General features: G+C 43.2%; 1 protein-coding gene across 1 annotated transcript; it reads right to left on the bottom strand.

Annotated features, from left to right (window-relative positions):
* Positions 1–2,092: 2,092 nt before the first annotated feature.
* Positions 2,093–47,867, bottom strand: LOC138264442 (sodium- and chloride-dependent neutral and basic amino acid transporter B(0+)-like). The gene is made up of 14 exons (XM_069212543.1): positions 47,660–47,867; positions 43,726–43,870; positions 37,473–37,604; positions 32,846–33,016; positions 29,179–29,311; positions 26,850–26,982; positions 23,865–24,005; positions 22,576–22,804; positions 19,691–19,816; positions 19,465–19,583; positions 17,268–17,367; positions 15,782–15,891; positions 4,738–4,905; positions 2,093–3,325 (listed from the first exon to the last, which is right to left on the bottom strand). Exons 1-14 carry the CDS (start codon positions 47,717–47,719, stop codon positions 3,161–3,163), a joined length of 1,932 nt encoding a protein of 643 aa, XP_069068644.1. The 5' UTR covers positions 47,720–47,867; the 3' UTR covers positions 2,093–3,160.
* Between the last annotated feature and the right edge of the window lie 13,081 nt (positions 47,868–60,948).

The following is a 60,948-nucleotide window of genomic DNA, read 5'->3' as shown; positions in this document are numbered from 1 at the left end:
CTCTTTTAACCTTCAATTAGGGACTGTTCTTTATCTTGGCACCCCCATTGCACTGACTTCTAATGTCACTTGTTTTCTATTCCTGTTCATGGATTGACATGATCAGCATGCAGGTCTATACTCTCTGGACAGACCTGAGGTTCTCACATATTGGTGCTCTCTGACTCTTCTGATATTTCAGTTTCCCAGACTCATTTAAATTTGCAAATTCTTTTATTCTCAACAGCCTTGAGAAAGCCCAGGTGGATGCACCTCGTTGGGCGAAACACGTGTCGGCTGGTTGAACGTTCACTCTGTTCCATGATCTAATCAATCAAGTACATTATGGAACTGATCTTTTTCTTCTGATAAACATTAATTTGGATAACTCTTGGAGCAAGTTCTCGAATATTTCAAGAATTCTCAAGAACAATTGGCAATTGGTTGCTTTAATGTCATTGTTACAAGTGGGAACCTACCACATATCTGTTAGTTAACCCCAAGTTTGGAGGATAGTGGTCCATTTCCTCGGGTTTGAGTTCCCACATCCATTGCATGAATAGGCATTTAACACGGGAAGTAATTCAATTGGACCCCCTGTACACCCCTACCCAGTGACTGCACTGGAGTGTAGGCTAGATAAAGGGATAAGGTTAGTTCCACTGAGAATTGTACCTTGTGTACTTGATGTGGGGTGCTGTGTAGCACTGTGTCAGTTCTGATGAGGAATTGTATAATGTGGTCTGGGTATTTGTGTAAAACATTTGGTCAGAGCAGCAGTGAGTGGAAAAACTTCCCTCACAATAGTATGATCAGCGTTCTCAAAGGACCAAGACCAAACCTTTATGATTTAAGAATTTTGTAATGAAGAACAGTAATGTACAGTGAATGTTAATAACCGTATCATTCTAGTCTCTTTGGTGCCATTTGTGAAGTAGTTGCAGATCCTTTGTGATGTACTTCCTCATCACATTGTATATTTTGTATGGTTAACTTTGCTTAATTCTGTGTGTCTATTCAAGCATTTTGGCATTACTGTTGTAGGATGGATGGGGGGTGATGCACTTGTAGTGTTGTGTTTATTTTGCTTTATTTTCTTTCATTGTGTAGAAGGAAGGGGTGTTGGATCTTGTTCAAATGTAATGCAGAGTTGTGAGAACTTGGGTTGTTGATCGAGGGGGAGTATGGGCTCTTCTCAAGCAACAACCACTATCCTTGTCAAGGTGAATGACCACATAAAGTTTCGAAATTAACCTGTGCGTAACCCTCTGGTAGCTTGCATAAAAGCAGTCAGGCTTAACTTGAAGGCAATGTGTAAAGTATTTATGCAGGACCCAAACGGCAATAAAGTGAAAACACAACACAAGAAAATTACCACAGTAATTTAGAACAATACGGTAAAATGTAATAATTTATTTGATACCAAAATGACAAAACTTCAATCAGTAGAACCAGAGATATGCAATTTCAAAATTTTAAGGTAAGTATTGTGCCTAAAAGCACAAAGTGCCATCATTGGTTATCTAGTGGTGCCGGACCTGGACAAATGCATAGGTTCAGCCGGACTGCACTGGAGTGTAGGCTAAATAAAGGGATAAGGTTAGTTCCACTGAGAATTGTACCTTGTGTTCTTGATGTGGGGCGCTGCGTAGCACTGTGTCAGTTCTGATGAGGAATTGTATAATTTGGTTGGGTATTGTTTTGTCTTCATTTTGACTTCTTACGTGTTTTGGCATTGCACAACTACTTTGCCTATGCACAAAGCTAAGCTTCTCTGCTTTGTCCCTACTTACCAGGGAGCTGAGCTCAGTTTAGTGAATTTAAGGGTGCACCCTGATAAGAGTTGTGATTATTCCTTGAGGTGGGTAGTCACCCAGCCCAAACATTAATCCAATTTCTTACAACAGATTTGCACATGAAGTCACAGAAAGCAAAAATGTTATGTAGCAGTGCAATTAATGACACCTGTAAAAATCCCTGAAATGTCCTCTGCATCTTGCAGAAACTGAGGGTACTTAGTGGAGTCTAATGTAGACATTTCACTAAAATGACATTGATTATACGTATAAAAGTTAATTAAAAACCCATTTAAAAAAGCACTCATGAAACTAGACAACGTATAAAACATTTGCATTTTATTCACTGCATTAAAGATTTACACATTCGGAATTAAACAAAGGTATATTCAGTTAATCATCATAATTTAATCACATACAAATTCATAAAATCTACAACGGTAAAAAAATATATGCATTATTTTGTTTTGCTTGCACACTGTAGTTAACATTGTAACAAGAAAATAACTATATCAGCTATAACCCTGTGTGGGTAATAAAAAACAATGTTTCTTATTAGTACAAAAAAGTACCAACAACACTTGTAACAGTTCAGAAAGCACTCAGGACATTCTTAATATTTTAGAGTGTATTATATATTTTAGATCTGACACGTCTCAGTGCCTCTTTGATCGCTCTTTCTTAATCAGTTCAAATAATGCACTTTATGTACAGATGATCGTATGGTATCTATTATGATTTGTAACAGTAACTGTATTCTATATTCCTCCTCAGTCAAGGACGAGATGCATAGATATTGCATTACCACAACAGCTTAAACATTTTTTTGTCACAGTTTAAGTAGCACAAATTCTAACTTTTAGTTTTGCCCTTAAAATAATTGCCAGTAACAAATGCCAGCCTTGCTAACTGAAAGTATGCCACTTAATATTTTGGGAAACACACCTAGGGAAATTATGCATAATGGGGCTTCCTGAGAAGAATAATAAAAAAGTACCACAAGTACACCTGTCCTGCTGGTGTCTCTGGGATGTATGCTAAGGACCCTCAAATCCATACTAGATGTGCAAACCACCTTGAATGGGTCTATTTGCCACCATTCCAGGCCTTAGGTTACTCACCAAGCAATTCACTAAAGCACAATATATTTACCCTTCACTCACACATTTATATTTTCTATGACACAACCATCTCACAAAAGAAAACCCAGCAGTCTGCCAATCTTTCACAAATATTGGCAAGTTTGCTGTCTTTTTTGTTACTGAATTGTATTGTGGTGGCTTTGTTGCCTCTGGTGACAGGGGCCACAAATGTGTCACAATATTGTGAGATTGTTTACAGTGGCATTTCAACTGCTGCAGTTCACCAACAAATCCAAGATGTCATCAAGATATATAAGCTGTGTTGTCATAGCCTGAGATGGTCGGTATCTCTAGACCTTTTTTGGATTTTTTGGGATCCAGGTCCAAAAGATGTTCATATCGCTGTCCATAATGTTGTTCAAGAGCTGGCCCCCAGGTAGCAGCAGGCTGGCAAATGGATCTGAAGCGCTAGTGGTGTAAAGACAGATATGTTTTAGCGAAAGAATTAACAAGGCAAGGGCCTTCTGCATTTTCAAGTACTTCCTTTGTAACTTGTGTTCATCGTGGTGTTGTCATTAGAGATGAAGTATAGCCAAATCTACTCAGTATTACCTTTTGCTTGTTAAGCCATCTGTTTCATTATGTGTGGAATGTTATTGTGCCATGTGGGTTGTTAACAACAGGTAACGTGTATATTCCTGATCAATCAACAAAAAGGAAAGGGTCTCACCTGTCAACTACTGTGACTCTAAAAAAAATAGCATCTATGCAAGGCTTTTTGAAACATCACCTTCATCCTTCCAGGTTGATCAACTTACACCAGCTATAACAGGCACCATTTACACTTTTTATCTTTGTTGTTTTCATGCTTGTGCTCCGTGAGGTGCAGATTATCTTGCTAAGCACTACAGAAAGCCTTGTGGGCCATGCTTCTGTTCATTTCTTTCAAGGTCTTATCCTTTCACCTTCTTTTATAATGGTATACACGACAATAGGGCGTTTTGAATCTTAATGAATGCCATATTTGTCCCATTCATACCAAGCAGTGAAATAAAGAGCACACTACTTGCATTGTTTAAGTTTTCATGTGTGTTTAGAATCATTGTTTTGAGTCATAACACAAAATTAGGTCATGGACTCTCGCCTGAGTTCCATTATCTTCGAAGGCCAAAAATCCTGTAATTACTAATTATTGTCATTGGTCGTCATTTGATTCACATGCTGGAGTCACAGAGGAGGGCACATAAGGACTGTATAGGACAATGATTAAAGGAAATTAAAAACTGTAACTTCACCAACACGATAAGCACCCGAATGTTTTAACACTATCACTGCCTTCTCACTCTCTCAATCACTTACTCACTTACTGCTTCTCTCTGTGTGCCTCTCTTTCTAACCCCCTCACGGGCACATCCTCCCCGCTTCTCTCTGCCTCGCTCTCTATGTATATTAGCCCTTCCTCCTTCTCTCACTGTATCCCTCCCTCTCTGTGTCTCACACTCCCACTTCGTCTCTCTTTCACTCTCTCATCCCTCCCTCCTTTTATCTTTCTTTCCCTTCCTTGTTTTCAATCTCCCACTCCTTCACTTCCTCCCTCAGTTCATCCCCCCCCCTTCTCTCACTCCACTGTTCCACCTCAATTAGTTGTATGTAGTGAGTGTATCGGATGTGGGCCTTTAATTGGTGTTATGGACTCTATTCCATCCACTGATTGCTGGTGCCATTATACACACCACAATGGCAGTGCTAAATCAAAAAACATTTTAAAGACATTTATTACACTGGTAAAAGTATAATACTGACTATCACAAAAAGTATAAAACATGTCTTCATGGCAAAGAAACCTTTCATGTTAAGTGAAGTATTCCATGAAAACGTACCTGCCAGAGAGATCCTTCTGCTCTGATCATTTTTATCACTGCGAGAATCGGGATCCATATTAAACAGAATGCAATCATACACCATCCAATCGCCGATCCCCAGCTTGGATATACTATCGTTCCATGCATAGGTGCTTTAAATGTCACCAGTGACCAGATTAAAATTGCCTGTAAAAATGCAAGAAAACATTGCTCAGTAGCTCATCATATACGAAGCTGAGACTCATATTAAAACATTGTAATGACTTTCACCACACTGAAGTGAAAAGACATGTCTCTTAATTTGTCCTCGTCCTCTCCAAGGTACAGAAACAGTGAACAAACCATCAAAGCTTCATCACACACTTGGTCAAACACCATTGCATTGTACCACCATGATTAGGCTGGTCCCCGTGAAGGCTCTAAGGCAGAGGTCTTCAAACTGTGGGGCGGGCCCCCCTTGGGGGGCCTTAAGTGATCCCAGGGGGGGGCGCCAAACTCTGGCCAAAAGAAATATTATACAGATAACATGTCTTTGTTTTAAGTTTAGACCTATTTAAACATTGGCATCTTTCTAAAATAATTGTTAAAAATTCTGAGGGGGGCCCAATGATTTTTATTTTTCAACTGGGGGGGCGTGGTATTAAACAGTTTGAAGACCACTGCTCTAAGGCCTAAAAGTTTAAGCCTAAAATCAGTGACTCGCACGTGCGCGGTCACAAATAATGATCCAATGGGACTGTAAGAACCAAGGCACATTGCTGAAAAATGCCGAGTCACTCGTTACTTAAACGACAGGCCAGTGGAAGGCATTATCGTAGCAGGGCTTCTTTAGTACAGGCCAGGTAGCACTGGCCCTTCTCAAATGCTGGTTGATAATTGAAGTGCTAATCGCAATAGTTTATGGAAATATAAACGGTTACAAGTGGAAGCTGCGTGAACTCTACTGTAGATTGCATGAATGTGTATCCGTAACATCAGGAAGTCTGCTGCAAGATGAGTAAATGGCAGTGACAGAGTTACTGTCTAGCTGATTATCTAAGGGATGCTGCTCACCCCAACCAAGGTAATAAAATGCATGCCAGCATTTGAAGACATGGGCAGTGGCAGATCACCCGATCAACATGATTGGTTAAAATGTCCACTAATAGGGTTGTTCAAAACAAAATACTGACTGAAGCAGGGTGTTTTAGTGTCCAGGTGTCTGTTCCTCTGCTGCAGTCAGCCAGGTAGATGGATTCGTTTTCAACTACACTAGGATATGGAGCATGAAAGTCCATTGTTGACGAAGTATCTGAGAGTGGCCACATACTTCTTCTTTCTGATATACCAAATAATTCTCAAACGTTTTTTCATTTAATTCCTAAAGGGATCTTTTGACTATAAATCATTTGTTTATATGCAGAAAAAAGGAACCTATTTCAATGTGCAAGTCCACACTTCCACTATGTTTACTCCTGCAATTGGTCAGTATTGTGCAGAGTACACAATTGTAAGTGTAGGAGAGGATTTATGCCGGGAAAAATAATATATGCTTTTGGGGTTTTTATGCATCCTCAAAAATGTGTAAATCTATGGAGGTCACACACATAGCGCAACATGATCTGAGTATGCCACCAAATCTGACTTTTTAATTCGTGGTCATCGGTTTAAAAGTAAAACGAATTTAAAATGTTTATAAAAAGGCAGAGAGAAGGGATTACAAATTGGCAGGTGGAAGAAGTATGTGGGTTTAATATTAATGACATCCTACAAGCATGGTCTAAAATTAGGAGGAACGGTTGGCAATTTCCCTTAATATCTTGCTAGCCAACAACCTTCATGAGAACTCTATAGTTTTTCTCGCAATCATTACCTTGGGTTTAAAACCTAATGATTGAGCGAGACTGGAGATGAGTATTGTTTGGAACTGAATTATTTATATAATTTCGTTTTCTACCTATTTTCCTCGGAAATCTAAGGGATCTGTCCAATACCCTGCCACTCTTCTCTTAACAATTGTAATCAAAGTTGAACAGAGTTTTCATTTCATTATTACGCTGTTTTCAATAGCAAAGTTTATAACCTAAAGTGTCAATGACTTTTACGATGTAGCAGGAAGCTTTATGTAAACAGTATATTAATTGATCACAGGTAGCCACTTATTTAAAAAAAAAAAAAAAAACATTTTGGGCCAGATGTAGTAAAGAAGCATTTTGCGAGTTGCAAATAGCGAGTCTTAGCGACTCGCTATTTGCAACTCGCAAAATGTAATGCAGAACGGTGTCTCAGACACCGTCTGCGAGTCGGTATGGGGTCGCAATGACCCACCTCATTAATATTAATGAGGTGGGTCGCAAATTGCGGCCCCATACCGACTATGGGCACTCGCAAACATGGAGGCCTGCTGTAGTCAGCAGACCTCCGTGTTCGTGACTGCTTTAAATAAAGCAGTTTTTTTTTTTTTAAGTGTAGCCCGTTTTCCTTAAAGGAAAACGAGCTGCACTTTAAAAAAAAACGAAACCTTTAGTTTCGGTATTTTTTCAGGGCAGGGAGTGGTCCCTTGGACCACTCCCTGCCCTGAAAAAATGTTTTTGGGTCCATTCACAAACTGGAAGGGGTCCCATGGGGACCCCTTCCAATTTGCGAGTGGGTTACCATCCACTTGAAGTGGATGGTAACTGCAACACCATTTGCGACCGCATATGCGGTCGCAAATGGTATTGCATACCACTAGGAATCGCAAATAGGAAGGGAACACCCCTTCCTATTTGCGATTCTGAAATGCATTTTGCGAGTCGGTCCGACTCGCAGAATGCATTTCTGCATAGGAAAATGCGATTTGCAACTCGCAAACGGCAGTTTTTGCCGTTTGCGAGTTGCAAATCCTTTCCTACATCTGGCCCTTTATTCCTTGTGCATACAGGACAGCGGGTCTGATGTCAGCAGGTATTCCTGCACATTTCATGAGAGGGTACAGTAGGGTTGGTTGTGGTTTAGTTTCTATCTGATGGGCAGGAATCATTGAGCTAAATTAGTTTGCTTTGTGGTGTGTTCTGAAACCAGGACTAAGAGAGGAGCAGCCTAATTGATGAGCAAAAATTAGTTTAGAGGGAGGTGCTGGGAGAGTCATAATTGGAGTTGAGTGTTAATTTCCATTAAACTCTTTAGGTGGACTGCACAGACACCTACACACTATTTTTATCATCCGCCATTCAGTTGGCCATCACATATTGGTCTATGCCTCTCCCACGAGCTTCCATTATCAGGCTATTTTTATGCGGGTGGTCCCTTGGAAGACATTGTAAGGAAACTGTCTCTTTCCTTGGGGACTTACTCAACGCCCATCTATCTCTCCTACTTAAGAAAAATAATGAAGTATTACATTTCTGAACATTACTAGTAACTACGGTGTATCCCCCTAAACTCTCTGAGGGGACTACCAATTGTATAAAATGCTCCAGAAAATCATATATTAGTAAATAAAATTGTCATTTACGTTTTTGAAGAGAGGGAAGGTATGATCTCGACGTTTGGCGAGTGATATTGTTCACATTTCTTGGTTTTGCACTGTAGTTCTTAAATGCCAGTAATCAACCTGATTATAGTTGCAGTTAGCCACCTCCCTATTCACAAGGAGTTTCTTCTTTTGTGGATGTGACTTGCACATATAAATGTAAGAATGAATCAAGTCAAGTCAAGTCAATGAAGTCTTTATTCGATATTTCATCATAAAAGACATGCTACACGTCATAATACTTATAAAATTAACAGTGCTAACGATTAAAACAATAAATACAATATTTCATAAAAGCTACTAATGCTTCATTTGTTAAATATTTTAACATATTAAAAAAGGAGGTACATTACTTTAAAAACTCAGTTCTAATGTTCAAGATATTTTACTTATCTAAAACATGTAACTGTTTTAGTAGTTCAGAACGAATTATCCATGCCCACCCCAGGAATTTGGCCACCCCTATTGCTATAGTAGGTGAAAGATCAGTTTTAAGGATCCTACAAGCAGTCTCGGCCGATTGTGTGCCCAGACTTTTGCATAGGGGTACCAACCACTTCTTCCTTGGGGCAGCATATAATGGACAGACAAAGAACAAATGGCTCACATTTTCCCGCATTTCAGTACACAATGGGCATTTATCTGGGCCTCCAATGCCCCAGGTTGAGGTTAAACACCTTAATGGTATTGAGCCCACTCTAACTTGGTGATATAATTTGCGGTCCATAGGTTTTGTAATAACATCCCAATACATTTCAATTGCAGAGACATCTTTCACGTGTACAAATGTTGTTGTAAGGGAACTACCTATAAGGGATGAGTGTCTTATGCCTACCACCCATTCCCAATATAGTTGTTTCAGCTCTTTTTTTGAAGGAAAAGTAGCTGAGTCTGGGTTGTGCCAAAGGGCACCTAGACCCATGGCACAAAGGGTGGTTCTAACACCCTTAAACCAACCAATCTTATCGGATCCTAGGGTGTCCCTTACCTCGAGACATGCTTTCGCATATAATAACAGCTCTGGGGTAGACCACAACCTCCGCCAGAAGGCCAAGGGCCGAAATCTGGCTTGATCTTCCACCGGTTGGAGCCCAAGGTCATAAAGGAGCGGGATGCGTGGGGATGACCTCGGAAGACCAACCGCCCCTCTTGTAAATCTGTTTTGGGCCAGCATCAGTCGGTCCAGATTGCTATAACCCCAAAGCTCTGCCCCATACAAAACTGAGGGAAGAATTTTTGACCCATAGATTTCCATAAGTGGTGACATCGGGCGGGTAAATGATCTTTTATATTCCTTAAGAAGGGCACCGCCCAATTGAACATGTTTAAGTGCTTGAATATCAATCTGGGGTTTCCAACTAAAATTATCACTAAAATGCACACCCAGATATGTAAATACATTAGTTTGCTCAAGAATAGCACCACCCATTTTAACCCTTGCCACAGTTTGTGTTCGACCTCTAGTACCATGAATTTTGTTTTAGAAACATTTACTTCTAGCTCATGCTCGTCACAAAATAACTCAAATCTGAGTAGGGCCTGCTGAAGCCCTTGCCTTGTCTTAGATAATAACAAGGTATCATCCGCGAACATGAGCAATGGTACTTTCATTCCCGCTATCTGGGGAGCATCCGTGGGATGTGTTGCAAAATATTTGGTAACCCCGTTAATAAACAGGGAAAACAAAGTGGGAGCCAGGACACATCCTTGTCTAACACCTTTCAAAACATGGAACCTGTCCGTAACCTCGCCAGGCTTACCCCAGCGGACTTGGGCATAAGTGTATGCATGAAGATTCATTAAGAGTCGCACTAGAGCCCTGGGCATTCCCTGTTCCAGTATGCAATCCCATAATTTAGTCCTAGGAACCAAGTCGAATGCAGATCTTAGATCCACAAAAGCTGCATACAACTTGCCCTTACCCAAAAAAACTGTTTTCCAATATAAAAGGGCAAAACGAAAGGCTTGATCAAGGGTGCTTACATGAGGTCTAAAACCCACCTGCAACGGAGTCAAAATATCTGAGTCTGTTATCCATTCCTGTATCCTCCCTAAAATGAGGCGCGCTATGATTTTTTGGATCGCATCAATAAGGCTGATAGGCCGGTAATTTGAGGGTACTGAGCGATCGCCTTTCTTGTATATAGGAAGGATTTCTGCCCCATACCATGAGTCAGGAATTTTAGCGCCTGCTGCAACTGCATTCACCAAGTGGAGTATATAAGGTACCCACAGGTCCTGGTCTTCCAAAAAAATGTCAGCTGGAATACCATCTGGGCCAGGGGCCCTCCCTTTGGGAATGTTTTGCAGGCAATTAATGACTTCAGTAACTGAGAAAATTAACGACTCGACGGGCTCAAGACAGTAGGGTATAGTCACTTCTACTGTATGACACTTAAACTGATCCTCAAAAAATGTTACCCACTGATGATTAGAGCCAGATGCTGGACTATAGTGGGCGTCCTGCGAGATAACCCATTTTATGAGGTACCAAAACTGTTGCATATTGCGTTTACCACAGGCTTCTGACAGCATAAGCCAGCGTTCCTCGTCCCACTTTTGTTTTGCTTTGCGTTTTGCCTCATTATAGAGTTTTCTACAAGATCTAATCTGGCTATGATTTTTGTTTTTAATAGCCTCAAAGAGAACTCTTTTTGTCTTGCTACACTCTTTATCAAACCAGGTAGTGGATGAGTATTTCTTAGTCCTAGGTTGTTTAGGAATAAATTTGATGAACAACTTTTTAAGTTCCTGAAACAAGTCAGAATGGGTACGTATAAGTTCGCTATTAATCTCGTCCTGTGAGCCACAAAGCTCCACAGAACTAGACACTAAGGCCCTCATTCTGACCTTGGCGGGCGGCGGAGGCCGCCCGCCAAAGTCCCGCCGTCAGATTACGTTCCGCGGTCGAAAGACCGCGGCGGTCATTCTGACTTTCCCGCTGGGCTGGCGGGCGGTCGCCTTCAGACCGCCCGCCAGCCCAGCGGGAAAGAGGCTTCCACGATGAAGCCGGCTCGGAATCGAGCCGGCGGAGTGGAAGCTGTGCGACGGGTGCAGTTGCACCTGTCGCGTATTTCACTGTCTGCGCAGCAGACAGTGAAATACATGTAGGGGCCCTCTTACGGGGGCCCCTGCAATGCCCATGCCAGTGGCATGGGCACTGCAGGGGCCCCCAGGGGCCCCGCGACCCCCCCTACCGCCACCCGGAGACCGCCGGGATCTGGATGGCGGTAGGGGGGGGTCGGAATCCCCGCGGCGGTGCAGCAAGCTGCGCCGCCGTGGAGGATTCAATGGGGCGGCGGTACACTGGCGGGAGCCCGCCAGTGGTGCCGGTCCGACCGCGGCTTTACCGCCGCGGTCGGAATCCCCATTGGAGCACCGCCGGCCTGTCGGTGGTGCTCCCGCGGTCCTCCGCCCTGGCGGTCAAAGACCGCCAGGGTCAGAAGGACCACCTAAGGTTCTTATCACCCTGCGGGCCCCAGCGTCCACAGCTATTTTGGGCCAGCGTACCCTGCGCGTATCATTGCTCACAATGACCTCTTTTTCTATTATATTAGGACCACTGCCCTCAGACCTCTGAAAGCTGGAATCCCTTAAGGTCAAAACCAGCGGGTCATGATCGCTCTCTGGGCGTTCCGTAACTAACATATCAACAACTGCAAACCACTGCCTCACATCGACCAAAATATAGTCGATACGACTACTGTGTCTGCCATTGTTGAACGTATGCCTGCCCTTCCTATCTGACTTGACCCTTCCGTTAACAGCTCTTAGACCCATATCCAGGCATAGCCCCTTGATATAGGTGGCTGAGCTCGACCACTTAGCAATCGGAGGTATCTCGAGTTGGGGAATACCCCAGGATAGATCCTCATCCTCAGTGAGCGGGCCGTCCTCAATACCCAAAGGCTCAAAACAAGTATTAAAATCCCCCATCACAATCTTGTGGCCATCGGTCGTTGTTCCTGATAGAATGTCATCCAACAGGAGGAGGGTCGGAGAAACCCTTCCTCCCTGGAGGCCCCTGACATAAATATTAACCAACAGGATGTTTGTACCTTGGTTGGATTTTATCTTTAAGGCAATTATGTCTGGACTATCAATTGTCACTTCTTCAACTCTTACACCCGCACTTTGGCGGACCCAAATTGTAAGACCTCCAACAGGACGCCCTTTCTGGCCTCTAATTGCTGGCTTGCTAAAGTTCAGATACCCCACCCGAAATATCGGTGTGATAGCCCAAGTTTCCTGGAATGCAATTATATCGCCCTGATCTATGAAGTCCCTCCAATCAGGAATACACTGGCTGGACTCCAGGCTGGCTATATTCCAGGATATATACCTTGATAACATATCAACAGGCTCAGCTAAAGCAGAGGGTGAGTCCGTACTAAAATTGGGTAATGCAGACAATGTACCAACAGGGGTAGTGTCAGGATTATTACTTTGATCTGTGGCAATAGCCTTCCAACTTATATCTTCTATGTGGGGAGATTTCAATAAAGTTAAATTAACTAATTCTTCTCTACCGATGAGTCAATCATTCTCATCTAGGCAGGATAACGGCCCATATCTCCCGGCAGTAATCAAGGGTTCAATGCTTTCTGGTGCGAACCAACCCCTGGGAGGGTTAATGACATTTTTGTTAATCTGGTAAGGCACCTTCACCTCGGGATACACCGTAGGATAAAAATCTAGTAGTTCCCACGTGACTATTGGTCCATCTGCAAGTTGCGGGCACCAGCCTCTCAAAAATGGGACCACATTAATACTCCTGAAATTAACTATTACCAGATCACCTGGGATATCTTTAATCATGTGGCCAAGCCAACCCACCCTTCTCACATTTAAGATTTTACCATCAATGGTAGGGGGGAGGGGTCTATTCTTAGTAAGCCAGAAGGCTACTTTGTTTTTTAAATCATTGTAACCTTCTTTTTTACCTGAACTAAGTTCTGGGACTCCTGACAATATACATACAAATGGAGCGGCCTCCGGTGGGAGATCAATCCTAACATTATAATTATTGTTGTGCTCTCTTGCTTCCTTATGGACTCGAGTTGGTTGAGGCCTACCCTCTAGGGACCCTCGAATCACTCGGGTTCCCTAGGTATAGTGGGCTCCGCCTCGAAACTTGTTTCGTTACATGGGGCTTTATGTCTTAAACTGCTGCCCGCGAGTATTGCCTGCTCAATACAATTTCCAGATGGTAAATCAAGAGGTACCGTTAGTACATCTGCTGGTGTCGATGTTGCTTGTACCCTCAGACTATGAACCTCTTGGGTAAGTACTTCAATTTTCAGCAATAATGTGCTAAAAATTTCAGCCATTTTTGTCGCTAACTTATCCTATACTGTTGCCAGTATATTTTCTATATACTGCCTGTTATGACAGCAACCCACTGGCTTATCAGATCCCCCGTCTAATCCTTTTGTTTTAATAGTATCGGTTTTTGCTTCCAGGGGCTTTCGAGAATTGCTGACCCTCCCCACTCCTCTTTTGCCCAACGACTTTCTGCAAGCCCTAACTGCTCTTGCTGGTTGGGGGGGAGTCACTGCCATAACCACGGGGCTAAATGGGCTCTCGCCAATTACATCCGTTGAGTCTAAGGGATTAGAATGTATCTGTGCCTCAGTTAGTATCATATCCTTGTCAGTGTTGACGCCCAGATCCTCAAAAGTAGACACTATATGTGGGGAGGAACTAGGGTGTGTCTGAACGGGGGAACCTCCTTTCCCTAGGGAGACTCTGCGATCGCTATTAATCTTTTTAACCACCTTAACCAGGTAGTTATCAAGCATAGTAGCCCCTAGATTTTTGGCGGAGTTATTACAGTTAGCCATCATAGGTTGGTTGCAGTAAGTACCACCAGCTATAATTCAGCAATACAAAACACAAAACCACGTAATCAAGATGTAATACAGCTAATTTACAGTTTAGGCAGAGTCCCGTGCCCAGTCCAGTCTCTTCAGGCCTCAGAGGGCCACAGAGGGCCCGCCCTGTGCCCGGCGCCGCCCGCGCGCGCCCCGCGGTGCGTGGTACCTTGTTGCAATGAATGAATCAAGAATAGACAATGCTCACTCAAAAACATATTTGTGAATCGGGACCCTATATAGGGCAAAATATGGGACAGGGTAGTTTCAATGATCTTATCAATGGGTATGTAAACTTTTTGAATGGGGTGATAATTTAATGTAAAGGAATAAGAGACAAGTAAAGATGAATAATTTGATCTCCAGGAATTTAGGATAGATAGTGAAGAGTAGAATGTTTCTGACTCATTGGCTCTAGCCAGAGGTGGTGCAGAGTCTGAATTTGGTTCCTAACAAACAGCAAAAGGACGTTCCTAAGAATATACCTAAAAACGATTAACACTAAGAAGATCTACATATTGTTTACATATGCCATTGCACAGGACACATGCTACTATTGTGATGCATAGTCAAAGAAAAAGGGGAAGTTCATAAATTAGTGATGTAATCAAACTTTTACAGCATAGTTTCAAACAATGCTCTCCCTTATCACTTTGTGATTCTCACCAATATTTGCTGCATTTCTGCTAGACAATTTTTTGGCTATGAATGTATTCATCTTGATTTATATAGCACAAGCCTAACCAAACCAACAGGTGCTGGGTGGGAGCACAGAGAGAATAGGACAATGAGTGAAGGAAAGGTGAGAAGTGATGTTAGAGATACTTGAGGGTGACTGGGTGCTGGGGGAACACTGATGGGTAAACAGTAGAAGGGGATTCGTTTTTTAAAGGACAACATGGTGCCTTGTGAGACTAGAATCGTAAGCCAAAGTGTATATGGTGGTCCAGAGTTAGCTGAGGAGCAGGGTCTTAATTTTTGTTCTGAAGTGTAGGAGGGATGAAGCATGGCAGATGTATACTATGATGGCTTTCCACATACTTAGGGCACCGCAGAAAAGTGCCTTGCATTTCTTGTTCATTTTTTTGCATTTCTTGGTGTCTCACCTGTGGTACTGTTGCTCTGTTGAATTGTCTGAAGGTCCCAATGTTGGATGCCAGTCAAAGTGGATGTCCCACCTTTGAACACCTTGTATGTGACGCAGCTGGTTTTGAAGAGCCCATTTTATAGAAATACACAAATAATACTCAAATACAAATTTCGGTGCAGTGTTGGTCCACGGTATCATACTGCCCACTATATGTGTGTGGCTTTTACATCTGGACATAATGGCCATTCTCCAAAATGAGAGTCTTGAAATTGGCCAGAAGTATTTCAAGTTATATCGGTTGTGGGTAATATTCGTTATCCATTATAGGTTATATTTGTCTAGGATGGTGCTGGAGCTTTGGATAGCTGCATTGATTTTTATAACTTTTTGTAGAGATGCATTGGGATGGATTAGGGTAAAATGCCCCCTCATTATCTTCTTGAACGATTTGAGTAGGGAACAGATGTTGGAGTGTTTTCACCCTCATACTATGAGTTTTTATTTTTGCTAGGGAGGGATATTTTAATTATATCTAAGAAGCACAACGAAATTCAATTCTAGATATACTTTTGCATATATGAATAATACTTGATGGTGCTATCTTACCAGCAAAAGACATGGGGATATGAAGAACCAGCAGAGTCTCCACCATGCCCAGAAGAGCCAGTGCTTTTTACCAATCATCATTTCTATGTCTTCAATGAACCGATTTCCTCCTGTTGAAAAATGTCAATGTTCAAATATTATGTGGTATAGATGAGCAGATAACGCATTTTTAAGTGCCCCCACTTTAAAGGTGCTCTGGTGTCATATCTGTTGATTTCAAAATTTCTCCAGAGTATTATGGAAATCAGTGATATAGTTGTATGTATTTAAATTGAAGATATATATATAAAATTAATCTACAATGGTGTTACAACGACTTGAAACTGTGGACAGCAGTCCAGTATCAAAGATGTGTCAACAATTACATAAAAAATAATTATATAAATCGTTAAAGTATTACAAATGTGGGAGCACATAGTGCTACTCATTGGGAAAAAGAAAGGCATGGCCATATTTACTATCTATGGCTGCTGCTGCTCTCTTTTCTTCTGTTGGTGCACAAACAGGCTGGTTTGCACTGTGCACACACCTTTGCACTATAGTGAAAAGGTGTGTGCACAATGTCCAATCCCGTACAAAATTGTATGCATTTTATTTACATGTACATGTACATTTAACCGACAGTGCAGCACGCTAGCAATGAGTGAAATATATGGAGAAATTAGTATATTTCGCCTATGTAATGCCTGCCACAAAGGAGCAATATTTCTTGATGCAAAGCCAGGTCAGACACAATTTGTAGATCTACCTTTGCATAAAAACCCTGGGTGGTGGTGATGGAATGCTGAAGTATCACCCATGAGATGCACCCTGACACAAATTAGGTTACAGCAGCACTACTTGTGGTATTTCTGCTACTTTAAAGGTAGTAAGTATGTTATTAAAAGTTGTGCTGCTTTGTGTTACTTTATGTGATTTTGTGGTAGCTCAATGTCTTGAAAAATCCAGCACTTAAGTTGTTAAACGATGAGTGCTGGGGTCTAACGTTTTACTTAGCCACCATGGCTTGTCTTACAGAATGTCGGGAGTGCCAAATACCGAGGCTGTGTAGTCTTGCTGTCATCTCATGCCTCTTTAATCCACAACCAGTCACTCCCTGTCTCTTTAGATCACTTTTGCAGGCTCTTTTTCATCCCTAATTCCTCCCTTTGTCACTTTTTGTCCATTTATCATTTCTTCCTTCTTCTTCCTTGTGTGTTTTTTCTCTATCGTGCTCTGGCTCAAACCGTGTTGTAGAAAAATAAGTGCTGATCACAAAAAAGGACTGTTGATGGTACTTACCTGCAACCACCAGCTCAAATCAAACACTAGAGAAATATTCCCTGTGGTTTGTAAAACAGAGTACATAAAGAATGATTCTGTTTTGAGAGCACTGAGTAAACTCCTAGAAGGTTATTCTCATTTGGCATCATAAACATCAATTCGATTTTACTACCCAGTCCCTTAATAACAGTCTTTTACAGTTAGGAACATTAAGTTTGTTTACCATAAATCCAGCACACTCCTATGAGTTCCAGCACTGCAGCAATCAAGATGCCCCATCCAGCACAAAAATGATCAATCAAATCGACCCAGAAAATGCCGGCCTGTAAGAATATGACAAAAGACATTTTTAAATGCAAAATGCAGCACACATACAAAACGAAAAAAACAGGGAGAAATAAAGATATTTCTCCCTGTTGCATCACTTCTATGCCACCCATGGGGTGGCGTAGGGTTTTGACGCATTCCAAGGTTTACAAAACCTTGCAAATCTGAGAATGAGTCAAAATCCATGGGTGTTGCATGGGAACACCCATGGAAACGTCTCCGCCACGCAAAGTAAGGCAACGCAGCAACCCTATAAATCTTGGCCTAAACACCAATGTTTTGCTTTCTTTATAGTCCAGAGCGAATATGTAAGCCCTTTCCCTACACCACAACTTAATTTTGGATGCACCCTACCCGGCTCACCGATAAAATACACTCACCGTTCACTGGGTAGGAGTAAGCTTGCACGATCTACAATGAGGAAATCCTGCAAGAAGTTTATAATACCCACAAATATACAAGTTTGTAGGTGTTCCTCTTCTATCGCAGGCAGAACCTCCATTGAATGATTCATTTTCTGGACAGGTGTGGCTGACACTTGCTAATGGTTTTAGAAGCATGCCAGCAGACACTGATGTTGTCATTAGTGAGAACATCTGTCTGATGACGCAGGACACCCCTTAAGAGCTCAGGAGCTGGATTTACTAAAGCTAGACATTGCGACAGTCAGGCAGAATGGAATGAATAAATCCGCTACCAGTAACATATTGCATTCGGTGTACTCATGTATCTTCCCTGATTAAGTGGCGGGGAAAAACGATAACCTTATTTAAGTTAATGGGGGACGAAATTCTGGATGAATGGGGGCGGTGACCGAGTACAGAAACCGCAACTACACCTCACTTGTCAGAGACAGACATGCGGGTCAGAACAGCCGAACATACTTTTGTATAATCGGTTTTGCTAGTTTACAGACTTTCCTCATTTAGTTAATGTTTTAAATTGCATACATGTTTGTTTAACAATCTTTTTATCCTTACAAACTGTGTTTTAAAATGTGAGTATAAAGTTGCAGGTAAGCCGGAATCTCGAAGATCAGTAGTGAACATTCTGTTCCAAATCACGAGCAGGTGGTTCATGCAGTGTTCAATCAGCAATGAAGAACCGCCTCAAATGCCATTATATTCCTAGTACGTGCCATCCAAGAGCATTGTGGCATTAGTGGCAGCTCGGCAGGCACACGGAGTACTCTATAAATCAATGATTCTCGCTTCCTATTGTACCACTGTCATTTTTATAAAAGAAATATGTAGCCAGGAATATTTGAACAATTCACCAGAACAGCAAAACCTCTTTTGTTGGGAAAGGCTTGGCCAAATATCAGTGTAGACGTTTAGGGATCGCGTGACCCATCCTTAATAACGGCTGCAGAACTCAGTATACTTCTACGTATTTCGGACTTGATGACAGAGTAAATAATGTTGTTATGTCGGACAACTACAACAAAGATAATGTTGCTTTAATAAAAAACAAATCCTGAAATACACGAGATTTGAGCAGACTGCCATCCTCTACCTAGCACCGTAGCCCTGCACTACCACCTAGATCCCCTGGGAAAGAAGATCTTCTCTACTACCAATATCTCAAAGTGGAGAAATTCAGCTGTACTACTTGAACCCTGTGGTACATAAACGCTGTTCTATTACCTAGACCTTGTAGTAAAGACATTTTGCTCTTTCACCTACAGACTGTTGTAGAGACACCCATTCATTACAGGCAACCATCCCCATTGTCATCCTTTGTCCTGATGAGACCCTTGCATCTTTGGTAGGGTCGAACAGCAGTCGACATTCAATAAGACAGGTCCTGCTATTGCAAGTTTCAGTACTGGTTGCACTTCATATTTTGGACATATGTCTGCCAGACTTTAAAATGTCTCAATGATTAAAACCATTATTAATATTTGCACTACGTTTAGCCTCAGTCACGTAGTACATACAAAGCAAATAGGAAAACCACAATATCATGTGATGTTAGTAATGTTGATAGAAGTATTAATTAACAGGTTAGTTCATGTTTTTAAACCTTGAATGTTTTGCTGATTCAAATAGAAAATGTGAAGAATCAATAAAAAACAAGGTGAGATTTTGTACCTGAGTGACACAGACAAGACCAAGGAGGAACAACACTGAACAAACACCAAGGGTGACTGGGATGCGCATCTTTTTCATCAATGTTGGGAAAGCATCATGAATGGTTGTTGTGATGGTTTCTGAAGGGAAAAGTGTCTGATTTAGTTTACATTGGATTGGGTCACTGGAATGTAGTAAAGTCTGTACAGGAAATAGACGAGCAGTACAGTAAATTAACTGTACTTACCTATGGAGGCAAACTGAGAGTCGAGACCCAAGGTCAGTAGCATGAAGAAGAACAGTATAGACCACAAGGGAGCCACCGGCAACTGAGAGAGAGCTTCGGGATAAGCAATGAATGCCAGGGCAAAACCTAAATCACCAATATGAAAACACAATGTCAAAGAGTGCCAGCTTTTAAAGTATTTCACGAAAAACAGGACAAAAGAGACATACATTGAAAAAAGAGGTAGGTATCATGGCATAGAAGCTGCACACTGGGAGCATAACAACAATGCTAACAGTGCTCTATAAAATTCAAGAATACATTTTAGCAATCACTCATTTACAGGGAATGAATGTAACAAAGAGATGGTCGTATCTTTGAAACTGTCTCTCCAACTAACGCTGAAGTGGTGCTTCACCAGTGCGCGTGTTGCCACATAAGAAGTTACAGGCAAGAAGAGGTCACTGGGAGAAGGAGTCCTAATAGGCAACAAATGTTCTACAAAGAATTAACTTGCTCTTACAGAACATGTACATCCATCAGGGTTCTCCAGGAAGTACACATTGTAGGACAATCTAGGGTGAGACTACAAGTTTCATTTCCAGGTTTAGCCAAAAGAACAGAGGACCCAAAGAGCTTGTGGCACATCTAGAAAGTAAGGACAGGGGTACCCTGAAGCACACATAGGTCCTCATCACGACCTTGGCGGGCGGCGGCCGCCAATGCGGCCGCACTCCCACTGCGGCCATCAGGAGAACCCCGCTGGGCCGGCGGGAGGAAACCTGGTTTCCGCCCGCCTGCCCAGTGGGGATCTCGGCCGCAACACAAGAGCCGGCTCCAAATGGAGCCGGCGGTGTTGTGGCCGTGTAACGGGTGCAGTTGCACCCGTCACGCTTTTCACTGTCTGCATAGCAGACAGTGAAAAGCTGCACGGGGCCGTGGCAGGGGGCCCCTGCACTGCCCATGCCAGTGGCATGGGCAGTGCAGGGGCCCCCAGAGGCCCCGCAACTCCCCTTTCCGTCAGCCTTTCCATGGCGATGCAAACCGCCATGAAAAGGCTGGCAGGAGGGGGACTCGTAATCCCCTGGGCAGCGCTGCTGGAGGATTACTCCCGCCGGGACTAAAGTGGCGGGAAACCGCCGGTCCCGGCGGTGCGACTGCAGCGCTTCCGCCGCAGTAGTAATCCCCAGGATTTCACCTCCAGCCTGCTGGTGGTGAAATCCGCCAAAACAACCCTGGCTGTCTTTGACCGCAGGGTTGTAATGACCCCCATAGTGTGGTGCCTACTGTAAAAGGACACCATGTAATTGCCTGCTGTGCATGGAGGCAAGTGCCACCATCTGGAGGACTTTGGTAGGTGCAATCTTTGACTTTAACCCCACCACAAGGCATGTCAAGACCAAATGTAAAGGCTGAGGATAGCTTCTCCCTCACACTGTAGAAGTAGCAGGCACCAAGGGCATGATTTAGCGTTTGTCAGAACAAGGCCTTCACCACAATCTTGACTGAGGTCTCATTCTGCCAAGCTCGCTATCTTCCACCTCATTTTTAGAGTCACGGATACTGTTAGGTGTGCAGTGATGGGACCACAACTGGCTTCACCATCTCAGACTTTTCAGATGCAGCCCATCTGCCACGTGGTCATGTGGTCACAGATCACTGTACCTCAGCTCTACTTAGTGTAGGACTTCCAAAATATACTTCCATTTTTGTGACTTCTAGGAACATTCTGGTGGTAGTGAACAGAAATAAAAATGCTGTTTTTGTTTCTCAAAATCAAAGTAAATGCTCATCAAGCCACCCTGACAAGCATGTGCCTGCCGAAGAATGCTTGTCAAAATTACAAAATGGTCCGGGTCTCTAAAATTTGCAGGTGATCCTTTGCTGGGAGGGAAGAAATGGGGATTTTGCAAACCCGATCAATCTGGCCCTAAATGGGGCCACGAGTGAACTGTAATTCTATGTTTGGATAGGCACAGCCAAAAGGGCTCCATGCCTGTTTTGTCCATAACTGGCCATCATATAATACTTTGCTGCAATGCGAGTGCACCAACTACTACTGAAGAAAATTAGAGTAGAAGTAATTTACTCCAAACTGAAAGGCTACAGGATACAATAAGATTAACTCAATCATGGAACGTGTGACTGGTAAATCCTGCTCATATCAGATGTTGAAAAATAATCTGCTTCAGTATAATTAACTGTCAAAACTACGGATCCGGAGAAAAATGGCTTTCCATATGTGTTAACAGATAGACACGTTGACTTACTGTCAACAGGCTGTGCAACTTGTTGAAAAGAGCTAAAGTCGACCCCAATAGTCCCCAAGCCACATTATTGTGTTTACAAATTCTTAATTTGCTACCAAATTTGGTCACAGTCATTGAATATACGGAACAAGTGTGGCTAATGTGCTTCATGAGATGGAAATGAATGTGCTAGGCATCCAGAATTATAAGATAGTTCTCCTCTTTCGAGTTTCGGAATGGGCCCATCTTAGTTTGGGCAGGACATAGTTTCAATTGATGTTAATGTTGGGTAGAGAAATGGAAGAAGGCACTATTTAAAAACTGCAATTGCAGTTTAATGCAAAACAGTAGTCGGATTGTCTGTATTATGTTTTCCAATGTTGGTTGCTCGTTAGTGTTCTTTGTTTTTGGTGGGTTGGTAGGTTGTTAGTGCTTCTGCCATTGCCTTTCAGTAACACCTGTATGTTCTCTCTAGATGTGTAGTTGAAGTGCTACTTCCAGAAATCCCTTCCTTAAAAGGGTTAATTATTACGCATTGTCATAAACATTCCAAGCCTCTTTCTATCAATTTCAAGCACAACTCAAGGAATTTTGTCCTAAGCTAACAGTAATTAGAAGGGGCTCATGTCAGTCCCTTTTGCACATTATCAGGCTTACCTGAGTCGACCACTTCGGAGACCGGTTTTCCTGCTTTGGTAGCCATATGTCCCAGGATGGAAAAAATTGCAAATCCGGCGAAGACACTTGTAAGGCAGTTAGTAATACAGACAAATATCGCGTCCGCATAGCAGTTGTTGTTGAATTTATTGTAGGAAGACAAAGCTACCAAACCTCCCCATGCCACCGACAGAGAAAAGAAGATTTGAGTCGCAGCATCTTTCCAAACCTGAAACGTGATCAGAATTAAATAAATATATCGATGACATTACAGGAGCAAAACGTTGAAATACAGTACAAAAACACGTTTACACGGATGATTGAAAGTCTTGGCATATGAAATGTTTCTATTGAAGTTCATTTTTTTTAATTTAGTGGATGCAACTTGCTGTGCCACCTAAGAAGCAAATTAAATATTTAGGAACCAGTGAAGGAACAACCTTTCCTAGATTGCAGGGCAATTTTACACCTACACTGTTATCGAATCAACAGTGTGAAATTGTCTATCCAAAGGCAACTTTACATAAATAGAGCACATGTGAAACATGAACACAGAGGGGGGAAAGAGCACCATTATGTTACCGACTGCTCACAACAAGTGGAGCTCACCGGCAGTCTGGCGTGGACCATAATGCTCGTTGGCTACTCTCTCACTGAGATGTGAGTGCTTCACCCCATAGAAGAAGAATATATTCTCATCGATAGCTTCTGGTATTAGGGGTCTTATATCCGGTCAAAGAGAATGCTGTCTGATACTGTCATTCATTGGTTATTTTTACTTCCCTGCACGCTTTCAGAATTACTTCTAGTGCTTAATTCGAGCCGGTGGTTGAAGGTGGGGCCCTCCGGCATTCATTTTTAGAGACTGGTACTTATTCAGCATCAACAGACTTTGACCTGGAGCAAGAGAGAGGAAAACAGAAAAGAGGAAAAGAAAGAGGAAGAGAAAGACACAAACATGGTAACAGAGGGGATGGCCGGGATGAAAAGGAACCTGCTATAGCGACATAAAGAGGCAGGGAGTGTCCCCTGGTGGACGAAGGAGTCACGGGGTGAAATCAAGACAATGCGGTTTTAGTATTCACCACCCTGATCTTTGTCAGTCAGATGTGATTCTGAGCAAAACCTTGGGCCCCAGCACTTATTCGTTTACAAATTAAGCATAAAACAGTTACATTTCCTATAAAATAACAAACCAAAACAAAGCTTGACACGTCACAGGAAGGTAATCTCTTCAGCACAGATACAGATGTAATTTATTTTTCTTATTCAAAATAAAAAGAACTCACGTCTGCGTTAGTCAGCTTTGAGATGTCGGACTGTTCTCCAATGTAATACTGGATTCCCTCCATTGCACCTTCCAGGGTCACACCTCGTATTAGGAGGATCAGCAGCACCACGTAGGGAAAGATTGCCGTAAAGTACACAACCTGCCAGGTGGAAGACACGTCAAAACTAATTGTGATTATGACAAAAATACCGGCTATTTCCAAATTTATATCATATAACACAAGTTCCTGGTTATGTGACTAATTGATATTTGTATTCATAGTCTGATGTCTGCTCCTTGAAACATGCATTTAGCAACTAAACTGGAATGGCAAGCAAAAAAACTGATGGATTAAACCCAGATCCGTGAGTGGGGGTGAATTCTTGATTTGACCTGCATTCCTTCCATCTTCTGTTGTTTTTGCATTTGTTGCCCCAAGTGGGAAGGGGATGCCCAGACGTGGGTCTCTTGCTTGCTATGCCACCAGATTCAAGCTAGCCTGGCTGATAAAGGGTGATACCATGAAACCGGTCCCAGGATGCTTGTTTCTGGTCCAGGGACGACCTGGCCTGGCAGTTTTGGCTGGACTGTTCCCATGGGGAACAGGGTCAAGACTGATTTGCATATGGCTGGGTCTAAGCTGGAATGGCATGGCAAGCAAATAAACTGATGGATTAAACCCAAATCTGTGACTGGGTGTGAATGCTTGATTTGCTCCGCATTCTGTCCATCTTCTGTTGTTTTTGCATTTGTTGCCCCAAGTTGGAAGGGTATGCCCAGACATAGGCCCCGTGCTTGCTATGCCACCAGATTCAAGATAGCCTGGCTGATGAAAGGTGATACCCTGAAACCGGTCCCAGGATGCTTGTTTATGGTCCAGGGAAGACCTGGCCTGGCAGTTCGGGCTTGACTGTTCCCAATGGGAACAGGGTCAAGACTGATTTGACAATGTATATTTACCATTGTGAATCGCGTTCCTTTGTTTCTGTTGGTTATGTTTTGAGTGGCAAATTGACCAAGGTCTTCTAGATATAGTTGGTAGCATTTTTTGCAAAATCCCATACTGATAATGTTTATCTATTGGATAGGTGAAATGAAACACAAGCATCGGAAAAGCCAATTGGATTAGCTTGCATTTTGAACCCGGCACAAAATGTTTATTTTCAGTATATAATAAATCTATGAGTTAAAGAATTTAATGTGTGGTGCTTCGGTGTAAAATAGTCCCCCATACAGTGCAATTCAAACATTCCACAGGGGGTGTAATGATACACCACACAGCCAATAGCATTAGGTGAAATAGAAAATCTCCTTTGGGTAGTGCCTTAGTCCCCAAGATTAAAGAATTGAAAACAACAGGTCTACCAGGACCAAAAATGTTAAAACAATTATACGTTCACAGGTGGCATTGAAATTTCTTTTTAACACTGGAAGCAGGGGTACAGCCCTCACACATGCCTGTGCTATGAGTGTATTAACCACAGATTACTGCTGCCAGGCATGGTGATCTGGACAAGGGTATGTTAAAGCGTCCCTCATGGCATTCTTTAAGGTCACGCTCAGTAGCTATTTTTAATCAAGATATGCTCACCGAACATACTACATTTCACATGGCTTGGCAGTACCACCATGGCATATCGAATACAAAGCACCGTGATTAGTGTGAATAGAGATACTTGATAGGGCACAGTGCATACAGGACGTGATCACTGGATCTGTGTAGCGTGCACACGCCATGGGTGTAGGTTTTCCCTATCCAATCCAATGAAGGGCAGGGCCAAAATATATAATCACAAAACCGAAACAATTCACTGAAATAAAATAAAAAAATTTAAGTTGAATGACGGCTACGGTTATAAATAAAAACTGAACCACACTGGAAATTAGAAAGTTATGAAGAGTTTTGCAGACAAAATCCTCTGCCATTGCTTTACTTATGAAATCACACACATCACCAAAGAGGCCATCGTCAGTGTCATCAGTGATAACTTAATATTTGACACAACCAAAGATATTCTTGGCAATTCATGCAGGGCATTTGACACAGACAATATGATCTGGACCATGGCCTACATGTAACACACTCTCAACATGAATTCAACCATGCTCTCTTCCCACACGTACGTGAGTTCAAACCACACATCCGTAAATAATGTGAATATAGCCTTATCTTTGACCATTCCCTTTACCCATTACTCAAAAAGGAATGTGGCACACATACTTGTAGCAAACAAAGGGCAAAGTCCTAGGCCTTGTTTTGGGTTCAATACATTCTGGAACAGAGGGCAACCCGTGCTTCGGCTAGAGCGCACATGTTTAGCGCGCAAGAAAAATGTGCCAACCCCAGGGCCCATTTATTTTTCTGTTTTTATTTTTTCATGTCATGATATGCAGGCGCAAGCATAGTCCAAACACTACAGAAAGACTTTTAGATTTTAATATTTTTGTCCTACCTAGTTAGGGTAACTACAAATTTACATGTTCGATTTGCAGACCACACTGAAGGTTACAATCCCACCACGTTTACTCCTAGTAGAGGGCATTTTCCTCACCTCTGTGGCGTAACCTGGTCTTCTGAAAAAGGGCCCTACAAACATTTTAACCAGTCCCCAGTCTACAGATTTCACTTCGAAGTCCACACATCTCAACACTGCTATCGGGCAACTCGTGGTAGTCATCATATGACTAGTAAATATTCAAAAGGTGTGCCCTGGTTCTAGATTCTAAACACAAGTGCCAATATGCTATGCATTTTTGGCCCTCATTTTCAACTTGCTGGACAAAAATGTACTAAATTAAAAAGTCGCAGGGCACTGCATGCATACTTTTGAAAAATGTCCACTCAGAGTCATAAAGGTTAGGCAGCCAAAAATGCCCTATGGTTGAGAAATTAGATATACTATAAAAGAGTGTTACTATTTACACACACCCACACAGGTCACATGCTATTTTTCAAATAACATTTAAGGCACGATTCCTCTATTTTGCTTGTAGCATACTATACCTTTCCGGAAGACTTTATTCCTTTAAACATAGATGCGCCAACTATGAGCCACGCTAGGAGAAGGCAAAGAGCCAAGTGCCAGACAACAGTCCCAGTTTCATCCATTCCGCTTGAACGGCGAAGTGCCTCCCGTCTACAAATAAAAAATATGGGTGAGTTCAGCTTCAGCTATAAGCTATAGACTTGTAATGCTGCTCTCTTACGTGTCAGTGTCAAGAGATTCTTAGTGCTGGTATTAATTTGTCAAGGAATTTCAAACGCTTGTGGAAAAACGTCTGGGTCACATTTGATTGATATTGGGTGTGGATCATATTCATCAAGTACTGCTGGCCACCTGCTCTAGTGTTTCACATTTGCTTGGGGGAAACACCATTAACTCGCTCCTTGCATGTGAAAAACGTAGGGAGCCACCCACCTGAACTCCCTTCACGCATTGCTACTTTTCCGCATCCCTTCCCTGCTGGCTTTGATGTCCCATCCTTTATATGTCCATTCCCTGCTGATTTCTCGTATCTACGACCCTTTCCTTCCTCCTTTCGTTGCTCTGTGTCCTACCACATCATTTTCTACCTCTCATTAAGTACCCTGCTAATGATCACCTTCCGTCTCCCAAGCTGTTCTTTTGTCTGCTTTATCTTTTTGTCCATAGTCCTTGCCCCATACACTTACTCTCTTTATGTCCATGTTCTCCCCTTCTGCCTTCTTGTCTTCTTTTCTCTGCCTCTTTCTTCCTCCTCCTACTTGCTACTTTTGTTCATTCTCCTTCTCAACGTTCTCTCAGTGTCCCCAGTTTCCTTTCTTCCTGCTTTCCATCTCTCTTTCTTGTTTCCTTCTCGCTCCAGCCTCTCTTTTTACCTGTGCCTTCTCCGTCCAGCCACCTGCCCTGTCTCTGACCCACTGCTCCCTCGGTTTCCAGCAGACTCACTATAGCATATGTGAAAGGCACTTCCCTTATCTTAAAATAACCATTGTATTTGTAGGCAAATTGTAGGGAACATTTTTGGGAGGATTGACTGAGAATAATGTTAACTTTATATAAATTGACCACAAGTGACCACAGTTGGAGTACAATATAGTGACACTAACAATTGTACTGATTCTCCACAGTTTTATCCTGATTTCTTATTTCTTCGTATCTTAAGCTGTGTTGGTCCTAAATTGCTGTGCTTACAGTGTCGTTGTTCTATAAGGAAGCAGAAGTTTTTTTTTTTTTTTTTTTTATTAAAGTCAACGCTGAGTGAAGTTATTGTCTTGAATGACACAAACCAATTTCTCACGGAATAATTTGGAAGTGACATAAGGAATATGCATCCAAGAATGGCACCACACATGCAAGGCGTAATTGCACAGATTACATCGCTTAGAGTATAAACCTACCAGGACAATTTGTAGAATGCAAGGATTCAGGTCTTTTAAGGACTTTCATTAAAATCTTGAAAATCCTGATCCCACATGTTACCCTCTCTGGCATCTGGCGAATTGTGCTATACAGACACAGCGTGTATAACAAGCATTTGCAATGTAATGGGTCTCACGTTTGCTCGAATTAGAGCTGTTAATGTTGTAAACTCCTAACTGGACTTTTCTTTGCACTTAAATTGAAAATGAAAAGTAAAACAGTTGACACAAGTGGGCCGATTCAAAGCACCATGGCCGGCATGAGCGCAAGCAAGGGACACAAAAAAAAGACCTTCGCTCAGTCAAACATATCAGTAAATGTGCAATTACCCATATAACAGGGTCGATGTCCAAGGCGGTAACCAAACCGCCCCAAGGAGGGACCACCGTAAAGCATTTACCGATGATAACAAAGGATTTTTGAAAAGCAAGCCCACGAACGAGTGATAGTGATGGGCATGCAGTGGGTGTGATTAAAAGCCCACAGATAGATTAGAACAGGTCAGAGCGCAGGCACGCTCGACCTGAAAAGGTATTTTATTAGCATACATAGAGGAAGAGCATGCTTTGTTAATCAACAACTTCACAAATGTTAATCAAAAGGTAGATTTATTAAATATATTGGAAATAATTTTTTTCGAAGAAGCGGAAAATTATGTCATTCTCCAAAGTCCCCTATCCATTTCTTTGGGTGTTAAAAACATGAGACCAGAAGAGTGATCTCAATTAAATCGACGTTGACTACAGATATCAATAACGATCATCACATGTGATATTGCTAAAAGATCACCTGTGACTGAAAAGAGAAAATCATAATATGGAATCATCTGTGAATAAGTCATTTGCAGGTTACATTGGCAGTCTCTTTAGAAATGCACTTATTTTCACCTATTAATAAAGTGCTGTTTAACACTTAATCAGGAATACTTACTCCCAGTAGAGCTTGCTTGGAAGTTCAACATCTAGTTCGATTGTGCTGTTGGCTAGGCAGGTCTGGTTACTTTCCCGCACCCAGGTTAAATTTGCTGTCACTATGTCACCTCCTAAACTTACGTTGCAAAAGCCTGTATGAATATAAAATGAATCATGCCATCTTATTATCTAACAAAGGTAGTTTGCTGCTCTTAAAGTATTAGTAAGAATTGTATATTTTATTTTTAACTACTAAGCTTGCGCAAACAGCCTATCAGAAGGGTCCTCACGTGTAGGTCCCTTCAACCAGTAGAATTGGGATTGCACAGTAATTGCAAATTTAGGGCCAGATTTAAGTGAAAATGACAGTGCGCGTTGCTGCGCCAAATTTGGTAGCATCGCGCACCGTCATTTTCAAAACACAGGGATGCGCTATATTTACAATAATATAGTGCACCCCTGTGTTTCCCCCTGTGCCAGTGCAAAATTTGCTGCTGCGCGCCAATGCACCCACCCTTGCATCATCAATTGTTTTTGTGCAGGAAGGGACACCTTCCTCTACAAAAACAATCTTCAATGGTGATTTGCTACGTCTATGTGTGCTGCAAAATGCAGCACACCAAGAAAGAGCAGAAAACGAGGAGAAATGAAAGCATTTCTCCTCATTGTGCCACTCTAATACCACTCCTGGGGTAGAGTTAGATTTTGGAAATGTCTCAGGGTTATGAAAACTCATAAATCTGGGGCAGCTTCAAAATGCAATGGGTGTTGCTGTGGCACAGCAACACCCATTGCACCCCTCTTCCATGCAAAGTGCTGAGTGTGGGTGGCTTAATACCACTCTGTAAATACGGTGCAGTGCATAGCGCTACCGGAGAGTCACTAAAAGTGGCCCTAGGGGCTCTTAAATATGCTCCTTAGAATTTACACAGCAAATCACATACCATTGATAAAAATCACAATGTATTTTTACAGTTGAACATGTTTTTTTCTTTCATTTTAAAAATCTCTTGAATGATTAATAAGACACATTTTGCAGTTATTAAGTTGCATCGTAAAGTTATGACTCAAAATCGTGAAATAACTTGCTGAGTTTTACAAGGAATCTGAAGAACCAATGTAATGCAAATGCAATGTACAGAGAGTCGGGGTCACAAAGCCATTTACCCTTCACACAGCTGCATCTATGGATGCAATTGACTCTGTTTACACATGCAAGGCATTCACCTTGTAGGCAAAAATGGTTTTACTAATGCATATATTGTGCTACAGCTACCTATACTCACTGCTGAATGGTAAGCCAAAGCAGCCCTGGAACAATGTTCAAACCAGCCCCACACAGCAGGAGGTTGCAACTAGAATGGGGCCAAGAGATCATGGTAGGGTCATAGCAACCACACTTGCTCTGAAAGAAGCCCCCTAGCTTGCAGCCCAGCAATGCAAGAGTGACACAATGGCCGGGCTAACACTGCCTACAATGAAGCAGTAGTAAACCGCGTGCTAGGTGTGTGAGGAGTAGGAGTGGGTAGATCAAGACAAAGTTTGTTTTTGAGAGATTGCGAGCACCAAAAAACTCGTACGTTTGCAGACATTTACATAGTCGTCTCTGCAGTGCAAAGAGCTGGAATAACTCTCCTTCTTGTGTGTACACTGGAGTGAAAAACCCTCAGTTTTCCTGCGGTGTTGGGAAAGGGGTGTCCCCAAGGTAGGAAATGTTATCCGTGTGTGGAAACACACAAAAAATGAAGGAAAATATGTATTTACACAGTACATTGCCCTGGTCCAGTGCAGAGATGTACAATTCATATCACTTTGCATCGTGGAAATAATAAATGTCATGACTTTCCCAGAAATAGATCTGAAAAGCTGCAGCTTTGCAAATGAACTACTGTGACTATTTGTGAATTCCTAAAGTTGCACATTTTCTCCTGTGTATAGAAGTATGAGTATGGGTGGACAGGTACTGTTTTTTTATGAATCAGGCACTGATTGGCTTTGCAGAGTGCAAAAGACACATAAACATTTAACCTATATACAGCACCTTACTTTGAATATTAGAACCTCTTCATTTCTGGTCATCCAGATTAATTATGCTGCTACCTGCTTGCAGGTTTATTTTGATAAGCCCAGATCGTAGTCCCTCACCTTCTTTATTATCTAGCGACACACTTACATTTCCCCAGAGTCACCATATGTGGTGTGTCGTCTTCAGACTCCATTGTTCCTATCAATTTCAGCGAATACCCTATATCGCTAGAAACCCAATACATCCCTAGATCATCTCATTAAGTATGAGTGACCCAAAATTTGCGTATGCAGTTTATTGTCCACAGAGGGATCATCATTCCACCAAAATGTGCCATGTTTATTTTGTAACCTGAGGGTATTTGTTTACCACCCCTCCGGAGGGTACATTGGTTGTATAAGGGTTGTGATGTGTGCTGATCCTCCCTCTATATGGGCTCAAAAAAATCATGGCGTGCTTTTTGACATTGTGGCTCAATCTAAGAAGAACACTTTGGCACTGCATCTTTATGAGCTCATTCTCTTGATGGGCTCCTTCCATCCTTCCTGAAGCCCCCAAATAATTTGGCTGATCCTCGTTGTTAACATCTACTATGTCAGCTACAGTAACATAATTTACAACCGACAAAAAACCAAAGTGCTACTCAAACTGCAGCACACAAACATTAAGCTGCCGCCTCAACTTTGATTTGGTCAAGCCACATCAGCCTGGATATGAAAGGCTGTAATTGACTGCTAATGAAATATTGCGCTGATTTCAAGACCCTATCTTGAATCTCAGAATGATCCATGGCACTTTGTGCTACCACATTACCAGAGTGTTGACACTCTACCGTCTTACAAGTAGCCTAAGGCCAATCTCAAAATCTGGCACCATTTGCCACGCCAATTGCATGGTTTTGCATGCATGTCCATTGATCTGCAACACTCTTTTTGTGGAGATCTCTTACTGCTGTACCTCATCCTAAAAGTAATCTATATGAAGTTCAGGAGATTGCTGAAGACCAAATTGCTATACACTACTCACAGAACGTCCTTGCACTGACAGCATGAGCGCTTCATGAGTAATAAAACAAAATTAAATATATAAAATATTTTATTATATATATGTATGTATGAGACTAATATAGCATAATTCTCATTGAAATAAAAAAAAAAGAATATTACATGCAAGAAGCACCGCACGGATGAAGTATTTTTCTACTATCTTCTACTCAAAGTTATAAAGTAGCTGTAGGGATAGCACTGTTTCATACTTCTGAATGCTTGTGTTTGGGAAAATGTTACACAGGGGTGTCGTTTCCAAAAAATAAAAAAAAATAATGTGAAGTGCTATTATTCTTCAGACTAAGGGACATATTTTTGAGATCCTTGTTTAACGTTTGCACCACACAAAGTAAATCTGCAGCCGCATATAGATGTAAATCTGTGGGTGCAGAGTTACTGGTTTCTTCATGAACACTGCCCCATATACCTTTCAATTCCATAACTGGCTTTTTTACATAGACCTATTTTCAGCTTTCTCCTCAAATTATACTAAATGTCAATTTAAAAAAATGTATGTATTGTTTGCAAAACATATAAATCATCTAGTTTGCTAAAGGTACAACACAGAAAAAGTAAGTTATGAGTCATAGGGAAACAAGAAAAAATAAACCTACCTTTCGGTGTTTTACTGCATATTGTGTCATTCAGGCCTTCCCACTTGGAGCAGTCAGACCACGGAAGCACACTTGTGAACGAGGCAAAGAGATAGTAAAGGCTGTAGGCGATTATGACATTATAATAAATAGTCACTAGTGTTGAAATAAGGACCATCGTCACTCCCACTCCTACAAAGGAAAAGACGTGGGGGAAGAAAATATGTATTATTAAGGTGGAAGGCAAAACAGGTCAACTGTCAAGGCTTCAGGCAAGGTTACCTAAACATACATTGGAATACTTGTTTATAAGTTTCTATCAGAGACAAATAGACATAACATTGAAATGTTATAGTTTGCCACACACACAGTCATTGGCACTACCAATAGGTCTGGCTTTAATAGAATGATGTATGGTCATGTGAAGCTTTACAAGTATATAACATGAGTTTGGCTCTGTATTTGTGTGGTACCAAAGAACAGTAGGAAGAAATTGCTGTAGGTTAAAGGTTCAGGTGATAGTTGCACTGCCAAGCTAGACCTAAACATCTATGTAAGTTAAAGTCTGCCATTCTCCCCTATGTGCTGAAGTCAAAGAAAAACACTGTAATTATCTAGTTATCCTAGATATTTTAATAGCATTACAATGTCATGTGTGTGTCCCTGGGAAGTCAAGCTCAGGCATCTAGATAAATAAACAAAATGATCACAGCTGTGTGGAGGGCAAACAATGTTTTGTGGAAGCACACGACTTCTGTTCAATCAAAACATGCACTCCTGGCTCCCAACATGTGCACAGAACCAAAGCCCCTCTTTAGTGATGCTCACATAATTGCCTGGTGACTGCTCCATTGTCAAGCTAGACCATAAAAATAATTCTTTGTAGGTCAAAGAACAATCATCAGCCTTTCTCTTGTTAGTTTTGTAGTTTCATGTAACTGTTCAAGTGCACTTTGGAATACTTTCAAATAAGTTTTAGCTGAAGACAAGGTACCATTTTACATTTACAGTACAGAAACAATGGTATATGTGACTCCGTATATGATTAAATTAATGCATATAGTTATTTGGAAAGGCTGCTAGCACATGGTTACAAGTTTGCATTTTACCACCTTATAGCAAGTTAATCCCAACCAAGTGATAGACAAAAAATAACCAATTTCTTATGACTATAACCTCAGCCCTCAAAAAAGAAGGCAACTGTTTAGAAACAGAAAGAAAACAGTCCTGCATTACGCAGATGAAAACAATGTTCACATACTATGAATGCTTTAAATACCTGGGACAAACCCACGGAGAACAGTTTGGGAAATTTTCTTCATTGTGTGATGCTGTAGCAGCAATAAAAAACACCATTCCATCTATGCTTTCAGCCTTGTGCACAGCAAAGTAAATGATTCTAAAGCTGTCTTGAGCATCAAGTCTCTCACAATTAGTGTGTAAAGCCATCATGAGAACCCCACTGGAAGCAGTTTCAGTAACAAGAAATAATTATATCTAAGTTAGGCCTGTAATTAAACGTTTTTCCGGTTCTGGGTACGGATTTCCTGGATAGATATCAATTGTTATTGAACCAATCAAAATTCAAAACACTGCTAATACGCAGTTATCTAACTTAAAATAACCATTATTATAGATTATGTTATGCTTGCTGCATTATTTTCCAGTCTGTTTGTAAAAACCTTCACTAGGAGCAGCATGTGTCAGTTGCTTGGAGCAGGACAACCACAATAACAGAATAATTAAAGGCTTCACTTTATAAATTGTGTTAAGAGACCTTTCAACAGAATAACAACCTCAGATGACAAAAACAAGAGCTTTGTGCTTGGAGGATTTGTGTCTAATGACTTTTATGGATGAATCATAGCAGCACATTCTGACACATTGGTAAGGATGGGTGATGGTGCCTGGATTAGGCAGCAATAGAGAGGACAGATGCATAGCTGCCTCCCGCCTACCTAAAACACAGTCCATCCAGTGCTTAACTTGTAAATAAAAATAAGCCAGTTCTCAAAGCTCTCCTCTGAAACACACAGCTGCTGCAAATAAATGTGCAAGCATAAACTACTGAGGCAGCATAATCCTGCAGCAATCTCAGGCCCCTTTAATACATTTATAGCCACTCCCTGCCCTCTCCCCTCACTCTTACAGCTTTCTGCTTTCTCCCTTTGTGACGCTATTTCATTTTTCTCTTCTTCTGTCTTTCACATTTGTGTCTTTTGCTAAGAGTAAATGCTTGAGGCAGAAAAATAGGCAGAAAAATAGGTGCCAGCCCTCAAAGATAAGGGCCAGTGCCCCACACCAGAAACCACCAGCTCAAATTAAGCACCAAGTCCATTGCATCACCCTGGCACAAAAAAAAGACCATAGCTGAAAGTGCTGAAAGAGAAAAGGACAAGTCTTTGCATCCATTTCTGTCTTCAGCTAAAGCTTCTCATCTATAGAAAACATATTAAATACAAGATACTCAAAATCACAATAACACATTTAGGATATAAGCAGTTCTGTCAGAAAGAGGCAAGCCTTGCAGTTTTTGACTACACTACCTGAAAAGAAAGCGCTGCCTCAAAGAAATATTGGGTTAAATGAATTCCCTTTACACACTCCAGGCACAAAAAGGCTCTTAGCTCTGCAGTAAACCAGCAAATCCCACCATGATACAGCCCCTGTTATTTGCTGATATGATCTACAGCTGGCAACTGGGGTGTCCCTAGTGAGCACTGTAAATCACTAGGTTATATTACAGCTATAGTTAATGCTGTACGTATCATTAAAAGTGTTCATCTGTCCTATAAGCCAACAACAGTCAATAAATGAGGGCTCTCAAAGGACATATTTAGCATGGTATAATTCTCTATAAGAATGCATGACAAAAAGTAATGACGATGTGTCATGATATGACATAACATATGAGGGATAATAAAAATAACAAGACTTAACATATGACATAACACTTCATTTCGGGTAGCTTGATGCTCAAGATCCTGTGCATGTTGTCTATCAAAATAAAACTCCTACGCTATTACATATATAGAGAAGAGGAAGTCACCATTATCCCAGGGGCTTCTGTCTGCTAAAAGACACCTTGACAGTGCACCATAATCATTGTAAACCAATATACGACATGTTTTCCGATTCTGTGCCTTGTCCAAGAGTCACCACGTAAGTCTTCAGTATGCCCTAATGGTACATTTAGTGGTGTTTCGTTAGCTTTTTGTATGGCAAAATGCTACTTCTAGAGATGTTGAATAGAGTTTGGGATATCATTTAGAACTCTGAAAAAATAAGGCCAACTTCGACTAAAGGACACTATTCAAAGTACTGCAAGAATGCTTCAAGAGCTATCTTGACAGCTGTTGACTATATGGCCATTCGATGTTAAAATCAATAGGGTGTGCATTGTGTCTTTTTTACTATGAAGCACTTCTGATAAACCACATTTACCTTTTCTATTTTAATTTCGACTCCAGTTCTAATATTACACATTCGTCTTAGCTCAGAGCTTGCAGTACACTCCATTACCTTCAAATTGTGTAGACGTTTGTGGGCAATCTGTAAAACATTTGTGAAGTGAAGTTTTATAAACTTCCCTAACACAGTTCAAGATAGCATTTGATTTATAGGTCTGCACTCAGTAAGTAGGTCCTTCATATATTTATTATTTAGTCTACAGTCAATGAGTCACTGATGAAACCAGTTCCCTTGTTGTGGTCTCTTCCTTCACCAGAGTTTCAAAGTTTAACTTTGCCACTATTTGCAAAGAATGTTTGGACACCACAGTATGAGCTTCACTTAACGTTGATGGGAGTGTTTGAAACAGCTCACATTGTAGGATATTGTAAAGTAAAGGTATCTCCTGAAACAGGAAAGGAATCTCATTGGACTGTGGAGTAGTAAAGGTGTGAAACAAATGAAGTTTGGGGTTTAAAGGCTGGAGTGAAGAAATTTGATCCAGGGTCTGCTATGAGAAAACAGCTTCACCAGTTCCCCTTTAGCGAAAGAACTACTTTTAAGGTCCTCTACTTGATGCACTGGATACTTTATATTATGTGTATTTGTAAAGCACACTATCACCTGCAAGGTTATCCTGGTGCTGTGCATAACAATCTGGCCTTACACACAGTATCCAGAAAATACAGTGATTAGGTATCTTCTAGCCCTGCCTGTTGTTTTTGTCTCTAAATTTCGCATATCATGAGTGAAATGTTGGGGGGAGGGTCAGGTTCACTAAAGTATACAGACTGTATTCTCCAATGACCTCCAGTTCTTAATTCCAGGGATTCATGGCTACATTGCTTTTCGGGGAACTCACTTATTCTAGAGTCATAGTCTTTCTCTGGTTTTTTTTTGGTTTGGTTTTTTTTGTCTCATTTTCACAACGCAATAACGAGTGCCCCGGGTCTTGTTTAAATAATACATTAAATGAAATGCTGTTAAATATTTTAACTCTGTTCCCTGATTCGGTGTGATCAAATCTTTTGCCATTTTAAATAAAACACTACCTTATTTTTCAAGTGGGGAATGGATTGATGAATTAATAAAATCGCGAAACAAAAATCAATAACAGTGTCAGTTACCACTTCGATTACTTTAGTCGTCTTGGTTAAATAAAGTTTAGAAGACAAAACAAATCTCACAAAATACGAACCTTCAAAGACTGGCAGTATTTTCCAAACTGAAACTGGCCCCAAACTGGCGAACTGCCCTAGGGAGCATTCCAAGAAAAATAAGGGTAGTCCAGCAAGAGCCAGCATGACTGCGTATGGAATGAGGAATGCACCTGAAAGATACAATAGAAGTAAAAATTAAATGAAGCATCACATTAACTAACTTAGTAAACGAAGTAGGTGCACAGTGCTACCCTCCCAGGCACGCTTGAGACAAGACTTGCTTGAAACTGGCGTGACTATAGGCACAAAATTCACATTCATCACAAATTCCAGTTTTTCAAAAAACACATAGAGAATGTTTTTTTTTGTTTGTTTAATCTTAAAGTGTAATCATTCTTATTTGGATTGCTGTAAAACTACACTGGAAAAATGTAAATATGGACATGAAAAAATATTATTTACGCTCGTTGCTTATCCCATTTAAGAATTAATTCATCAACTTTATATAGGGCTTCTGCCTTATCCACCATCTATGCTGGGAAAGATAAATGTGTAAATAGTATGCAAGCTAAGTAAATGCAACTGTGTATAAAGTCAAAAAGGAATTCTATGTAATGTGTGCAATATAACTCTGCTCCGTGTTGAAAGTCCAACCTTTGAAAAAAACATTGTGTTTCACTAGGCGTTTCCTTCAGTTTATAGCCAAAACAATATGCATCAACACCTCTTGAAACCTAGAAAAAATGTTGTATTCAAAATGTTTATATATTAAATGAATGGTGTGTCCCAACCTGATATGCACTTTCTGAGGTGTATTATATTGAAATGTTTAAATATCACTTTACATCCTTCACTAAGCCATGAAGCACTTTGATTTACATTGGCATGCTGGCACCCCTTCAGAGTGCATAAGTGCATGGTTGCAAGTCTGTGGTTCAGGTGCATGAGACTCACAGATAAGTTCAAAACAAAGTGTGCTGGAATGATAGCTTCACAAAGAAAGATATGTTGAGGAGAAGAGTGAATGTGTATGTGTGCATGTAATACCACCACCTATAAAGTGTCTAGAGTTCTAATGGTATGCAATGTCGAGTCTGTGCATTTTTAATGTGTGCTCAAATATATTAGAAGGGAAGATGTGGCAAATTCACATTGTTTGACGTTTGAAGGTTCAACTTAATTGAGATATTGTACTGGGTTAGCCAATGCGTGTGTTGGCAAAATTGAATGGTGAGGGTGGATGAATACACAAATTGTGTCTGATTCACAAAAAGTAAATACACACATGTAGATTTACTCATGTGTATATTTACTACCACACTTGGGTGTTAGTCTCCACTTTTAGCCATTCACCAAGTCTCAGTTCATTGTGCGGAGACCAGTGAGATGGAATGTATGCATGCAGTGTTACTATTAGTAAGTGTTCACACTTAAGTGAAGATCTCCACCACCTGGGCAGAGGTCTCCCTATAGGAAAGTATAAGGAAAATAATTAAGATTATTATTCTTTAAAAGGGTAATTTTTCTGGATCTGCCATTCCCCTATCATACAAGAACCTGGATCACAGAAAACACTTTACAAATTAAAAATGAAATGCCAAAATTTTGTGCTGCACAAATCCTCCTATACAATGTATGGTAGGAATTCAGAAGTACTAATAAGCTAAAAGACTCCTACAACCCACTTCATTTTCCCAGGTAAATTTGTTGGTGTTTGCAAACCAGTTGCTTGCATCCTTGAGGATCATCTGATAAAAAGCGAGCTGATAATGGATTCTGACAAAAGGTGAGTAAATAATGTTAATGAGCAAACAGGCAAATATTAAGAGAGGATCAAATCATTTTAACCCTTTGAGTAGCAAATAAAGCTGAAGATAGTATCTCACTGGTATTATATGTAGTTACTAGTTAGATAAAAAGCCAAGCACAGAAAAACAAAGTGATCAAGTAAAAGCATCACAGTTCTGGTAATGCAAAGTGAAGAATAACAAAAGTGGAAATGTTGTGGAGTGATGTTTATTAGAATTGAAAGCCCCCTATTGAAACGATGAGGAACAGTTGTATCAGACAGGTAAGACTAAAGACCAAAGGTTTAGCCAAAAAGAAAAGGACATTAGATAATGACTTCATCTGAAATAATTTTCATATTTAAAAAAGTAGTCAATAAATTGAAAATATTTTTTTGTAAACGGAAGTCATTTATATGCTAAACAATAGACTGATCTTGAGAAAATAACTCATTGGGTTAAAAATGAGTCATAACACAGTGAAAATATTGTCATTAAACTGAAAATATATAAGTAAAACATGAATCATCTTGGACAGTGATTAAAAGGACAGTCTATATTTTCATTACAGTAAAATTTGAGTCTTCAAACTAACATTCCAACAGCAAGCAAGGACTCAAATGCATGGAATTAGGTGAACATTAGTGTATGTATAGTTTATTAAAAAAAATAACGAGGATGCATGCTGAATTTTCGCCTAACTCTTCCAAAACCAACGTTTTTTTTCTTTTTTTCTTCAGGGAATGTTCAGGTAAATGTGCGAGAATTGAAAGGGGAAAGAATGAAGTGGGGCAATTTTCATTGAATGGTTGAATGTTGAGGCATGGGTTTATAAAATGTTATATATGAGAGGGAAATATAATCTGTTCAAAAGAAAGAATAATGGCAGATGATTCGTGTTAGTCTTCAAATCCTTCTATGCTGATGATAATTTGTGCAAAGGTTGAGTTTTAAACTGCCTCCTTTAGTCTTTTTCTTCCTCTAGACGTGGTTGGCTGCCGTCTCCAGTACTGTGGTGGGTCAGGTATTTGATCATCTCAGGAATTCTTTTGAGATAGTGTACAAATATTTGTGTTTGGCCTGGCCAAACAACACGGGAGAGTGATTCGAATTATGTGGTGTCAGCAGAAGATTGAGCAGGAAGTTGGAAGTCACGCAACAAATAGAAATGTTCTTCTTCTATGGCATGAAGCTTGCTCCACTTTGCTTTGACTTTACAGAGCTAAACAGACAGCCTGCCTCTAGTGCTGCTTCTTGGTGAGCTGAGCAGTCTGTTATTTGACTTATTAAGTAGTGATGTGTTTTTTGCCTGAATGTCTATGCAGGGGTATTTACCATTTAAAAACAAATATTGACATTTTCCCGTGAGATATGTAAACATGGTTAAAGCTCAAGGCCCTGCACTGTTGTTTAAAGAGCAGGTGAAAAGCGCTGGCTGGAAACTCCCCGGGCTCTTATCTACTGCTAGAAGCTAGATTTCAGGTGTCCCTATTGCGCTATTCTAAGCTGGCTTGGTCCTACTACTGGTACTAAACGAAGTTCATCCACCTTGTTCTCGCATTTTCTTCAATTGTTGCTCTACAGAATGGTGGGAAAGCCCTCTTTTTAGAGAACCAAACGACCAAAATGCAGCCCTACACCATCCTACCTTTATGGGGCGTAAAGAAGCATCTACCGGCCCGTGCTGCCTCTCTGGATCACTCCCTACAGGACGGATACACAAGGCAGCACTGAACTGAAATGCCCCACATTTCGTGGCACGTGCAAGAATCTACCAGCATACACTACACGAGGGTGTGCACGTCTGTTGCACTACGGACAAATTGTGGAATACCGCCATTTCTTTTCTGTTCAGTCAGTGTTATGCCAGGCATAATTTAGAAGAAAAAAACTGCGCTTCGGGGTTGATGTCGTGGTCCTTTGCATGCTACAGATTAATCTACGCTGCCATCATTTTCTGAAAAATATATTGAACCAACCAAGGACCTCTTTTATCCTCTTTTACTGCATTTCCCCTTTTCATCTAATGATATTACTGTGTACTGGTTGTATTTTTGCAGGCAGAGTGACCAGTCACAACAAACTGGTTTAAGAACGTTTGTGTTACTCTCCTCGTATAACAAAACTTTGCTATTTTTGTGAATGGTGATTTACACCCGAATTAAGTTCTTTGCGTCGTAAAAACTGGAAGCATGTCTAATAGAAATAGTTCGGTTAGCTGGAGAGGAATTTAGAACGTTATCAGTTGGTGCGCTGTACCAAATAAAGATGTGCCAAGAAGGAGGGATGTAAAAGGAGGGCAGGATTTGGCGGAAAACGAGGTTGTTGAGCCATGGAAAGGCGTGAGCATGGAGGAGTCAGTAATTGGAAGTACTGGGAGGTGTCGCCTGTGAGAAGGAAAAGAGCTACGGGAAGCGTCTGAAGAGGCGTGCAGCGTCTTGAGTAAGCAAAAGCCAATCATGACCCGGTGGAATGACAGACCGTCTGACGTGAAAACATATCAATTATAACGGATTAACTGACGCAACTGGTACACACCTACCACACACAGGACTAAGAACACACACAACTTCTAGCGTTGGTGCCTGCGGCTCTACGTACTTGGGACTGTTCTGTGAGGCACGTTTTCCGTACATCGTCCAGGTGTATCCTTAAAAGCGATTCTAAATAGCTATGCGCGTCCAAACAGAGAATTTAGTACGAACGGGGCACCTCTGAGTCTACCCATTACAAATGGTTACACTATTTTCGTTGAGCAATGCTTTCCTTGGGCTAAAATGACTTTTCAAGTGCATAAAACAGTAAAATAAATCATTACAGTCCATTCTGAGAAGGAGTCCGTGGTAGTTATCCTCGGTCACAGGAATTAACATGTGGGCAGTCTGTACTTTCTGAGAACCGGACTGTACGTGTTTGCTAGGAGTCAATTTCTCAACAGGCAGAGCTCTAACGCGTTCATTACTGCATTACGCTCAACAGATTGGGGGTTCGAGCGTGCTGGAGTAAATATGTTTTAGAAGCACAGCACGGTTAATAATCGATTTCTTACTGACTCTCTCACTTCGTGGTCACACTCCAGTGTGCCTCTGTGCACAGCTTGGCACGTCTACCCTTCTTAATGAGTAGTTTTTTCAGAGAAATATGATTAATTACAGTCACATGTGTGTGTGTGTTTTTTTTTATGGTCGTTCTTTCAAAACCCTGTTGAGATTACTTTGATTGATTGTCAATGCCCGCATCTGCCGCGCCTTTATGGGAATGAGACTTCCCCGTTTCCCTACATCGCCAAATTATATGATCGTGGACAAATTATGGCCCATATTTATACTTTTTAGCGCCCCATTTGCGCCGCTTTTTGACGCAAAAGCGGCGCAAACTTACAAAATACAATTGTATTTTGTAAGTTTGCGCCGCTTTTGCGTCAAAAAATGACGCAAATGCGGCGCAAAAAATGTATAACTATGGGCCTATGTATCTACTTTCTGCCACCATTCTTTTCACTTCAATATAGGGATTTATATTCTAGTGTGGGCTGTACAAGAAAACAAAACTTTTCGAGTCTCACTTTATAGGTAAAGTAGGAAGGGAGTGCTGTGGCCTGACATTTGGAGCTCGAAAGTTCTTATTGGTGCAGGACCAGGGATGATCTTCATAAGGTTGATTCCTTTCTGAAGCAGAATAAAGGGCAAAAAAAACAACGATAGACTATAATACAGCCAAGAGTATTTACCAGCGACAGAGATACATTCAAGCATCCCACCCACCAGTTTTACATTTTGTGCAAGGGTATTCACAGGCATGGACCATTACTTTCATTTTACACATCAGTTACTCGACAGATTAGAAAATACTTCATAGAAAAATCTCGAAACTATTTTAATCGTTAAATGAACAAAACAATTTTGAGGCTATTTCTGTGAAGAATTTTTGAATCTGTTGACAACCTAAACAGTATGTATGCAGCCAGGAAAGGTTCTACCTGTCATCAATAAACACTATTCATCCTCCAGTGAGAAAAGCACATGCAGGATTGAATTTACTTAAAAAACTAAGAAATTCTGATTAAAGATTGTGAGCGTGGGGAATTTACTAACAATTCCCTTTCTACCTGTGCCATAAGACGCCAGTTGAAACTTTCTGATGAAGCTACAACAATTCCTGATGCACTGTTGCTCTTGCTCATGGAGAGCAAGCTCTGGAAGTTCTCACTAGTCCGCTCATTATGAGGAACAACTATGTGTGATAAACTTAGTGTTGGTCGCCGTCTCAAGTGAAATAGCTTGGAAAACATTTGCACTGGGAAGTGGACCAAAGAAAGCACCAGAGGCAGAGATTCACTGAGGCATTTCACATATTGATTTTGCTTTACTAAATTAAAAAGCCAACCAAAGTACAAGAGGTGCCAATTAATTCTTCAAATAGGTTATTTTTTAATCAGAAGCTTGTTATTGTGCACCCTAGTTATAAATAATGTTTTTGAAGTAATACGGTAGTAATAAGGTACCTCCTCCATTTTGGAACGTCAGGTAGGGGAATCTCCAGACATTGCCCAGTCCCACAGCATAACCAACCATAGACAGGAGATATTCTGTTTTACTTGACCAGTTCCCACGCTCTGTGTTCTCATCATTGCTGCCCTGGTGAGTCACCTAAAAATCACAATCATTAAGTTATCACAAAAGAGCACTATGAAACACATTAATTCATTATTTTCATAATCCAGATGAGTTACATCTGATGCATCCTTCAAAAACAGGAATGTTAATTTAAAGTTATATGTGTCCCCAGTCATCCTGCAGTGGTCACCAGTAAACATTCAGGATTCAGTCCCTCCTTGTTTTCTCTGAATATCAAAATAACGCCTTTTAGAAATGGGGTCTTTGGCTGGCAGTCAGGTTACCCCCTGTCCAAGCAAGGACCCTCACTCTAGTCAGGGTAAAGGAGAATAACCCTCAGCTAACCCCCGCTCAACCCCTTGGTAGCTTGGCACAAGCAGGCAGGCTTAACTTCAGAGACTAGGTGTAAAGTATTTGTACCAACACACACAGTAATGCAGTGAAAACACTACAAAATGCCACAACATAGGTTTAGAAAAATAGGTAACATTTATTTAAACAAAACAAGACTAAAGCAACAAAAATCCATCATACACAAGTCAAGTTATTAATTAAAAAGCAAAAAGAGTCTTAAAACCTTGAGAACACAATGCTAACACTGTTAGCGTGAAAAAGTACCTAGGTAACGTCAATAACACCGCACGGGCACGTGTGCATCGAAAAAGGACAGCAATGAGTCGATTTCTAACTCGCAAGCGAGACCGTGCATTGTTCCTCTTCCAGTCGGGTCGGCTTTTGTCGTTTCTCCTCTCTGCAGGAGCGTGATGCCTCGATCTGGACAAGCACCTTGGGTGGGGGCAGGCTTTGCATCATTCTTCCGCACCCAGTGAGGTTTGCGTCAAAAATCCTGCCACACGGTATCAGAAAAAACATGCATGTCGGTTAATACGTTATCAGCCTCCATCACTGGGTGTTGCACATCGTTTCTCCAGCCGCTTGCTTCGATCTTCCAGTTGCAATGCAGGTGGAGTGTAGATTTCAGCCGCAAAGCCAGCAGTGCATCGTTTCTCAGCCGCGTCTCGGAGGGTGCATCAAAAATTTCCATGCACGGCAGTCTGTGAGTGGATTTTCAATCTTGGTCTGCCAGCTTCACCTTTCGAGGCCCCAGGAACTGGATAGGGTACCACTTGGCAGGGGAGGAGGCTCAGCAAAGAGTCCAGGTACTGGCAGGGGAAGTCTTTGATGGCCCTGAGACTTCAACAACAGGAGGCAAGCTGAAGACAAGCCCTTGGAGATTTCTTCACAAGCAGGAATGCACAACAAAGTCCAATGTTTGTCCCCTTTCACAGGCAGAAGCAGCAACTGCAGGGTAGCTCCACAAAGCTCAGTCACAGGCAGGGCAGCACTTCTCCTCAGCTCTTCAGCTCTTCTCCTTGGCAGAGGTTCCTCTTGATTTCCAGAAGTGATCTAATTTTCAGGGGTTTGGGTGTCCTTCTTATACCCAGTTCTGCCTTTGAAGTAGGCCTACTTCAAAAGAAAGTCTCTCTTGTTTGTGAGATCCTTCCTTGCCCAGGCCAGGCCCCAGACACTCACCAGGGGGTTGGAGACTACACTGTGTGAGGGCAGGCACAGCCCTTTCAGGTGTAGGTGACCACTGCTCCCCTCCCTCCTAGCACAGATGGCTCATCAGGAAATGCAGGCTACACCCCAGCTCCCTTTGTGTCACTATCTAGCCAGAGGTGCAAGAAGCCCAACTGTCAAACTAACCCAGACAGGGAATACACAAACAGGCAGAGTCACAGAATGGTTTAAACAAGAAAATACTGACTTTCTAAAATTGGCATTTTCAAGCAGACAATCTCAAAACCAACTTTACTAAAGGATGTATTTTTAAATTGTGAGTTCAGAGACCCCCAAACTCAACCTGTCCATCTACTCCCAAACGGAATCTACACTTTAGTCATATTTAAAGGTAGCCCCCATGTTAACCTATGAGAGAGATAGGCCTTGCATCAGTGAAAAACGAATTTGGCAGTATTTCACTGTCAGGACATTTAAACACACACCCATATAAGTCCTACTTTAAACATACACTGCACACTGCCCATGGGGCTACCTATGGCCTACCTTAGTGGTTTCTTACATGTAAGAAAAGGGAATGTTTAAGCATGGAAAGTGGGTACACTTGTCAAATCGAATTGGCAAGTTAAAACTGCACACACAGACACTACAATGGCAGGTCTGAGACATGATTACAGGGCTACTCATGTGGATGGCACAACCAGTGCTGCAGGCCCATTAGCAGCATTTGATTTACAAGCCCTGGGCACCTCTAGAGCACTCTGCTATGGACTTACCAGTAAATCTAATATGCCAATCATGTAAATCTAATTACATATACAAGTTACATAGGAGCACTTGCACTTTAGCCCTGGAGAGCAGTGGTAAAGTGCCCAGAGTAACAAAAACAGCAAAAACAGAGTCCAGCACACATCAACAACCTGGGAAACAGAGGCAAAACGTTAGTTGAGACCACACCAAGGATGCCAAGTCTAACAATGTCCCACTCGGATTTCCTCATATTTGGTGCAATTGCTCTTTGTAGACCACTGGACGCCTTGTTGCCTTTTTACACCCTTTTATTTGCTTTCCTGTCTCCTGGGTTGATGGGACGTGGACTGCATAGTTTTACTCTGGCCATTCCTGGTTGAGGGGCACTACAGGTGGACTATAGGTAGTATTGTTGTAGCTAAAGGCACTCTGTTGTCTAGTGGCATAGTCTGTGATGAAAAAGACTGACACATCTTTCCTAAGTCTGGGGTCCTGTGGGAGGGTGGCTACACAGATTTTTATTCCAGGTGAGCATTTGTATGATGCTTAAATTAGTTTAACAGAACACAAACAACAACAGACACCATTCTTCAAACCATTGCACTCTTTCTGAGGGCAGACCTATTGGATTTGTCAACCGCTATGGACAGTGTGCCATTTGTCGTTGCCTGCATTGCGGTAATCGGACGCCCGTATTACCCCACTGACCACGCTCTGTATATATCCCATCACTTTTCGCGTTAGGGACAGCAGGGCGTACCTCACAAAAGTATCATCAAATATTGAAATAAGTGTGGTAGTGGCAATGAACATGTCACAGCTCGTCAGAAGAGCCTCGGCAAAAACTGGAGACTGTGGTTCGGTTGCTGGCGAGGAAAGAGCAGTTATGAAAGCGTGTGCTGAACAACAGGACTGAGAGCAGACTTCAGTGACGCACTCGGGACCTCGAGATTCCAAGGACCCTCTCTTCGATACTGCCTGAAATGAGCGCAGCCACTTGGAACACACACCCGAGAGCACAAGTGCGCGTGACACTGAGCGCCGCTGGTTCCAGGTATCGGCGGGCCATCGCCGCCGCTGTTGCAACGGTGGAGGGGAGAATGCCAACAACACGTCCACCCTGCAGAACAATATGGGCTTTAAAAGGCATGCGAACCGAGATATCTCAGCTGCGCACGAGGCTAGGTAGCGCCGGTGCCGAACGCTGGTGCTGCGCCAGTATCTGTTTGCAGGTCGCAACAGGTGCAACGCCCAAGCCCGCTTCACGGCACAGGATTTGAGAAGGGCTGGGAGTAGAGACACGGTTACTTCTGTCTTCACAGCTCTTTTAACGGCAAATAACTTTAAAGAGGAGTAAATGAAATGCGCTGCATCCTTCGTTCTGTACGTAACCCCCCGCCCCCGTGTACAAAGCGAGAATTGCTGATACCTCAGTAGAAGAGGCCGGTCACAAATCAGAAAGTATGTCTTGAGGCGGAAAAGAAGAAGCATGCTTGAGGAGATAAATTGGCTGCACAGTGTACTTTTTAAATAAATAAGCACCGCACTCACCAAGTCCTTGCTAGCTTTCCGACCACAGCATGTCAGGAATCCTGGCAGTGAAATACCCATTGCCTTCTGTGTGTACCAGCGTGGAAAGCTACGAGGGAGTGTTATTTGCTGTTCCTGTGCTCGTGCGGCTGCCTCTCAAAGCCCCAAACCTCTTGACATCAGTGCACCTGGCGAGGAATGCAAGCCCAAGTGACTATGCCCCAGCTCACAGCCCTTTTAAAGGCAGCCAACCACCTCCCTGCCCTGAGTCAATTACAGGAAATCTTGCTGTATTAGCAGAGGGACGGGATTTTGTCATTTCAATACACATCTCCTGAGAGTGTTCATTGTTTTTCATGACATGGCGATAACAAGAGGTTGCGATTAGGAATTTCCGTTCTGGGGCGGGAGGGATGGGATTAGCTCACCCACGTCTTTGAACACTCAGATCCACATCGCCGGTGTTGAAATCATGCGTTCACCTCTGGCAGTCAGGTTACATTACACCTTTCAATTTCGATGACATTTCAACTAGTTTACACACTATTATTACTTTAGAAGTTTACATACTGATTCAGTGACTTTTTGATGCTCCTTTAGTTATTTGGATTAGTAAATAAAACGAGTTCATTGTAAAGTGGTTGCTGGTTTATAAATCATGCTTCAAAATGATGATCTCAGGAGCCCCGCCGATCCCATAGTTCTGTTTAAGCGAGTTCTTAAGAAACGCCTTTTAAGATGTCTTATAGCTTGAAACTTTCTGCAGGGAAGGGAAAAGCATCGATGTATAGACAGCACAGAAACCTGACATAATGAATGGCAGCACTCACCAGACTTCACAAACTAGATAGCATTTGTTGTCAATATGTTTAGCTGTTTTTAAATACAAATTAGAAATATGGACGAATAAGGTGTAATGAATTGGGTTATTGGTTAAGAGGGGTAGTGCATCTCTCTAATAATAACAAAAATCCTTATAATGGTGATCAACAAAAGTCACTAAATAAACCTGTGCTTTACCTTCTGGTAGCTTGGCACAAACGTAGTCAGGTTTAACTTAGAGGAAATGTGCACAGTAGTTATGTAGCACTCAATCTGTAATAAAATGAAAACACCACAAAAGAACAATGCCTAACCCATTTAAAAAAAAAAAAAAAAACAGAGATTATTTTATTAAATAAAATGGCACCAAAACAACAGAAATCCAATCTTGAAGTTTAAGGTAAAAATAGCACTAAAAAGGCATGAAGTTGCAAGCTGTGGGGATTTGGTCATGCCGGACTGGGACAAAGTCAAAAGTTCAGGCTGAATACAATGGAGTGCCGCTTGGGTATGGGACAAGTTCCAGCCCACTATCATTAAGGAGGATGTTCAATTACAATTCAAATTAGTGGAAGAAGTATTTCTCTAGTTACTCCCAAACTGAAGTTATCACTTATTGTTAGGATTTGGGTGTACTATATGGTATGACTGGGAGGCCCTGCTGTGCAGTACACTTGCAAATACCATCTTGGGTCCAGTCAAGCACGTTTACTTAAGCTCCACCCTAGGTAGCTGTGGCTGTGAGTAGTAAGGCTTAGAGAAGGAACAAGGTGTAAAGCATTTAACAGCACCAAACAACAGAATTAGAAAGTCACACAACACAAAAGAAACAGGACACCAATTTATAAAAAATATCAGACTTTTATACATTGTTAGAGACCTTAAGCCTCAAAATCCACCAGAGGATTCCGGAGACACACATTTTAGAAGCAATAAATAACCTTTTTATCAACTGCAAACAAGCATAGGCCAAAAAAAGTTTGGAAACTATTGAAACGTTTGTAAAAGTTAGTTCAACACCTCCTACCCAAGTTGGGTGATCTAGCCTGGTAAGACAGAGGTCTAGGGGCCAGAAATAATACTTTGGACAGATACCCGGCCACCAGAGCATTTTTAAGGCAAGATCCAAATTTTGCAGGGTGACCACCATAGACATCAGTGGAGAGGTCCTGATGGTGAAAGATACAGGCACAAAGATGTGCAAATGGTGCTATGGAGGTGTTGCATTTGACAGGGGTGCCTTTGAACTGATACCTTGGTTCTCGGGTGAAGTGGGGAAAACTTGGTCACAGAGGTCAGAGTTCCTCAAAGTCCTCTATGTTGCAGTGTCTGGCCAGCTGATTCTGGGCTACTGGTCAGTCTGCACAGCAGTTGAAGCAAAAACCATTGGTGGGAGCTAGTGTCCCTTGGTTTGACAAATCCAGTCCTAGATAGCACTTCCAGGGTAAGCAGGCATATGTTCAGGTTTTGGCTATCTCAGATTTGTCCTCATGAACACCCAGCAACTAGTAGCAGCAAAACCTTTTCAGTTTCTACCACCTTTGTAACTTGGACAACTTCAGATCTTGTGTCCCTGGAGATGGTGCCAGAAGACCAGCCAACTGATCCTTGGAGTCACTGCTGTTGTTGGATGTCGGAAATTAACTTTTTCACAAGACAGGATTCATAGGCACAGACCAATCTTTGCTATCCCAAAGTGCTGAAGGTGCAGTCCTACCAAGCATGCAGCCTCTGGTTGTGCAGGTCCAAGGAAGCTGGACAGTCCTTCATTAGTCCTATCTCTGATTACAGCATGATTGGAGGGTCAACTTGACAAGGCTACTATATTTATCCCAGGAAAATGTCCTGAGGGGACCACACTGTCGTTAGCCAAGGGGGTACTCGGTCCCCTCCTCTATGGTGTTTAAGTTCCTTTGATGTGTGACATCTGGCAATCACAGAATGCCACATTCTTGCCCTCTTCAAGATGGCATGACTATTCCTCAGTCATCAGGAGCAGGGTAGCCTATCCCAGAGGTGTGGATAGCTGAGGGCAACACACGCACAGTGAAACCGGTTTGGGGGTAAGTTTTCCTTTTCTTGCCCTGTCTCCAAGCTGTCTACAGGAGCAAAAGGTATTCTCTTCAGGGATGTGGGGCCAGGCAGCCCATTAAAGGCAGCTTTCTCTTTGAAGCTTGCCTCTGGGCTAACCCCTAGAGTGGTCATCCTGGCAAAGGAGGTGACACTTTGGTGCTGCAGCACTGTCTTTGTTCCTGAGCCTGAGAGTTGTTCACATGTATCCCTAGGTGTACCAAAAGCTGTCTGTGTGGATGTGCTTTTTTGAGGCTACTGGATGAGCAGAGCACAGAGTGGCAACTTTCTAAAAGTTGCCTACCTTTCATAGTGGCGTTAATTTTGACCTGGCCATCAGGTCGCATTTAATGTCACAAATAATTTGATACCTAACATGACCTAGTTTGGTATTCCTAGTCAAAAGTTAGCTGGGTTGGGATGCCGCCCTGTAACCCTGTGTTAGCCCATGGGGCTATCAATTTTACCCACAGCAAAATGACAATTTGGAAGTGTTGTTAAGAAATATAAGAACAACTATGTCTTACTTAACAAAATACAGCTCCCTGCCACAGGACTCCATATGCTTTCCTTATGGGAGACTTACATATAATGGTAAGGGATAAGGTAGCTTTGCCATTGGTTAAAACGGCACAGCCGAACTGGCAGTGTAAACACTGTCCTTCCTGTCTGCAGTAGAAAGCTGGGAGCAATTTTGTACCTTGTCGCATGAAGGGTGGCACAAACAGTACTGCAAATCTGAGTGGACACTCTGTCTTACATGCCCTGGGTACCATATACTAGGGACCTATAAGTAAGTCAGGCCTTGCCAAATGGGTGTATCTAATTCGCCACTTTTGTATGGAGTTAAAACGTTGGCAATGAGGTTTGGTTAGCAGGCCTCAGTGCCCTCTCAGAGTTGAAAAGCCAGCAGCATCAGTCCAAATATATGGGTGTGATAATGCGAAAAAGAGAAATTTCCTTACTATAATTAAATGTAATAAGGTAACCCAGTGTTAGTCTGTGTGAGGCTAGCCTTGCACATTTAAAAATGACCTTGGGAAGGTTTCACTGATAGGTCATATACACCTTTACACATGTCCTACTTTTATCATACCATGCACATTGCCTTATCAGCCTATAGGGCCTCCCTTAGGGGTGACCTATAAGTAATATAAAAAAAGGGTTTAGGCCTGACAAAAGTTTTATTCTGTCATGTCCAAGTAGCACTTTTACAACATGCTTTGCAGTGCTACTTTAGTGAATGGCACAACGATTGCTCCAGCCCACCTGTTGTATTTAATTTACAGGGCCTGGGTACATGCAGTACAATTTCCTATTGATTTTTAAGTAAATTAAATGTGTTAATGAGGTGTATACCAATTTTAGGAGTAAAGTGTGCAGAGTCTGAAAAGCCAACAATATGGGTTCAGCAAAAAGTAGTTGTGATAGGAAATGTCTGGGCGAATATCAAGCAAAAGATGGCCATTTCTACCATATGTTTCTTGAGGTATGGGTCTTTTTCTTTGATGATCAGTCTAAGGACCAACATTTGAATCTAAACAGCCTGAGTTTCTGAAATCCAAGGGCCCAATTCATAAAGAGACTTATGTGTAGTAAAATTTTGAGTGCAGGGTCTCCGCACTCGTGGCAGAGTCTCCACATTCATGGTGGAACCTCCATGCAGAGACTCTGCACTCATAACTTTACTACAAGTAAGTGTCTTTGCGAATCAGACCCACAATATGTTTGCTGTGGGACACACTTTTAGTACAGGGGCTCTATTAACAATGGGGCCAGGAACAACAATCGGCATGTAGACTTGTTCTGTGTCCTGTAGTATTACAGAATATGCCTCTGAGGCCTGTATAGACCATTCTGGAATACACATTATTCTGCCACCAATTTATCACCAGGTTAGTGGAAAGTTGGTTCTTTTATTAGTTGCATGGGTTGTGGCTCCATGTTAAATAGACCCACCTTTTCCAGTGTGCCAGTGTTTCTACGGGCTTATCCTACACCCTGGCCTCTAATGGTTACAGTGGAAGTCTCAGTGAGGGTGACTGAAGCCTATGACTGTACCTATGTCATGGATGAACCATGTATATGTTTATTTCTTGCGAGAAGGCAAAAACATAACATACCATTTACTGTTTTTTTAGTGAATATCTGGATTTTTTGATGATCTACTTCATACCCCTTTTTACTTTGAGCATAGCAGCGCACCAGTGCTTCTTTTCTGACATGTTGGTATCTATGTGGGCTTTTAACCCATCCCAACTCACACCCAGCACTTTCACTCATTCATGGGCATGCCTTTCAAAACTCCTTTGATGACATTGGTAAATGCTTTACATTTGTCCCTCCTTAGGACAGTTTTGTTACCACCTTGGCATTGACCAAGTTACATGGATAATTGCACTTTTGCTGATACGACTGAGCGAGCAAACTTTCTTTTAGTTTTGTGTCTCATCTTTGTGCTCATGCTCATGGTGCCGTGGCACATTGAATTGACTTGTTTACCTTTGCAACTGTGAAAGGTCTTTGGGCATGTGCAGAGGAAATGTCCATATGGCCTAGACACCAAAACTTTGATCAGGCTCTGCAAACAGACCTCCACACATCCATCAATAGTTGTGCACAGACTTTGACCAGGACCTACGCAAAATCATCCACGTGCCCAACTCCATCCATCATCCAGAGCACCCAGCTCCGGCTGTTTATAGTTTTGGCCTGCATATCATGACTTGGACACAAGGTCCTATACAATTCAACTGGTTTCAATAAATCAACAAAGTAGAAACAGACTCATAAAGTGGTGGATAAATACAATTGAGTTACCAGATTATGCTTTTTGTACTCAAATGATTAAGAAAGCTCTGCTTGGGTTGACACTGTTACAACAAGCAGCCCACATTAGCATTCATTTCCAGTTAGAATACCATGGCCCTCATTACAGCCCTGGCGGTAGGTGATAAAGCGTCGGTAATACCACTAACAGGCCAGCCGTTAAAAAAATGGAATCACGGCCATGGTGGAAAACCGCCAACACAGACAGCCACTTTAACACTCCAACCACCACGGCGGTAGCAACAAACACCGTGGTGGACACCGCCAACAGACAGACGGAAGACAATGTACTGCCCGCACTATGACAAGGCACCAATCCGCCAGCTTTTCCAGAGCGGTACCAATGCCATCAAAAGCACGGCCGAAACAGTACACAGAAGGGAAACCACTCACCTGTCGACACTCAACGAAGAACCAGGATGCCATGGAGCCCGAGTTACAGGTCCTGCCCATGTTGCTGTATCTATTAATACTCCACGAAGTGGAAAGAAGGCGGCGGCGATGACGACGGTGAGTACTGCACCTAGCACACAGGGGAGGGGAGGAGGGAAAAGAGTGAGACACACACATGCAAAATGCAACACCCCAACCCCCCACCCACAACAACACACACACACATATCCCATAAAATCACAGATACACCTGTCACCTCCTGGAAGAACGCAAGGACCAAACAAAATGAGTTTAACTAGTGTAATATTCGAACAATCAGATAGCCCAAGAGAACAGCAAATAATCATTATACACAAATATTTACAGCAAGTACACAAGTCCGTACACTGTCCCATGAAATGTCCGTGGACCAGTGGTCCCAAAAAGCATGGGCGAAGCCCACACATAACACTTGCCTCAAAACAGAGAGAACACTGCAGGAGCATCAGGTCGAAAAAAAAACAGGCACCTCAGGGGGAAGGGGAGAGGGGTCACCTCAGCCGGATGATGGTACAACCCCACTGCTCCTCGAGGGGACTCCATGACCACTGCTTGGTCCCGGGGAGCGCAAAGCCACAGTCTCTCAAGTCTCTCAAGTGGGTGGTTTGCCCACTGCTTGGTCCTGGGGAGTGCAAAGCCACAGTCTCTCAAGTCTCTCAAGTGGGTGGTTTGCCCACTGCTTGGTCCTGGGGAGTGCAAGGTCACAGTCTCTCAAGTGGGTGGTTTGCCCACTGCATGGTCCTGGGGAGTGCAAAGCCACATTCTCTCAAGTCTCTCAAGTGGGTGGGTTGCCCACTGCTTGGTCCTGGGGAGTGCAAGGCCACAGTCTCTCAAGTCGGTGACATGTTCCACTGGCTCTGGAGGGGGCTTTGTGCCTAGAGTGCTTCATCCTGCCAAGGACTGTGTTAGTGGAAGCTTTTCTCCACTGGTTCTGGATGGGGCTTTGTGCCCAGAGTCCTTCATCCTGCCAAGGACTGGGTTAGTGCAAGCTTTTCTCCACTGGTTCAGGAGCGGGCTTTGTGCTCAGTGATGCTGCACCTGGGGTGGAGCAGTTGACATCGTCTCACCTGGGTGTCACAGCCACGTGATGTACCTGGAACAGGTAGCATGATACTCCATGGATGCAGACAACCACTCCATCCTGCGGCGACTTAGGCTGCCAATTGCTGGTTTGTGTCAGTGCTGGAGGTGGTGTCTCAAGTGGCGTGTCCAGGGTCCAGGATGTCACCTGCAGACTCTGATGGCTGCACACTGGGGATGGGGCTGACATCCGACGGAGTGGCATCGGCTGTGCACGTGGCAGTGCTGATGGTGGTGCAGGTGGCGGTGGCTGTGGCGGAGATGCTGCCAGTGCTGGCCGTGGTGCAAGTGACTGTTCCAGGGGATGGAGACACCATACCGTCTCCGGCAGCCTCGGATGGCTGATGCTTTGGGAGGATGCTGCAGACTGACGGTGTGGCAGCGGCGGTGCAGGTGGCAGTCGTAGCGGCGGTGATGACTGTGGTGCACATGGCTGCCATCCCTGGTGATTTGGTAGTCACCAGCCCCTCACCAGGTGACATCGTGCCCAGAGGTGATGTGCCCTTTGGCTTGTGGCCCTTCCACATCTTGACAGTCACTGCAGGGACCTTGGCACTGTCCACTCAGTGTTTGTGGGAGGCCTTGCTGGGTAAGTGGTGTGACTGTCCCCTGCTGAAAGCCGGCCCTTTTTTGAGATTTGCAGGTGGTGGAATATGGTGGTTCTTCTTTTCTGTCGCTGGCACACTGGCAGCTCTGACGGGTGCCCCCTTTGACCGTACTGGAGTAGCAGGGACCACAGCGGATGCAGATTTTCTGGCTGAGGTGCTGGGATGGGATCTAGACATCCTGGCCCTAGGAGAAGGACGGGTCAGGAGGTGTAGGGAAGAGATTCAGGTTAGCTAAGTAAAGTTTTTTTGACACACTGGGACGGGAAGATGGAGGGGGTTTGGGAGTGGAGGAAGAGGTAGTGGTTGTAGGAGCTGTACATCTGTTGAGTTTGGGTGAAGGTGCGTGGGTTGGAGGCTTTTGTGAGGTGGATGGCTGTTGAGTGGGTGTGTGCCTGCGTTTGTGTACTTTGAGAGGAGGGCTCACAGACACACTGGGAGAGGACACAGGGGACGTGTGAATGGTAGTGGGGTGGTGATTGCACATTAGCGGTGTGTAGTGATGGGGTGCTTGTGATGGACGTAGTGGCTGAGGATGTAGTGCATGCAGGTGTGGGTGGAGACAAGACTGGGAGAGAGGTGGAGGACGTGGATGAGGGGGACACAGTGGAGGCAGTGGATGTTGGTGTGTCTGCATGGGTATGGTGCTTGCGTGAGTGCCTGTGGGATGTGTGGTGCTTATGTTTTCCTGAGCCACTTTTGTGTGTTGATGTTTGTGCATGCTGGTCTGATGGTGTGCTTGGGATAAGCTGAGGTAGAGGGGATTGGGTCTGGGTAGTAGAAGTTGGAGGGGGGAGGCTGGACACAGGGACAATGGCTGCCATCAGTGCTGAGGCCAGAGCCTGAAATGCTCTCTATTGGGCTGCCACGCCACAATGAATGCCCTCCAGGTATGCATTTGTTTGCTGCAAATGCCTCTCGACACCCTGGATGGTATTCAGAATGGTTGAATGCCCAACAGTGAGGGATCTCAGGAGGTCAATAGCCTCCTCACTGAGGGCAGCAGGGCTGACTGGGGCAGGGCCTGAGGTGCCTGGGGCGAAGGAGATGCCCACCCTCCTGGGTGAGCAGGCACGGGAAACACGCTGAGGGGCTGCTGGGAGGGTGGTGGTGGTAGGGGGGGTGGCGGCTGTACCTGTTGTTGCGGTGGGCACAGAGGTGCCCGCCACCACAAGGGAGCTCCCATCAGAGGAGGAGTCACTGTCACTGGTGTCCCCTTCTGTCCCAGTTGTGGAGCTCCCCTCGCCCTCCGTCCCACTGGTACCTTCACCCTCCATGGATTCACCCTCCTGGGCCATGTGGGATGCAGCTCCCTCCGTCTCCGGTGCCTCTGCTCCTCCACCAGATGATGCTAATGCACACAAGGACAGGGTGACAAAACAAGAAGGGGGAGAAAGACAGAGAAGACACATGGTCAATGCCAGCAACACCACTATCATTGGCGGACACAACACACAGGGAGCAGTCCTATGTACTAGGCCATGCACTAGCAGTTAGTAGGAAAATCACCTGCCCATGGGGGACTATGCCTTACACCATTTGCTGGACACCTTGAACCCACAGGAGCCTGACTAGTTGTAGATGCCCACTACCACTTCTTTGGTTGGAGTGCCTCATAGCCTGCCTAACAAGGGAAGGGATCTACCCTACAAAGTTCGCCGTGGCCTAGGGGAACCCACAGCCCATATCCCCCACCCAGACACTTCATAAAGCACGCCTAGTCAGCTGAGTGACACTCTACTGTACACTGTCGCTGCTGTGATGCCCTCAAGCGCCCATCCAACTCGGATATGCCACCGCCAGGATAAGGAACATCAGGGGGGTCATGGTGCGACGGGCACCCCTTCCACATTGGGAGGCTATCCCCAGCTGGGCCTCCACAGTCTTCTTGCTCCAGCGGCGCAGGTCCTCCCATCTCTTGCAGCAGTGGGTGCTCCGTCTATGATAGACCCCCAGGGTCCGCACTTCCTTGGCGATGACACGCCAAATACCCTTCTTCTGGTGGGCGTTGACCTAGATGAAAGGTACAGGATGAAAGGAAATTACTCCACCGTCTGGGCCGTCATACTCATTGCCCACCAGTTCCCACCCATGCCCTGACGCACATACACTCACCATCCTCACATGCAGGCCTCAGCCCCCCCACATGTATCTGCCATTCACACCACTCCAAACAGGCATTGCCCACGCATCATGCTCACACTGTACTCTCCTGTTTGTCTGGAGGACCGTAGAGCAGCGTGTACTGGGGGAGGACCCCATCCACCAGTTTGTCCAACTCCTCCGCGGTGAAGGCAGGGGCCCTTTCACCAGACACTCGAGCCATTGTCGCTTCCAGATTGAGGTCACAGTAGCACTTGCAGTGTAGGTCCTCTCCTGTTGAAGGTCAGGTATCAAGTGAGTGAACAGATAGAAAATGGCAGTCACGTCCGCGGCGGTGCATACCATCACCGCCGGCGTACATCGTCATTGGCTCCTGGAATCCATAGGGCCCAATGATAACCATGCTAAATTGCGCAGCGGTCTTCGACTGCCAACCTCGAAGCTTCACAACGTCAGCGCAGTTACCTCATTTCCCCTTGTCCCTGTTTACAGGTCAGGCAGTCGCCATTTCAGGGGGGCACATGGCATGGAACCTAACCGCGTCACAGCACATTTTGTCAGAAATACGGACAAACTACACCACACACGGATTTACTCACATTACTGCAAAAACACTTGTGCAACCTATGTGGTACATGACCCTCTGCTCACCATTCTCCTCCATAAGGCTCATCCACTGAGGTAGATGATGAGACGGTGTCATCCTCCGGTGTACAGACCCCTGGTGGCCCTTTCGACAATGGAAGACAGACACATCATTATCACCTACAGACTTGATCGTTCCACAGTCCAAGACCTGTGTGCCCAATTGAAGCCAGACCTGATGTCAGCTATCCGCCATCCCACAGGAATCCCTCCTCTAGTGCAGGTCCTGTCAGTGCTCCATTTCCTGACAAGTGGCTCCTTTCAAACTACAGTGACCATGGCATCAGGGATGTCTCAGCCAATGTTTTCCAACGTGTAGACCAGAGTGTTGTCAGCCCTGCTGAAACACATGCGCAGCTACATCGTTTTCCCCTAGGTGGAGGATTTGCCCGCAGTGAATGCTGACTTCTATGCCCTGGGACATATCCCCAACATCATTGGTGCCATTGATGGTACACATGTGGCATTTGTCCCCCGCAGAAATGAACAGGTGTACACAAATCTAAAAAGCTACCATTCGATGAATGTGCACATGGTGTGTTTGGCAGACCAGTGCATCTCTCATGTGAATGCCAAGTATCCTGGCTCTGTGCATGACGCTTACATTTTGAGGAATAGCAGTATCCCTTATGTGATGGGCCAACTCAAGAGGCAGCGGGTGCGGCTAGTAGGTGAGCCCAAGTTCTCCACACGGTATGAATAGGTATCTGGGTATGGGGTAGTCACTAAGGGTTAGTGTGTGTCTAACAGATATACCTCAACATTTGCAGGTGACTCTGGCTACCCTAGTCTCTCATGGCTACTGACCCCAGTGAGGAATGCCAGGACAAGGGCAGAGGAACGCTACACTGAGGCACATGGGTGAACTAGGCGTATTACTGAGAGGAATTTCGGCCTCCTGAAGGCCAGATTCCGGTGCCTCCATCTAACAGGTAGCTCCCTATACTACTCACCAAAGAAGGTGTGCCAGATAATCGTGGCATGCTGCATGTTGCACATCCTGGCGTTGCGACGCCAGGTGCCTTTTCTGCAGGAGGATGGGCCTGATGATGGTATTGTGGCAGCTGTGGAACCTGTGGACAGTGATGAAGAGGAGGCAGAAGAAGAAGATATTGACAACCAAACCAACATCATCATGCAGTACTTCCAGTGACACACAGGTAAGAGACTGGCACTGCTCATCTCATATATGACTACTGTAGGACATTGCATAAGTCAGCCTCTTAATCTCTGTCTGTGGACACTGACAGTTCACTTTGGCTTTCCATTTCACAGATATGGGTACCTCATTCTGCCTTCTGCTATATTTACTGCTGCCCAACAACTGTCATACATTGGTATGAGCAAATGAACATTTACATTGATATTTGTGGATAATATTGTAATTATACATTTGTGAAAGTACAGACTGACTCCAGATTGGTTTGTGATTCAAGGGTGCTTATTTATGGGCTAATGTGTATTGGGGTATGTGAAAGGTGCTGGGTTGATGGTGGAGGAAGGTCCATAGTAGAGTCCAGTCTCTTGGTATCACAGGTGCATTTTCCAATGGGGCATAGGAAGGGGAGTAATGGCAGTTCAAGGTGGACATGGTGACAGAGTGGGACAGAAGGGTGACAATTAGGAGAGTCTTATTTCCTGGCAGGGGTCTTGGCAATGTTCTCTGTCTTCTGCCTGGTTTGCAGGGACAGTTTGTGGGGTGGTTCTTCTTCTGCAGGGGGTGGGGTGCTGGTGGTCTGTTGGTCCTGTGGTGGGACCTCCTGTCCTCTAGCGCCGGCGGACATGGAGGGCTGTTCATCGTTTGGGCTGGTTTCAGGGGCCCGGTGGCATGCCACTGTCTCCCTCATGGTGTTGCCTATATCTGCCAGCACCCCTGCAATGGTGACCAGGGTGGTGTTAATGGACTTCAAGTCTTCCCTGATCCCCAGGTACTGTACCTCCTGCAGCTGCTGGGTCTCCTAAAACTTGGCCAGTACTGTGCCTATGGTCTCCTGGGAATGATGGTATGCTCCCATGATGTTTGATAGTGCCTCGTGGAGGGTCTGTTCCCTGGGCCTGTCCTCCCCCTGTCGCAAAGCAGTCCTCCCATCGTCCCTGTTATCCCGTGCCTCTGTCCCCTGAACTGTGTGCCCACTGCCACTGACCCCAGGTCCCTGATTTGCTTGGCTTAGTGGGTTTGCCTGGGGTCCCTGTAGTGGTGGACACACTGCTGATTGACATGTCCTGGGGACAGTGCATGGGCCCGCTGGGTGGGTGCTGTGGTGGTGTTTCCTGAGGGGGAGGTTCTGTGGTGGGTTGGAACTGTGGCAGGGGAACACACTGTCCAGAGGTCCCTGATGGGCTGGGCTGGTCATCCTGATCCAGGCATGCAGAGCTGCTGTCGTCACTGTGGGTCTCTTCTGTGGGGGGACTGGATATGGCTGGCACCTCCTGTCCGGTGACGTTGGGTAGGGGTCCTGTTGGGGTGTAAATGCATTGTTATTTTATCTGTGTGTGCCATCTTGTGCAATGGGTGTGTTTCCCTCTATTACTGTGCTTGCAATAACGCCTTGGCCCTTGTATGAGTGGTGATTGTGTGCCCTGTGTGAGCCTTTCCCTTGGATGCTTTGGTGATGGGTGTCCATGCAGGTCTGTGATGGGTATCCATGCATTGGTGTAACATGCAGGGCTTGGTATTGGGATGGGTGGGTTGTGATAGTGGGGTATATGTGAGGTGTTGGAGTG

Source organism: Pleurodeles waltl, chromosome 2_1, assembly GCF_031143425.1.
Source record: "Pleurodeles waltl isolate 20211129_DDA chromosome 2_1, aPleWal1.hap1.20221129, whole genome shotgun sequence".
NCBI lineage: Eukaryota > Metazoa > Chordata > Amphibia > Caudata > Salamandridae > Pleurodeles > Pleurodeles waltl.
The sequence above is the reverse complement of the archived record's forward strand: the minus strand, read 5'-3'. Positions and strand labels throughout refer to the sequence as shown.

Excerpts from the sequence above, each read along its gene's own strand:
- LOC138264442 (XM_069212543.1), bottom strand. The coding sequence starts at position 47,719 with ATGGGTATTTCACTGCCAGGATTCCTGACATGCTGTGGTCGGAAAGCT. Across the intron at positions 17,368-19,464 it reads GTCTTGTCTGTGTCACTCAG|GCCGGCATTTTCTGGGTCGA; the intron begins GTACAAAATCTC and ends ATATTCTTACAG. Across the intron at positions 4,906-15,781 it reads TATCCCCATGTCTTTTGCTG|GCAATTTTAATCTGGTCACT; the intron begins GTAAGATAGCAC and ends GCATTTTTACAG.